The 70,302-nt window shown below is 41.1% G+C and overlaps 5 protein-coding genes across 10 annotated transcripts; 4 read left to right on the top strand and 1 right to left on the bottom strand.

Moving 5' to 3' along the window:
• The first annotated feature begins 23,103 nt into the window (after positions 1–23,103).
• LOC124210020 (methyltransferase-like 26) lies at positions 23,104–24,125 on the top strand. Its single transcript, XM_046608286.1, has 3 exons — positions 23,104–23,205; positions 23,272–23,409; positions 23,467–24,125. Exon 3 carries the CDS (start codon positions 23,470–23,472, stop codon positions 24,103–24,105), a length of 636 nt encoding a protein of 211 aa, XP_046464242.1. The 5' UTR covers positions 23,104–23,205; positions 23,272–23,409; positions 23,467–23,469; the 3' UTR covers positions 24,106–24,125.
• Positions 24,126–24,987: 862 nt separating this feature from the next.
• Positions 24,988–28,519, top strand: LOC124210017 (sulfate anion transporter 1-like). 3 transcript variants are annotated; one of them, XM_046608283.1, is made up of 6 exons: positions 24,992–25,278; positions 25,624–25,765; positions 25,822–26,007; positions 26,094–26,204; positions 26,275–27,500; positions 27,564–28,519. In XM_046608283.1, exons 2-6 carry the CDS (start codon positions 25,642–25,644, stop codon positions 28,080–28,082), a joined length of 2,166 nt encoding a protein of 721 aa, XP_046464239.1. In that variant the 5' UTR covers positions 24,992–25,278; positions 25,624–25,641; the 3' UTR covers positions 28,083–28,519. The 3 variants fall into 3 exon arrangements, with proteins under 3 accessions (XP_046464237.1, XP_046464239.1, XP_046464238.1); XM_046608282.1 differs by having other exon boundaries at positions 24,992–25,548; XM_046608281.1 differs by having other exon boundaries at positions 24,988–25,765.
• Positions 28,520–28,665: 146 nt separating this feature from the next.
• LOC124210016 lies at positions 28,666–38,759 on the top strand. 2 transcript variants are annotated; one of them, XM_046608279.1, is made up of 32 exons: positions 28,666–29,493; positions 29,630–29,686; positions 29,789–30,264; positions 30,724–30,862; positions 30,923–31,004; positions 31,078–31,239; positions 31,339–31,446; positions 31,513–31,669; positions 31,730–31,854; positions 31,913–32,022; positions 32,104–32,200; positions 32,259–32,342; positions 32,413–32,621; positions 32,693–33,068; positions 33,134–33,319; positions 33,386–33,727; positions 33,787–34,122; positions 34,189–34,327; positions 34,404–34,528; positions 34,613–34,821; positions 34,925–35,300; positions 35,385–35,490; positions 35,559–35,806; positions 35,876–36,142; positions 36,211–36,504; positions 36,584–36,675; positions 36,736–36,816; positions 36,913–37,103; positions 37,211–37,441; positions 37,509–37,659; positions 37,730–38,455; positions 38,545–38,759. In XM_046608279.1, exons 4-32 carry the CDS (start codon positions 30,806–30,808, stop codon positions 38,671–38,673), a joined length of 5,796 nt encoding a protein of 1,931 aa, XP_046464235.1. In that variant the 5' UTR covers positions 28,666–29,493; positions 29,630–29,686; positions 29,789–30,264; positions 30,724–30,805; the 3' UTR covers positions 38,674–38,759. The 2 variants fall into 2 exon arrangements, with proteins under 2 accessions (XP_046464235.1, XP_046464236.1); XM_046608280.1 differs by lacking the exon at positions 28,666–29,493 and having other exon boundaries at positions 29,666–30,264; positions 31,339–31,443.
• Positions 38,760–38,904: 145 nt separating this feature from the next.
• LOC124210019 lies at positions 38,905–43,273 on the bottom strand. Of its 2 annotated transcripts, none has more exons than XM_046608284.1 (9): positions 42,832–43,273; positions 42,392–42,569; positions 41,747–41,970; positions 41,528–41,661; positions 40,772–40,962; positions 40,586–40,707; positions 40,342–40,497; positions 40,038–40,266; positions 38,905–39,966 (listed from the first exon to the last, which is right to left on the bottom strand). In XM_046608284.1, exons 1-9 carry the CDS (start codon positions 43,117–43,119, stop codon positions 39,371–39,373), a joined length of 2,118 nt encoding a protein of 705 aa, XP_046464240.1. In that variant the 5' UTR covers positions 43,120–43,273; the 3' UTR covers positions 38,905–39,370. The 2 variants fall into 2 exon arrangements, with proteins under 2 accessions (XP_046464240.1, XP_046464241.1); XM_046608285.1 differs by having other exon boundaries at positions 40,772–40,959; positions 42,832–43,272.
• A 15,303-nt stretch (positions 43,274–58,576) lies between these two features.
• On the top strand, positions 58,577–61,262 carry LOC124208465 (actin, clone 403-like). Of its 2 annotated transcripts, none has more exons than XM_046606201.1 (4): positions 58,577–58,724; positions 59,573–59,730; positions 59,795–60,025; positions 60,097–61,262. In XM_046606201.1, the coding sequence occupies exons 2-4, from the start codon at positions 59,596–59,598 to the stop codon at positions 60,859–60,861; spliced, it is 1,131 nt and encodes a 376-aa protein (XP_046462157.1). In that variant the 5' UTR covers positions 58,577–58,724; positions 59,573–59,595; the 3' UTR covers positions 60,862–61,262. The 2 variants fall into 2 exon arrangements, with proteins under 2 accessions (XP_046462157.1, XP_046462158.1); XM_046606202.1 differs by lacking the exon at positions 58,577–58,724 and adding an exon at positions 59,395–59,483.
• Positions 61,263–70,302: the final 9,040 nt, after the last annotated feature.

The raw sequence follows: 70,302 nt of genomic DNA, 5'->3' as shown, positions 1-70,302 counted from the left end.
AGGTTGAAAAATTCTTTTGTTTTTCAAGCCGCTTAAAAGCTCTGAATGTCTCCCAATCTTCCGCGGTTGGTTCAGAGTCTTCAGCGTCGTCAGCAATTTATCATCTTCATCTTCTTCAGCAAATTCATCATTTTCATCTTCTTCATCATCTTCATCTTCTTCAGCACATTCAGCATCTTTATCAGCTTCAACGTATTCAGCGTAGTCTGTTGGAGTAGTAGGTGGTGGTGGCGATCCAGCAGGACCAAATTTTCCATCCAATAGAAAAGGAGAACGCGGAGGAGGTAGTGGTAACGACAGCTCAGCCAAATCTCCGTCAAATAGAAATTGAGAAGGTGGAGGATGGTGGTAGTGACGACAGATCTCCTTCAGAATCCTTTAATTATAAATATTAAATATTATTGAACAAATGAAATAATTTAACACGTAAAATTTACCTTGGCTGCACTTTCTGTTATCCCAGACTGAGTGATGGACAGCAATACAAAAAAATTTATTTAAGTAATCTAAACAAACTTTGTATATCTATTCATTTGTGTAATATGCTACTAGAAAGATTTGATATATGACTGCACATACTCCAACAGAACTTATAAACATCAACAGGAATGAGTAAATCTGCCATGCCCATTGCTTCATGACGTTAGACAATGGGGAGAATATCTAGCAGGGTCTAAAGTAAATCATTGACTTGTACATTCAATCAGACATAAGTTAATCAATTAAGAAAAACTTAAACGTGAAATCAAGTAAAAATGTAATAAAAGTATGGTATACAAAAGACACCGACACCGAGGGACGGAAGGAACGATAGCCGTCGCTAGATGAGGAACCAACATCGCAAAAGCACTCTATGGCTTTTGCTTGGGAGTGATAAGATTGAAAGTTATCAAGAACTCTTTCCCTTTTTTACGACTTTTGAAATAATTTCCCTTGCATTATTACTGATAATTTAATTTAGTTTTCTAAAGCAATTGTTAAAACGAAAGTTAAAACCTATAAACCTAATAGTAGGTTGTTTAAGAATGGTTTACTAAGTGAGTGGTGTGTGCTCATGGACAAACTGGAATCAAAGCTAGAATAGGTTGCCGAGAACGATGAGAGTAAAATACGAGATCGCGAACAATACCGACCATAATTTGCAAAGAAGATGAATTCTTTATGACTTTAAAAAATCAATTTTTACGGCTTGAATGATAAGAGAGTCGCCACAGACCATGAAGTGCGAAATGATGACCAGGAATTGCGGTGGAATAACTATCGCCAAATTCCGAATCACCAACAGATTGGGGACCACCACTGTTATAATTTGTGTGATACAGCTCGATCGGCAGGGCGTAATTAAATCACTCACTTTCTGCTTTAGAAAACTTGATTTTGTTGACCCAACTAACATGAAACATGAGATGAACTAAGAGATAAACCAGAATTAATAAAGGGAAAATATAAAAATGGGCCTTTCAGAACAAGTCTTATGCAAGAATAAAACACTCAACAGGTTGAGTTCTCAACATGGCAATGAACCAGTACCAAATCGACCAAAAAACAGATCCAAAAGAAAAATAGCTGGGAATTTAGGTTAGAGCAAACCCACACACGCACAATCAAAATGTACAAGTAAACACTATAATATCCTCAAAAGAACCGATAATAGAGAAAAACACGACGTTTTTGTAGCGAGAGAACGACTGGCAATCAGTAGCAAACGATTCTGGTATACTTCTTAAGTGCCCTACTACAGTAAACAATGAACAACAAAAAGAAATAATAGATGGAATCAGTATTAGGCATTGCAACGTAAGAAATTTCAATAAAATTATATGGAGAACAACATATACATGACATTTAGCTAGCGTACATATAGTACAAAGATATATAAATATATCTTTTTGATAGAAGTCTAACTTGACGATGCTTTTGAGATAGATTGTTCTACTAATGCTGAATCATTCCAACGCGAATTATTTTATTATTACCCAGCATTGTTATGCTAGGATAGTCATGATTTTTAAAATCTGTTCTATCTGCACTTATAACTTTTTTACAAACCTGAATACATGTTTATTGACCATAAAGATGATATTGGAACATAACCGAACATTCATAGACTTCGTCTGATTTATCTTTGCAGGCCTGTACGAGCCTATCTATATTCCTCAGCCGAAGCAGAGAACACTTCTCCCGAAAGAGATTAAAATTAAGTACCGATTGAGCGATCGAACAGCTCTAGGTCCGGCCGAACAACTGGGAGAAATCTCAGCAAGGTGTCGCCGAGCTCAGCGGCATTTCACATTCTTTTTTACACATACCGTACTACATCTAAATTTCAAATAACCTTCAAATAAGCATCCAAATTTCGTACCAATCTAAATCCATATAATGATTTTGTCAGACACTGATTTGACTTGAATAAAAATGTGTCATAAGTGCATGCTGCGATTTCTTAGAAACTTCAATAATCGCTAGTATTGCACAATAAGCTTATTTGAAATTTGACAATGAATATGGTGCATCTTAATCCAAAAATATTCAAAATGAGCATGGTATTTCTCAAAAACTTTTCGATCATTGTTGAGTGAAGTGAAGTATATTATTTGCTAGTTGTATAAAACTATGGTTTCCCAAAATATTAGATTATCATGCTTATATTCAAGTCTATATAGAAACTATAGTTCAATGGTATACACATACTAAATTATGAATAACTATAGTAAACTATAACGAATTTATAGTTCACTGTAGTCCTTTGTAGTAGGGAATCCTCAACTAACGATACAGTGAAAAGAAGGGGTTGTAAAGCTGTCCAGTTTTACAATTTCTGCCTATATCGTAATGCAATTACAAAAGTATTCCAGAATGTGTGATTGGTACTACTTGCCTGTTCAAGATTTTCTCTGTTCATCACCTGGTATGCTTGAAAGTCAACATCAGGTGTGGTTCAATTAGCCTCTACTTGGATATTTGCCGTTACTTTCGTCATAGGATCCGCAATATCGAAACACAGCCATGCAGAAAATGAATGAAGTCTACACTGCGACGAGATTTTATTTGGGACCTTCTACTATGGTATCAGTTTTCAATCATGAAGCCCTAATGCACGAATGCATGAGGCATGCATGAGATGTTCGAAAAGACTCTTTTTCATTGGTTTTTGTAACTGTGTTGACAGAAAAGATCGTTTTGACAGACAAAACGCAACACATGATTTTATCGAAAAGCTGAACTGCGTTCTGAACAGATGCGATTTAGAATTAGAACAGTTCTCGTTCGACACAATTATTGTACTGAGGGATTTCTATTGTAAGGAATCTGAGTGGTTTATTGGCCTTCCGCTAGCCTCGATACAAGTCATTCACATCCCTTCTTTTTATGACCCACGCTAACCTTGAGTCTACTGTCAATGACCGCGTTTGACCCTGTTTTGACTTGTATAAAACCCAACCCAATGTAGCTATTCTTCAGTCGACGCTAGGCTCATGTTCAGTCAATACCAGGCTGTTCAGTCGGTCTGCTGTTGGCTCACTCCTTCTAGAGCTCAGTCTTTCTAGCTCGTTTTCCGTAGTTAAATTGTCACCAGTTATGCAGGCGAGATTCTTTGTCTATCCTGTCTGACCATATTTGTGTAATTGTTAATTGTATTGTCCGGCTCATGCTAGAGAAGTCTCGCGCTTCGCATGTTGTCTCGTAAAACTCATATGATTCAATACAGATGATGTCCCTTTCTAATTAATCTTTAAGTTGACGATTGAGCGGAATCGGTCACACGGCCTATCCGTCCAATTCGTTACACTATTTATGATTTTTTGTCTTCCGCGAAAAGAAACTCAGAATCACCCGAGAAATCCCATTCATTTTTATACATGAATGAAAGTTAATAAAAACACACGAAGAGTTTCGGTCCCGAGTTGTAAGAGATGTTTTTCAACTAACAACCAGCAAAAATACCTGCGTTGCAGTTGAACAAGAAAACCGCATTTATAAGTGCTAATCTGCAATACCTCCCAGACATTTATGAGCTCCGTTGATAATATTGCTGAACTAACAGCAGATTTGAAAAGTCACAATTTTGCCCAATCCTGAAGGTTATTTGTACAGAAGTCCAAAGAATTAATTGTTGAGTGCATTGCAGGTTGAATCTATCTAACAAGGCATTCAAGGGCTTATGTATTGATACCGGAGTGATTTGATACACGGGAAACATGGAAAAAGCGAAATGATGTACCAGTATGTTGCAGAAACAGCTGACAGAATTGCCAGCGTTGTCAGCTGACAACAGTGTCTTGTTTTCTTGCAGGATACTGTACGAAAGGGGGGGGGGCGAAGGTGCATATAACTCAAACGGCAACGATAAATATAATGTCTTTAAAATTTCCCCCAATGGGAGTTTACGAAAATCATTATATCTGGTAAAGCATCTTAAATAGTAAGACAAAAAATTATTTTGGAATCTTATAAAGGTATAGAAATGCTAAATATTTTATCAATAATTTTTTATGAGCCTTATATGCGGCAATAAGCGATGTAGACAGAAGGGGAGACTTTCAGTTTAAATGGTTTTATTTTAATTCTCCATTCTCCCCCGAACTATAATATATGCCTTTGGGATGCTGCACAGGATGGACCTATTCCGGGAATCATCAGTTTTTTCCTGATTCCTCGCTTGAAACAGCTTATTCCACCAATAAGTGGGAAGTTGAGTAGACGACTTGGGTGGGAATTGGCTTTTAAATGTTATAAAAAGGTAATAATAAATATGGGGTAAACAGCAGATTTATTTCATAGTGTATTTCATGCTTTATAGTTAGTTAAAACTGATACAAAGTATGGGGAAACATTAGCCTTTCAGCTGTAGATATTCAATCAAACTCGAGTAGCAAAACTTGTCGATTGCTTCATAGATGTCTACCCGGTTTAGTGAGGCCTTGGAAATCACCAGTCGGTGATCACTGGTATAGCTATCAATATTCAAACAACAGAACTGATTTGCGCAGTCCCATGTACACTAACTTTTTGAAGGATCTAACAATATATAGGAAGCAATTATCGGATCTTAAAACTTCCTTACACGCGAATTGATAATTTTACAGGGTTTTTTCCTCGTGTTCTTGCATAAGACATGGAGGCATTAAAGAAGTAAAACAACATAATATTTTGTCGATAACGTTTAAAATATGAATAAGTTGAAAAAAGTTCAGACAATACAGTATGTTGAGTATAATTGCTGTACAAGTAATCGGTACAGATATTCTTTTGGCTCATTCATAATCCTGCAGGTTTTATTAATGACCTTTCTTGCATATGGCATGAGAGGATGAATGAAGTAACATCATGCTGTGTATCGGTAACATTCAATGTAGAAAGTTGAAGAATTCTGATACCGAAAAAGTTTGTTCTCAGCAATTTTTCACCAGAAACCATTCCACAGGATTTGTTTATGTATAATCATTAATGAATTAATGAGTGTAGACTTATTTTATTGGCAAATTTATAATTTCGCAGGTGTTCATGCTGCTGAGTATTCTTGAACAACAAAGTCATGCGGGCATGAATGAAGTAATACCACAATATTTTGTGTTACTTCATTCGTTCAATGCATTCCCCAGTAGTTGACGCACTTGTGATGAAACCAATTATCACATCAATCGCGATAACAACCACAAAACCTCCACCCCTCGGGAGGAAATTCATATCTCCTTCTTTAACTGTTTCAGTCATCTCACGATACTTCGTTTTGCTGATGGAAGATGACAATAACATAATTTGCACCTATACAATTTATCATCTGCAGTAAATATTTGACACTACTACATAAATCAATTGCTTTAATAACAAATTAACAAGATAATTTGAAATAAGTTTGCGTAACATTTTCACAATATTATTATTATTATTATTTGAATTTTTTCAATTCGGTGGAAAATACTATATGGCAAGTTGGAAGAATTTCGATATCTAATACGGAATAGAATTGATACTATTACAGTTTACCTTGAAAGACGTTTGCTAACCATGGTTAAGGGGACAAACCAACCATGGTTAAGGAGTTTGTTCGACAAATCAAATCAATTCACCAAAACGGGAAAACTTATTTATTTCAAAGTTTTGATTTGACCTAAGATTTCAATAGTTTTGCTAAAAGGCATAATATATGTTACTATGATATATGTTACCTTCACTAAAGAAATTTTCATTACCCTTGTTGTTACTTGTTAGTTATTATAATTTTACTCGGAGATAACAATCAAACATTTCTGGACAAAGTGGTTATTTTTTGGATTCAGCCACCCTACTAAGACGCGCCATCCAAGCGATATCCCAGGTATGTACAACGGGATGTTGGCGTCCCTCATCCCATGTGGATGTTCAGGGTACGCTACCAGTATGTACATAAATGGATAAAAAATTAAGAAATTCTTTGATCCCAACAGTATATGAAAAACATATACAATGGACATACCATCAAGTACATTCACTGAATGTACCGGAAGTATGTTTGGTGTACGTACAGTTCTCATCCAAAAAAGATGAAAGCTTGTGTATTAATATCTATCTAATGCTGCGTCTACACTAGCCGTTTTTACAGACAAGTTACGGTCGAATTCGGTGTCTGTATGTCTGTAAAAACTGCTAGTGTAGACCCACCTTAACGTATCTTCGATTAAATATAAATTTTTTAACTTTTCTTCTTTTACAAGCAGCATTATTTATCCGTTAAGAACTTAACTTTCTAAATAAACATGATAAATGAAAAAATAAACTTATTTTTATTATTATAATTTACTTATTCCTAAGTTTATTTATTAGTAAACACGCTACGGACTTCTGTACGTAAATAAAAAAAAATGTGCTACAACTGTTAATGTGTATGACAGTTATTAGTTTAAATAAATATATATTTTAAAATGGTCCCCTAATATCTCATATAAAAATCCAACTGTAAAGGCGTAAATCACCCCATAAAAGTTAAAGAAGAACTTTTATATGTACGTTAAGATAAAACCTTACTAATGTGTGTTATGCTATGCCCTTTCTAAACAGTCGATTAAGTAACAAACTACATTAATAAAACTATGCTAAAATTCATATAACTATTGTGGCGTAGCTGTATAGCACTGGCCTTCCACTCCGACGGTCCGGGTTCGAATCCCGAAATAGTCAAAGCTTCTTTCCTTGTAAAATGAATTCAGAATGGTGAATCAGAGAGAAAAATATGGAAAGAATAACAGATGGAATATCCCTAAATTATTTATTTCAATTGGAATGATCATCCCAACTGCAGACAATTTTGGACGTACTTCGGATATACCCCACAGTACGTCGAGGGGAAGGTAATTAGGATATTCCCCGTACATCCACTGTATGTAAAATGGGATGTACCAGATCCCAAAATTTACATCCCATGGATATACCATGGACGTCCATGTCTTAGTAGGGCACGACTAATGTTGTAGTTCATTTGCACTAAGCTGATGAGACGAATAAAAATTAAACACGATCACTTTTCAAACTAATTTCACGAAGAGGATTCAAAAAATATCTGACGTTCAAATCTTAGGGTGCTTTTATTTTGACGTGACGCCAAAATGAGATAAAAAACACTACAAGATATACAAGTCACCAACAGATGGCTTTTTTTAATATTTCCCTCGAATTTTTTTGCACCATACTGTACTTCTATAAAAAGAACAAACTTTTCCATTTTGCTTTGATGGTACCAACAAAAGAATTTTACCACTTTCAACATTTTCCCAAGGGATCCTTACCCTTGAATAACTACTAACAGTTTCCCCGAAGAGTGGCAGGCAGCATTACAATTCATAAATTGGCAACAACGAGAAAGTCCTGTGAACCCTTCTCCGAGTTACATCACTCCTGTAAATTTAATTTATATACCTCCCCATGGTTATCTCTTCGGTTTCTAAATGTTCGTATTATGATTGTTTTGTTTCCAGCCGGAAGCAATTTCATCGGTGTCTCGTTTGTAAAATTCTAGTTCCCCTTACCTGTTGCAGAGTCGTCTTTGTTAGTTTCCAGATACTCGCACAGGGAAAGAGTTTTCTACCTACTACCGCTGAGAAATTCGTCTTGATGATGTGAACTATAATCTGGAAGCACTTGTAAGTCTTTAATTAATTAGTAATCAATAAATAATAACCAATAATTAGTAAACGATAGTTAGTAATCAATGCTAATAACTCTTCTCTTAACGTGCCCCTTTTTCCTAGACGAATGCTAGTTTGGCCGATGTGAAAAGTGCACGGGCCACCAGTGGAACTGATGAAGTCCGTGGTGAAGCAGTGGAAAGTGTTGCAGGTGGTTCTCGTTATGGCAACGAAGTTGAGGTGGTTGCTGTAGGAACTTCCGGTCGTCCGAAAAGAACCGTCAAGCGTCGAGAAATTCTCGATCCCTTCTTTGTATACAAGCGAAGTATTAATCGTTATTGATGATCAGCAGATATCACTATCTCCGAATAGCACAGTCATCTCCTATTCTTATTTTAGCACCAATAATGTCTCAAATTCTTTTATTTTTCTCTCAGCTTATAACTCCTATAGTGTTACTTTTTCGCCTGTTGCTTCATCACGATGAATGTAACGCGCCTAACGACACAATGCTCCTGTAGAACCAGAGAAACTTCTAGTAAGTATTCATTATGATAGAAGGTTTTATATACATGTTACTAGATCTCGCATTCACCGATCTTTTTTTACGATAACGGACGTATGCTGATCCGCCCCAACCATCTGCTTCGAGGGTAAATTGCGAAAGTGACGATATACGTGCTGAACCATCCTTAGCACCAATTGCATCAATTTTGGAAGTAAGGGAAAATTAATTTATTGCGGTATTTCTTCATTAATTCCTTGTATTTTTACAGCAACCTTCATTTTAAGCACCGACGAAGCCAGTGCATAAAATAAACATTGATGGATCTAATAAAGCTACGTCAAATTAACCCATTGATTACATAATTAATCATCATAGAAGCGATGAAAACTGATAACCTTGGGAGTTATTGCTACACTTAAAAACGTGAAAGTGGAAAATCATTTACTTGGCGTTGCTCATCTCGACGGCCTCAAGACCCATGCAAAGCAGTAATCACACACAAAATTTGGTCGGGAAGAGACTTCCAGGAAAATTCACATAATAAGACAGTGGAATCCATCACAATCATCCACCAGACATGATGCCAGAATTTTAAGAACGATTAAAAGAAAGCCGGAAAAGAAAAATTCAAGCCATGGATTTCTTAGATGAAACAAGGAAGAAGAATTGATAATAGACCGCAAACATAGATATGCCGGATGTTGAAAATTCAACTAAAAGGTGGTTAAGGTAATGCTTTTCTCATATTTAAAAAAAATTATATAATTAATTCAAATTCTTACGTTTACTGCAGATACTTAAGATCAAAATCCATGCTTCCGAACCCTAGGAAAGACGAGCTATTTTTATGTCCAGGTCGTATCTTGGATTTTTTTCAAGGAGCGGCTTTGCTGGCCACCTAACAAGTATTTCGTGCAGATTGGTTTCGCGTGCCACGTCAAAACATATATCCGCCGACCTTCATTCCGCAGTAAGCAACTTCCGTTTCATCTCCGATTCTTTTCGTCCAAATCCAGCCCAAATATATCCTCAGTTTTCCAGAATAAAATAAGCCCTATTTTAACCCGTTGTTTGTACTCGCGGTTGACTCGAATACAAAGAGATTGTTGTGGAATAGCTTGTACACGGAACGAGAAGTTCAAGAGCTTGAAGGCCACTTACTTTTAAGTAATTCACAGATGCTAAATCAATCGCTGAATAACCGTTGACTTTGTCCCCACGAGCTCCTCTTTTCTCCACATAATCCTTGGGGTGACAAGATGTGCGACGGCACTAAATGCGGGTCGCTAAAGTTTTAGAAATGAAAATAGAAATTCACCACTAAATCGCTTCAAGAGTTTTTTATTGTCGACAAGACAGAGAGTGACTTTCGCCAAGGTGCCAGCCAGGCGAGATACAATTAACTGTGTCGCGAGAAAACAAATGATTAAACAAGAAAAGGATTGGGGAATACGGGCCAGAGGTATAAGGGAGGTATTAGGGGGCAAGATAAGGGACGATGGCGGGGATCATTTGGCGGAAGCCCCAGCTGACCCGGCGGGGAGAAAAGAGCTGTCCGTCACATTGCCGGCCCTGTTTTCAGTGGTGAAACATCTTCTGGATCATCTGCCTCGAGTAAACAAAGTTTGTGTGCTGAACGGATGTAGCGGGTCGTTTTCGACTCGGTGTCGGAAAGAGTTTTTCGGCCTTTTTTGCCAGGAACAGCGCGAGTGACTTCTACTTCGGCGGACCGGACAGCTCCATCTGCACCAGCTTCTACACGAACAATTCGGCCGATTGGCCATATGCTTCTCTTCGGGTTGGGCATTTCCATGAGGACGACATCTCCGACAGCTAAGTTTCGCCGAGGGCGGAGCCATTTTGTCCGTTCAATTAGAGACGGGAGATACTCGCGCATCCAGCGATTCCAAACGTGGTTGACGATTTCTTGCGCGTCCATCCACCGCCGCTTACTGGGCAACTGCGGAGTGTCGAAGTCGGAGTACAGTTGAATATTTTGCCGTCCATGTAGAAAATGATTTGGGGTAAGAGCGTCGACTTCGGTGAGATCACTGCTCACCGGGGTCAATGGACGGGCGTTCAGCAAAGCTTCGACACCGGTCATGAGAAAGCACCTCTTGAGTGACGACTCGCTCCTTTAAAACAATTCGCATGGCGAGCTTGGCGGACTTGATCATCCGTTCCATGATCCGCCGAAATAAGGCGAAGCGGGAGGGCTAAATCGCCATTCGATGTTTCGGTCAGCCATATTTTTGGCCAACGCTTCCAGATTCCATTGAGCGATCGCATCCCGGATCTCTTGTTCTCCAGCCACTAGATTGGTTCCGTTATCGCTGTAACAGACAAGAGGAACTCCACGGCGGTCTGTAAAACGGAAGAACGCTATCATGAACGAATCGAGGTCCATTGAGTCAGCGAGGTCAAGGTGGACGGCCCGACAATCCAGGCACGTAAACATGACTCCGTACCGCTTCAGAGTCCGTCGGAGCATGGAGACGTACAACGGACCGAAGTAGTCGATTCCAACGTGAGAAAACGGCCACTGGTGTGTTTTAATTCTGCTGGCCGGCAACGGACCCATGAGTGGACACACCGGTTGGCTATCGCGTCGCTTGCATTCGAAGCAGGGTCGAATCACTCTCTTGATGGTGGCCCGTGGCTGCAAAACATGATACGTCGCCCGGAGATTATGTAGCAAACGCTCCGTTTTTGCGTGAGTCAGTCGATGGTGGAGGTCGAGAATAATCATCGTCGCCAGCTGGCTGTCGGAAGACAAGACGATGAGATGTTTTGTGTCTTCAGGGAGACAATTAGCATGTTGAATCCGGCCACCTACCCGAATAATTCCGGACGCATCAATGAGGGGGTTCAACGTGGCCAGTGTCTGCTCATCAGTTGTTCTTTCATTGTTTTTGTTTTTTCACTGTCAAATCACCCGTAAATTAATTTTTACGTTCCAAAATCCACTCAATTTCAGTCAAACGGCCAGTCAAATTTAGCGTGTTAACGAGTCTTTCTTTCTTAAACTCGTAGCTGAGGGGGTTCGGATGTGATCTCAAATGAATTCCCGAAACTTGAAGAGAGAACTTTTAGTCAGTTTTGTGTAAGATCTGCCACAAAGGAAAAAGCAAGGTATCGTGTGTACCTTCTCATGCCGTGGTAGGACAAGAGCTTGCGTGTCCTGCGACACAAAACCAAACTTGCTCTAAAAGTCTGTAAAAACAGCAGGGCCAAATAAAGTTGACAGAAGTATGTCGACTGCAAAGATTCGTACCAATGAGAGCTACGACGATCTAAACCACCAACATGGAAAGAAATAGTCAAGGCCAATAACGGCCGTTCTGATTCAGAACGAGAAAATTTCATTAATATGATATTTATATGATACATATATTTTTAGGTTTATTGCAAGATGATTGGGAGACGACTCCCAAACCAGTTAAAGGCAAACTTGGAATCTCATTGGAAATGGGTTGAAGGAAGGCTGTTTTATTCTTCGAGGTTCTTCATCCTGCAATAAACCTAAAAATATATGTATCATACAAATATCATATTAATGAAATTTTCTTGAAATATTTTAATAAATCGAAGTAATAAAAAAAAACACTTTCTTAGCTCTTCGCAACTCCCAGGGCTTCAAAATCAATCGAAATTTGACTTGCACTTTTACCATTCCAAATTTTTTTTTACTGATTTATCTGATTCTTTTATCCTTCGTGGTATTATCCATTTCAATGCGTCTATCTACTTGGATATCAAGGAAGGAACAACCATTGATTTATATGGGCTAACCTATGTCAACGGGAACCCACAGAAACCACAGGAACATAAATCTTATTCGAAACTCACGATCTACATGCACGCTTAACATTCCATTAAAAAATGTTGGAAAGCCGTTCAATTTAAATTTGCACAAATACCAACCTCGTCTAAATCTTTTTACAAAACAGAACTTCTCGTTTTTGTATATCCCACTTACCCATCCTATACATGGACTCCCTTCAGAGGGTTTGAAAACAGCGGTAGCCAATGTCTCCTTCTCGCATGCTCGGAATTCTGCATCTCCCCAACAACCTTTGAGAAATCAATTCACTCAGATAATCACCTCCACGGTATGTCCCAACACTGTGACGGTTCTACGAAACAGTTAGAAATGATAATTGAAAAGAATATGAAAAATCTCCTTCATTTATTTCAACTACCAGCATTTTGTTATTTTATTTTAGTCTCACTTTATATAATATATACATACCCATTGATGCCCAATTCAGCTGGTTCTCTCTGGACCAGTGCAGAGCAGGCGACAAGTTGGGGTTGATCCCTCGCGTTCATTTTGATGAGTCGGAGTGACAGGTTTTGTGGAAGACCAATTGGGAAGCCATAACTGAAAATCTACACACGAAACTGAGCCAAACCAAAGGATATTCTCAACTTTACTATAAATATATATACTTTCTCAGCTAGTTCGTTCTACCGTTGCAGAACTGAGCAGGCTCACATGGTATATGGATTTAACTAATTTTTTCTTGAACTGCTAAGAATGGTCAAAATCTCTCAAACATCTTGCCTCATTAGATAAATTCCGTTCAGCAATGTGTTCAAAATTTAACATCCATTCTAATATATCTTCCCCTAATGCACCATAAAATACGATAGGGTCACGTTCTTTTACCAGTTTTTCCACTGGATGAGCATTAAATCTCGCCATCTAGTCGACCACACAATCAATCAAAATCAATACACAGGGTCAATTGCCAACTTCGGACACGAACCACCAAAGCACAATCACAAGCCGCCAGAGTTGTTTGTAATAATAATACCCTGTATCTCCACTGTCAAGGGAAAATCAGTATTAAAGCAGACTCGGTGGAATTGTAAGAAAAGCGTAAAAACATAATTGTACGTAAGAGTTGGGAAATAATGGAATGCTGGTCAAAGACGCAGTCAATGAATAATCTCGCCACTACTGGTACCAACACGAACCAGTAGATTGATAAGAACACACACAAAATAAGTACAAAAGGACAGGACTGAAGAGACCGACTACTTGATCTAGACTACTCTAAATCTTAATTACACTAGGTAAAATAGGTAAGAATGTCAACTTTGGTGTCCGCTTCGCCAGAGCCAACACCAGCCTTGAAGAATACTAGGAAATTATGACTAAGCAAACGACATTAAGTAGTAATAGGATGAAACCAATTTTGACATCTCACACCAACAACAATGATATATACACAGTATACCCTCTCTGTGTTACTAGTCGAAATAACCGACAAACTAAGGCAGCAGGACGTGTTCGAGAGCTAGTCTACTCTTCTGCTATTCAGCGGACTTGTAAGCCCTAGGCCGTAAGGCTGTAGCTACCAACCACTCCACTGCCAAGTCATTGGACACGTACAGTATCCTACAAAAAAATCCGAACGGCTTTTTTTTTGTTTTGAGTCACCTATCCATATTTCGGGAAACTGTTTGGCTTTAGACCTAAATTCGGGAGGCAAGGAACAAAGCGAATGGTGGGAACTGGGAAGAATGAAAAAATGAGTTATAGGCTCAATTAGCCCATGGCCATGTCTCCACCCCATCCCCCCAAAAAATATGAAGAAAATCAGACAGGCTGTCTGGAATTGTCATGGCGCGAAAAAATGAACAACGAATTATTCCCGCAGCTTTTAGGTTTTCTTGTCACTTGTCCAAAAATTGACAACGAGCCTAAGGCTATTCCAGACATTACTTTCTTCCCACCTTTCGCTTTGTTCCTAGCCTCCTAAATTTATGTAAAAAAGCCAAACACAGTTTCCCGATATATGGATTGGTGGCTTAAAACAAAAAAATCGCTGTTCATATTTTTTTGTAGGGTACTATACATGGTTGTAAAGCCGTAGATACTAACCATTCCAAGACGTCATGAAACACAAATTCATATTAACACACGTTTAACATCACACAGCGCGGGTTACACGTGAAATACGGTGAAGATGTGCACAGGTCACGGGGTAGACAGATAGGGTTGTGGTGGACCATCAAGGGTGGGAAAACAAGCCAATCACCATCTGTACTAACAAAACTTGCAGCAAAGTACCGCCAACCCCCGCTAAAGCGCATTAGTTGAGAGACTTTTGACTCTGCAGAATCATTGTGATTTTTCAAAGCTATATATAAAGCTATATATATATTTTTAATGGTGTACTTTACGCGTCAAATGATTCCATTATCGTATAAAGTAAACGATGACGATTATTTTAAAGTAAAAAGGTCACGAAAGATTTTAATATAATCCCGAAACCTCTGATCACAAAAATCTTGTTATCTTGTTTGCCATATTTTAGCATGATTTTAGTTAGTTTTGGCTGCTACAAATGCTCCGAGGCTCTTTGGAGATTTATTCGGGCGAGCAAAGGACTTAAAGAGGCCCTTTCTTTTTATTTTTACGCAATTTGGACAGCGTAAATTTCACTTACTAGGGATGGAATTAAACTCAATAACTGCTAACTCGGAAACCCCACATTGGGAGGTTAAAAGGGGCCAGGAGAACAGCTAACTTCAAAGTTAGCTGTTTGAAAGACCAAAACCAGATCATTGCAAGCGTTCCATGCGCTTGGATCTTCAATATCTATATATTATTGACATCAAATATCTGCTGGCCGCAAATATTTGCTGACTCCTTCCGGATGCCTCATACTTAATCCTGATAACCGCCAAACGGTTAGAAATGGGCCGCCGTTCGCAAGGAAGGGGTGAGACAGCCCGGTCGTGACGGCTAGAAGGCCGTCTTCGTGACAAATCACCATTGGCATTTCGCATGGTAACTGTAACAACGAGGGGAACCAGGGCTGTGTTAGCCAATAAGGCGCTACTAACGTTAGCTCGGCCTCTTCTTTCCTGATTTTCCCCAGACTTCGCTGGATCAGGGAAAAACGACGGGATGGCGTACGTTAGCAGCAGATGCCAATCTTAATGCCGAGCTGAAAGCATCGATCGCCTTGGCCAACCCCTGGGCTCACTCGGCTCACGAATTCCTCTAGTAGTCCATTTCAGGCCGACGCAAACAGATCTATCGCTAGAATCCGGTGACAACTGATTCTCGAAAAGACTGCTGGGTTGAGCATCCAGTCGCTCGCGTCTTGGCGGGCTGTGGAAAAACATGGCTTTGCAATTCATCGCTCCAGGTAGATAGACTGCAGGCAATGAAATAGAGTGGATTTCAGAAAAAGAAACAATTATTTGCTGGCTAATATCGTTGAGACTGACCAACGTGGTTCCGCCTGCCTTGTTAACATAATTGACAGTCACATGTCCATCATTAGAATCGAAATCTTCAGCTATCGAAAGGGGGTTGGGGTCTGTTGGGAGTCTGTTGATCTTTGGGGTCTGATAGGGTCTGATAGGGCCACCCCCTATTGATAGGTTTAGGCTGACGTAATGAGGGAGAACACCCTAACTTGGAGTGGTCTCTTTCATAACGTCAGCGTCAAGAAAGGGGTCGTCAGTAGTCCCTCTTTTTCACTCTCCTTTGTCTTTCTGCTTAATGAAAAAAAAAACATGCAAATGCTTTGGGGTTGTGGTTGCACCAAAGGTGGGAAAATTACCATCCAAGATGGCAACCTCGAACCACTCTATAGGGCTCTTAACGCTCTTTACAGTTACCTTTTGTTTTGTGAACACTTGGCAGCGCAGTAGCCAATCTCACAACGCGAGACAGAGTAAGAAGTGCAGCGAAGCCCCTCCCTCCGAACGGGTGGATTTCGCCACCCTCGCTCACCCTTGCGCACTTTTCATTGGCTGGTAGGTTTCGCGCTTTCATATTGGCTGCTGCGTTGCCAAATATGTGGGAAATGAAAACACAACTGTAAAGAGCCCTATAGGGATGTACGAGAAAAAGCGCAATTTAGTTAAGTGTCCTTTCCTTATTAATTTTTTATTTGTACAAAGAAACAAAAATACAAATGGAAATTTAGAAATCTGCAAATGCAATGTCAAATACTGTTTTTTTAAGTGTACATTGAATGGAAGGTTGCACATAATAACTTCTTCGCTATTTTTCCAACTTTGTACGATGTTGTTTGAGGGTCAGTTTGGACTGCAGTCGGGAGTGTTATGTCCATAGTTCCCATTGGAATACTTTGAACGTTGCTGTGAATTATTTTAAATTCGCATTTTAAGCCCACGATCATTGAACTTGTTGTTTGCTTTCCAGTTTCGACTTTCATTTCAGAAGAGAAGAGGCCATCGACAGTGTAAAGAAGTTTTGGCCACGTGTAGGAAATGGAGGCTGTAGTTGAAGCCGGGCCACTGCCTAAAAGATAATTGAATAGGTTCAACCACGCCACTAGGCAATGAAACACACACACACACTTTTTCTGCCATGGTTTCCGAATCGTGGTATATATCGATGAGCAGAGGATAGTTATGGAAAGTAATCCTCGAATCCCTGTCTTCTAAATCATCTTCAACCCAGTCTTCGTATTCCTCAAAGCGAGACCGTTCAGTAGAGTTGCCAGCAGACGAGTTGGAAGAAGAGCAACCCGCAGCATCGTCTAGTGTCAATTTTTTCTTTGTGTCAATTACTGCAACAGGATACAAGTGAATGTGTGTGAAATAAAAAGGCAAAATTTTTTAAAAAATCTGACATACACTCAAGTCCATTCAGTAGCTTTAACTGGCGAAAATTGTTGGAAAAGACGACCAATGAAAATTTTGAAAACTCAAAACTCCGCATGAAAGGAAAAAAGCTTCCTCGGGAGTAGTTTTTGCATTGATCTTTCCATTCTCGAATATTTCGACTAATAATAAATGGGCTTTGCAAGGGGGACTGTGTTTCCATACTGGATTACCCATTTTCTTACTATTACAATTGCACTGATACGTATGCCTGAGAAAAAAAACTCAAAGTTATAAGAAATGTGTAACTGAAAAATTTATCAAAGCATATTGTCACGGGCGATTTCACAATGGCTATCAATACACTTGTTGAATGTGACACTACAATGTAAATCACTGAGACGCTGGCCGTCGACACTGGCACAGTACGGGACAGTGAATCACATCATCGGTCTACACTATTCTAACTTACTAACTACTCCGATGGTGCCCCTAGTGGGTCTAAACTAACATGAGCAACACACACTTCAATAGAGCGAAACACACACACACACAGGGAAAGAACACGCACAGAAAAGAACAGAGCAAACTAGCTTGCGACCGGTCCGGACAACAGCAGGCGAACTCTGACAAGAATAGAAGGACGAATCTGGTTTAACTAAGCAGCCAAGCAACCAACACCATCTAGCGGCCACCAGGCAGACACAATAGAAGAAAGGAAACATGATTAGACCGCACGAAACAGGCTGAACGTGACAATATTTCGAATGGTTGTCTGCTTGACATTTTTGCCAAATCTTCACAATCATAACAAATAACGTAAATTATAAATGAGCGTAAAAAATTTATTTGGGCATGTAATAATTGCATCTTAATGAGTTGCGATGCACATGCACTACTGAAAAAAATGTACTTGTTTGTGCAAATCTACTTAAAGAGCTTATTTGAGAGATTATTTGGCCTATTTGGGTACTTAAGTAAGTAGGCTCATTGTATCGAAAAAAAGGGGCGCGAGTACCGAATATGTCACCCTAACTCTAACTCTTCCTTTCTACCTCCTTTCTTTCTACCTCCTTCCTTTCTGCCTCCCTCGCCTTATATATTCGTTCCCGCCAAAAAGTCTATGAGGAGATGGTAAAGTCACCTTGTAAGATTTGGCCGTAAGGCCTCGTCACAGCTTTTTGAGGGGGTGTTTCAAAGTGAGATCCCCGGGTGGATGGAAGAGGGGGAGGGGGAGAAGGAAAGTGCGGACGGTCCAGAAAACGACATCAGTACAGCTACTGCCACCACGCGTAGACCATGACATCATGAAATATTGAAATAGTGATAAAATCTCTCCCTTTTAATATTGGTTAAATCTATTGCCACGATGGGTTTCGTTATGCGGCCGACGGAATAGTCTGCTACCACGAAACCCTTTCTTGTCAATAAGGCCACTGCTTGTCTATTGGCACGAAAGCGTAATGGTCCTCTGTTGTCGTGACCATTCTTTTTTCAAACGGCTATAGCGACGAAATCTTTCGTTACGTCAAATAAAATACTGTTTATTGCCACGAAAGCCTGTAACGTCTCCGTTATCCATTTATCGACGTGAGCCGATAAAAGTTTTCAACTTCTAGACGCCACGTCAACAAGGATTAAGAGAGGATTCCCTATAGGGCTTTGTCCCGACAGGCATTAGAACGATCCAGATCGCCACGGATGTCCCGACGGTAGATAAAGGGTTATCGTGGCAATAAGTGTTTAATTAATAATTACCACGAAAAATAAAATAAACGTCGGATAGATGGCGTATACTGTCAAATATGAATTTATTTGTGCCTGAGGCTAGTAACTTGCTTGTAAGCTACCCTTTTGAAAAGAATCGCTTACAAATTTGCGTGGCGATAATATTTACAGCGACTATTACCACGAAAAATAAAATAAACGTCGGATAGATGGCGTACAAGTGTCAAATGTGAATTTATTTGTGCCTGAGGCTAGTAACATGATTGTAAGCTACCCTTTTGAAAATAATCGCTTACAATTTGCGTAGCGATAAGTGTAATCGTGTCTTTTGCCACGAAAAATAAAATACGAGAAACAATTGTTAAAGAAAGTGAGTTATTCGAGATTTTTATTTAATGAAGAGAAACTTAAAAAAAAAGTTGCAATAAAAAATAGAAATCAGATTGAGCTAAGCTTCATGACGCAGTTCAGGAACTTATTTTTAAGGTCCTCCAAAACCTCATACATGGCGTTGATTCGACCTATGCTACTACCACTAAATGAGTTCCGTGAACAATCAAAAACAAATCCTTTTGCAAATGGTTTTATTAAACCACACAGATCGTGTGTCCGACTGGGAGAAAGTAATTGGAAACCCCTGGAAACCCCTCTTCATCATTAAAAATTTGCAAAGTTCAGATTTACCAGAATTACTATCATAATCCCAGACCCACAAAACCCGACGGAAACCTTTGTAAACTAACAAATTCAACACTTTTTTTGCAAAGGACGCAAAATCAAATTGTAGTCTTCCTTTCCATGAACGCGTTAGTCATGACTGCTTGATATTTTTCAGGGTAGACCATGAAATTTATGTTTCCGGTCATGTCAGTCGGGGTTCCGTCACAACGAACTTTTTGGTACGCTTGCAGTAGCCGTTCACCCTGCTTCATGTCTTTAATAACGGGAGAACAAACTCGCATGGGCATTCAAAATTATTCCAAAATTTCGCCGGGTTTTATACGATTGGTGTAGCACGTGTTCACTAAGTTCAAACACGGACAAGATCTTGAAAAAGTTGAGCACGACTTTCGAGTATCAGTTTAAAAGAAAATCACTTTTCCACTCCGTGAAATAAATTTGACGAAGGGCAACCCTTTTAGATATGATAGAGCTAATAAAAGATTTCCACGAGATTTCCACTATGATCGAACTCACATTCGAAGCGACGGCTAGTGGAAGAGTTTCCTTGGGAATTTGTCCCTATCGAACTCATTTCAGCAAAAAATCACACTGTGTGATCCAATGTGTCTATGACTACAGGAAAAACGAAACTGAAAGCATAAACAAGAAAAAGATAATGATGTATTGATGTTTCATAAAAAATCTTCACCGTTTTATCGGAAGAATTCTCGGAAAGAAATCGTTGCGAAATAAAACTCGTGAGCCGTACTACTAAGAAAATGAACAGGATTATGAAAAAAAATGCTACCATAAGGAAAACGATGCAAGGTGAGAAAATGCAAGAATAATTCGAAGATATACAGACGGAAATTAAGTACTACGCTAAAAAAAATTTATTTTTTGGAAGTAAAAAAAAAGACGGAAATTAAGTACTACTTGCGGTCGTCGATATTCTCCGTTGGGCATAATTGAAACAATGGGGAAAATATTAAGTGTCATGGACAGCAGTAATCATTGGAAGCATTATTTATTAGGAAATCTGATCTGCAAAAATTCGTCAGGACCAAACGAAAAATGGCGATGAAAACGTGACACAGACAGAAATAACCTATATGTGTCTATTGTCGGCTATTATGCACCATTCCAGAAATGCTGAGATTAAACTCAAAAGTAAAAATCGTAATCAACAAGGTTGGTATTGTCGGGTATTGTCGGAATCGTTTTCAAAACCAAGAAAACGAAATAAATATTACTAGGGCTTTCAGAAAAATTGAAGTTATATGATGCATAACAATAAAGATGCAGATTTGTTATCAAGAACTAGCCAAAAGATAGCCATGAGTGAAGTGAATGCCACTCATATTTGCTACTTCCAAAAATTAGAGATAGAAATAAAAACATAAAAACGTAACAATAAAAAAATGTTTTATCCCTGAGGTATATTTATATACGAAGGTCCTTAACAATATAGGATGTGGGGTATAGGGGGTAGGGTAGTAGTAGCTAGTAGTGAAATTCAGAGGGTTTAATGTCCATTTAGTGTTCCTTTATACGTTTCTTCCCTGAATGACCAATCGTCACCAAATTTTGTACATAATTCTGTCAAAATTTGATACATGGCGTAACGGGGTTTTCATTTGTTTTCATTACTGTTTTAAAAATTTAATTTGCGTACTTGTTACCTAGCTGGTTGCCGAATCCTAGGCAGTGAATTCGCTTTTTTTGCGTAACCTTCCAACTGTCAGTGCATGCTCAGCAGTGTAAACAAAAACAAAAAAAAAGTTTGGATCTTCCCTAGCAAGACAAGTTTTCTGCTACGGGAGTGGAGAGTATTTATTATTTGATTTTGTTTTTATGTTCGATTTCGATTTCGTCTTTATTCTTCTTTTTACTTTGTATTTTCCCATTATTACTTTTTTAAATCTTTTGTTTTATTATCACCTTTTTTTGTTTACTGTTTTTTGTCTTGATTTTAATAAATTTTTTGATCAAGTAAAATTTCTATTCCTCCTTTTTTTAACAGTTAGTCATCAACCAAGAAGTTGAGTCCCATTTAAAAATGTTTGATTATACTCATTTTGAAGCTCTGGGTCATCTCTCTCTTCTTCCCTTGTCCTCTTCACAGTCATCAAGATCTTCTGGTGGTCGTGAAGAGTTACCACCGATCTTCCACTTCCATTTACCTCCGAAAGCTTTTTAAGTGTAATTTTTCAAAAATTACAAATTTATTTTTCGAGATCGAGATTCGAACCCTAAAAAATACGAGTGGCAGCCCGAGTTACTAACCATTAGACCAACATTAACATTTTTATATAAGGGAATGCTTGGCCCGGTTGGTGAGTACATCAAATAATGTAACAAAAGTCGAAGTAAAGCAATGGTAATATCGCTAGCGACGCTACCATCGGTATCGATTTCGGAACCGGTCGTAAAACACTTAGGTTATATGCCTTAATTATAAAGATTTTTCAGCGGCGGTTTAATCTAACTGCTATAAGAGCACATCCATTTCTTTGTAGTTAATATGTAACTAAGAATTTTTCTAATTCCATGTTACTATAGTAATAAATATTGCTATAACTTAATCTAAACATGAAGTGCGACGTGGGGTGGCGGGGCGAATCCTCCGCCATTCATAATTCGCACCACTCATAATATTACAGATTATTTTTCAATAAGTTATAAAGAATCAATTATGGAAGATAATAAAGGGAAACAGAATTTTCCAAACGTTATAGTATGTATTAATCTACTATAACCTTGATTTTCTGTCTCTTTAACGTTTAAAAAAATACCGAAGGACGTTACCGAAGGAATCTTGTTAAATTAGTTTGAAAAGTAATAATTCAAAAAACGCAAAGACCGGACATATAGGGAGACCCACGAGCGACGCGAGGCGCCGGAAAGCCGCTCAATGAAAAAGATGATCCAATTTTTGAAAAAATCGTGGCAATAGCAGAACGATCAACAAAAGTAACGAAAGACGACAACTGCATTTTCAAAAATAGAAGAAAAAAGAGGAAAAAGTGGACCAATTGAATTTCGTGGCAATAGCAGAACAATTAGTAAAAGTAACGAAAGATGTCGTTGCGAAAGTCACATCTCCAAAACTAGAAACGAAAACGAGAGGGTCAATAGGCTTTCGTGTCAATAGACAAGCAGTGGCCTTATTGAAAGCATGGCCTACTGATTGAAAGAAAACTTATCGTGGAAATAGACGACGTAACAACGTCGCGTAACGAAAACGGCGTGTAGTATGGTGGGGGAACTTCGGCTATCTCGGCTGAAGCCAGTGGTCACCTATGATCAGCGCTGCCTGGTGGACAATTTGGAGAATTGAACCAATGACATGCCAAAGAATTGAACCAAGAATAGGTGACCAGCCCTGCAATTGGCTTGCCTTTGTCACTAAGCTCCGCCTCTTGTCCGGAAACTGGCTTCATTCGAGATAGCCGATTCCAACAAAAGTTCCCCCACCATACTAATACACCATGACACTGGTGATAATAGACTCGACCTTTTATATTGCGTCCAATGTAGGTTCAATGCCAAAAAAGGATCCATGCAAAAGAGTAGCTTGTGAAATTCAGAAGTGTTTACAGGGTAGGTAACTGCAATTAAATAAAATTGACCCCTTATTCTTTGTTACTAATTTATTTTCTTTAATAGCATACAATTATCAGGAAACATTTTGTTTGCCAGTAGTGCAACAAATGATCCAGTGCTGTAGACAGTGGGATCATCTTCAAACTATTTCATGTTCTGGGTTTTCTAGCAAAGTTAAAGACGAAAAAATTGGTCCTCAAGGTACTCAAGTTACTTGTTGTTGTCTAACTTAATTCTTATTCAAAATTTGATTTACAGAAAATGGGCAGCAATAATAAGTTATTTGCTTCATCTGCAGACCGTAATAAAGATCCAATTTTGGAAATCTTGCAAAAAAATCTCCCTTATGAAGAAAGCAAAGGATGTAATCTCTTTTGTTTGGAAATTTCATCGGGTACCGGTCAGCATGTCATTCACTTTGCCAAGAACTTGCCTTTCATGACATTTCAACCATCAGAGTTTACTCTTTCAAACTTACCGAGTATTCAAGAGTATATAGTAGAATCAGGATTAACAAATATCTTGTCGCCTTTAGCTATTGATATCACAAGTTCAGTTGATCGCTGGAATTTAGCACGACAGAATTACGATTTGATAATTAATATTAATATGATTCATATTAGCCCTTGGCAATGTACAGTGTCACTGTTTGAGAAAGCTAGTATGCTATTAAGTTCAAAAGGTGTACTGCTAACTTATGGACCTTATGCATTTCATGGTATAATAAGTCCTGAGAGCAATATAAATTTTGACAGATCCTTGAAAGCTCGAGATCAGCAATGGGGTTTGAGAGACATTGATGATCTAAAAAGAGTAGCAAGTGAATATGGGTTAAAACTAGAGAAAATAGAAGATATGCCATCCAACAACAAAACCTTAATTTGGAAAAGAATTTAAATAAATGTATAAAATAATAACTTGGACCAAATTTTTTTTTTTTTTTTTTTTTGCTTGCGTTATAATCGACTTATTTGGGCTTTGTTTTGTTTTATCATACGAGTCATACGGCTCTCAACGCTCTGAAAATGTCAAAAGAATTGACAATAACAGTCTAGAACAGACGACAAAATCGTGACGACCCCCGAGTCCATTTCCCGAGTTTTAGCCTTTTTTTTTTTTGTTTACCCTGAGTCCCCGACCCCATTCGACACATGGCCTACTCTATGGTTAAGGCCTGTAGACTTGTATCCACTGCCATGAAGGCGAGAGGCGTGGCCAAATTCCCTAGCCCTGTCCCTGTGAGAGCCAATCAGGCGAAAAATGGAGGTTACAACTTCGCCATCTGGTGTTTTAAGATGTAAATTTCGTTGTAAACTAAATAACAAATTGTTAGATGCCACGAAATGCGTTTTTCCTACTAAGTTCAACTGCAGATGTTGAGGAAAACGACTAAATAGGGTAAAAAAGACATTTGCATAATTCCAGCAAAATTTTTCGAATAAATTATTCCGTGAAACACAACCTTTGTTATAAACTGCAAATTAAAAAGTTACCTCCCAACCAAGAATTGAACGCCGTGCCGTGGTGTGGTAGCTGACTTCGCTATCCATACGGCTACCATTGCTATGAAAAAATACGTAGAAAAATTTATTATATCAAGCTACCTAACCATTCTAACGAGATAGCAGTATTGAACGACAGATGGCGAAGTTGTAACCTCCATTTTTCGTCTGATTGGCTCTTGCCCGGGGAAAGGATAGGGAATTTGGCAGATCCTCTCGCCTTCATGGGGCAGGATTCAAGTTTACAGGCCTTAACCATTAAGTAGGCCATGTTCGACAACGCTAAAGCTCAGGGGAAATGGCAACCCCGAGTCCATTCCCCGAGTTTTAGTATCGCCCGTCCTATGCAAATTTTCGTTTTCCACTATGTATACCATGTATCCGCCTATCCGGCAAGTCGCCAATATGAACAAGTAGCAAATGACGACATCATCACAAGTTCACAATCACTATTAGAGCAAGAGCTGTAGTGTTCGACCTAGTTATCAGCGGATAAGAGCTCTGAGTAACAATTTATAGTATTAACAGTTATCTTTTTTTTTGCCAATTAGTTTTATCGTTCGAATGGGTACGCCTTCTTTCTCAATCATTATTATTGTTTACTTTTCTGCAGATGACTCAGCACTTTTAAACTTAGTATAGACTGGATAGTATTTCCGTGCTTGTATTTGTATGTATGCTAAGTGCTGGGCAAAAAAGTATTTAATACAAGTCAGTGTTGAAGTATTAGCCAACTAGCTAGTATATCTTAAAGAAACAGTGTAAATGTTTTAGTCAAATTAAGTGAATCTCTGCTCAAGTCAACTTTACACTGGAATCCCACGATCAATGTTGGCCTGTAAGTGCCAATAACCCAAAGAATGTTCTAGCTTTATTGCAGCTTAGAGTATTATTTTGTGATCAATTCATATAGTAGCCTATTGAAAAAAAAATGGAAAGTAATGTAGCCAATGAAAAAGAGAGTCTGCTCCTTAAGGTTGAAAGACAAATTTTCTCCAATCAAGAACAATTTGATGATAATTTTCAAAAAAATGATCCACCTGTTGATAAAAATGGTATGTATGAACTAATCTCAGCTTTACTTCACTTTCTGATTTTTATCTTTTAATAGTTAACAAAGGAATGTTTAGCCAACTTAAGGCTACTTGTTCCAATCAATGTTCTGCAATGGCATCAAGAGAATTTTGGTGTGGACTGTTTCCAATAATTGGCTGGTTGTCCAAATATTCATTGAAGGACCAGTTGATGGGGGATGTTATGTCAGGATGCACAGTTGCAATTATGCACATACCACAAGGTTAATTTTAAAAAGCTATTTTTTTTTTCCAAACAAAAAATATCCAGTTTATATTTAAAATTGTCTATTCTCCCTTTTTCTTTTAGGAATGGGTTATGCTCTCTTGGGTGGTGTATCACCTATTATTGGATTATACATGGCTTTTTTTCCCGTTTTGATTTATGTGTGCCTTGGAACTTCTCACCACATTTCAATTGGTAGGAACAAGTTCACATAGGGGGGAAAAAATCAAACTAATCTTAATTTGAAATGTGCCCAAATAATCAGGTACCTTTGCTGTAACCACCTTGATGACTGGTAAAATTGTTGACCAGTATGGTAGCCATGATGATGCCAACTTTTCAAGTGAACATTCATTCAAAATGGATAACATAAGTAGTATCCACTATACTAATCTTGAAGTGGCAACTGCTGTATGTCTTATGGTTGGCCTCTGGCAGATATTAATGGGAATTCTCAGGTTAGGGATTTTGGGAATCATATTATCCGACCACCTTGTAAGTGGCTTTACCACTGCTGCTGCCATACACGTTGTGGTCTCACAGACGAAAAATCTGTTAGGATTGAAAGTCCCTCGCTTTAATGGATCATTTAAGCTCATTCGATCAACCGTTGAAATATTCGGTGCTCTTCCCACAACCAATCTTGCAGAAGCTGTCATCTCTTGCATCGCTATAACGGTAATGGCTGTTCACAACGACTGGCTGAAACCCTGGTATGGAAAGAAAATCAAGTTCCCCATCCCGACAGAGCTCATTATTCTCGTAATTGGAACTGCGGCTTCATATTTTGGAAATCTGACTAGCGACTACGGCATCAAAACTCTAAATCATATTCCAACTGGATTCCCCACACCTCGGAGCCCACCGTACGAGCTCTTTCCCTCCATCATTATTGACACGATTCCCGTTGCCATCGTAGCTTATGCCGTCAGTTTGTCTATGGCCAAGATCTTTGCTCGAAAACGAGGATACGAAATATCAAGCAACCAGGAGTTGTTTGCTCAGGGAGCTGCAAATGTATTTGGCGCTTTTTTCTCTTGTATGCCAGTCTCAACATCTCTTTCACGAAGTATGTTACAAGAATCTGTCGGAGGTGAAACTCAACTAGCTAGCGTCGTGTCCTGCTGTTTGTTGTTGACCATTCTACTTTGGATTGGCCCTCTTTTCGAATCACTTCCGTTAGCTGTTCTAGCTTCTGTCATCATCGTGGCTCTGAAAGGGATGTTCATACAATTTCGAGATTTTAAGTCTGCACTGAAAACTTCCCCGCTAGATTCGATTGTTTGGATGGCTACATTCCTAGCGGTAGTCATTGTGGACATCGATATCGGTCTCCTCGTCGGAGTCGTGGCCTCAATTACTGTTCTGATTTACCGTGGACATCGTCCGTATGCTGCAACTCTAGGTCATTTGCTAGGAACTGAAATGCATGTCGACGTTGAACTCTTTTCAGCTGCTGTCGAAGTTCCTGGTATTAAGATTTTCCGTTGGGTAATGAATTCACTTTTATTTTATAAAGCTTGAGACTATAGCAATGTTATTCTTTTTTTGTAGGCTGGCGCGATTCACTTTGCAAACGGCGAGACTTTTCGGCATGTCGTAGATAGTCATCTAGGTTCTCATAGGATTCCAACATCAGTTACACGTACTGCCACTTCCGTACACGACAAGGAATCACCAAATGTCGAAGTATCGCCATTAAAATACGGGACACTGGATCCAACTGCAAGTACGTTGCTTACCAGTGGCGCAATCTTAAACCCTGACGTTCCTGTAGCGAATATCAAGTATCTGATCCTTGACTGTTCTGCTTTGTCTTACGTTGATCTAAGCGGTACAAAAATCTTAACTACGTTACACAAAGATTTAATGAAAAGTAGAGGCATTACTCTTGTTTTGACAAATTGTTCTGAACCGCTAATGAAACAGCTCGAGCGACAGGACTATTTTGAATTGTTTCCAAAGTCACAGGTGTACCCGTCGATTATAGACGCAGTTGTGACAATCGAAAGTTCAAATCGATGTAAAAATGAAAGTTCTATCAATTCTGCCATAGTTCCCGTCACTGATTAAAGTCGCTATTAAAATGTGACCATGTCATATAATCATTTTTATAGAAACTTAGTAACCCTACTTAAAGTGGGTGGTGGAGTACTGAAATCGTGTTATCAATTATCTATTCTCGATGGGTTGTGCAATCTATAGTGTTACCAAAAAATTTGTGTTACCAAAAGATCATTACCACTCGACTAACGGTGCAAAAGTCTGTACGTTACCGTAAGTGCATTTGTATTCTTTATTAAATGAGTACCTTGTTGGAATGAAGCGACGCGTTGAAGTCCAACTGTCAAACCATATCGAAAATTATCGTTGTTTGTTGTTCTTTCTGATGAGATTTATTGAAAAATTATTCTTTCGTATTTGGCAACGTTTGACAAAGTGTTGGGAACTTCAAATTGAGGAATTTGTAATGATGATAATGACGCAAAAATAACAATAGTTTCTGCTTCGTTTGAGTTTTCTTATTTACTTCCCAATTGTACTCTTAAAAAAAGTGTGTGGAAACCATTAAAAAGAAAAGTACTGTACGTTGGATAAAACTTGCAGTGAAAACTGCTGCCACATGAGTAGGTAGGAATAAGTACCTTAACTAAGATGTGAATAAACTTCGGTATGTATAACGACGGACCCCATTTAGTTTGAGTAGCTAGAAGCGCCGAAAACTGACAGAGGGTACTTAGTTCTTCCATTAAATTCAGACAAAAGTCATGTTTCTTACTTTTTTTCCAGGAGCGTTCTTTTCTCATGAATTGAAAACTCTGGTAATGCAGTGCTTAATAAAGCGGATGTAAGGGCTCATGGATCAATTGATTCGTTGACACCTGAACCAACCATCCATAAGTAAATTTGATATATCTAAAACAGAAGAAAACACAATAAAAGAAAGGAGTCCGTCCAGTATACCAGTATAGCGGAAACATACTAAGGGCATCGGTTGCTACGTCATGCTGTAATATGATTCGAAAAATCCCTGTTGGCCAGTGATGCTATATTTCTTTCCATTTTATATAATTTTTTTTTCTCTGCCATTTTGTTATGAATTTCACCCCATTATTTGGATATCCGGGCCGGATGTATTAGTTCTGATGACAAAGGTACCATCAGACTTTCACTGTAATTCTTTTTCATTTCATATTCTTTTTACATGAATAATTCTATTCCTAATCAACTCGTTTCCAAATGAAATTTGAATTGAACCATCTGATCATTCGAGTTCACTGGCCGACCACAAAAGAAATTGTCTCTTAAAACATACGATGGATTTGTTATTCGCTGAACTTAACAAAAGTTAACCATGAAAGAAATCAGAGATGTTTTCTAGCGTTCGCCCACAATCCGGATCAAAGGGTGCTGATACTTTCAACCCACACTACACCTAGACAACAGCGTCATTTTCCAGCGGATGAATACGTTTTGCTCTTCGGTAAGTCGTGGGAGCTGGGAAAGAATTTGAGCGACTAGCGTTTGCGCTAATGATGGAAACTGACCAACGTTCTCTTTTTTTTGTGCTTGCGTGATTCCTTTGGATCTGGTCGTAAAACTATCATGTTGGATGGAAGTGGGCGGTTATGACACCGATGACACGATCAACTCGGTGAACTCGGCATCCAAAGAAGGTAACGATGCTTGAACACCAGTGTATCACGGCTAATTGAATCGTGGTTGAATCTGTCATCGTGTAAAGAAATCGTTTGATTGCTGTCCGAATCGCCTTTTAGGAATCGCACATCCGGCCGTCATCAAAGGGATTTGTTATCAAGGCCTTGGGCGAAGTGCGAAAAAGACACGATCGGCGTCAGTTATTCACTTGTTCGTGTCATTCCTCCATATCGGACTGTACACGGAACGAATAGCGTTACAGGATGGAGTTAGCTCCCGCGTGATTTGTCACGCAAATTTCCAGTGATTCAAATTCTCACGGATCTTCGGTTTCTCATCAAGCACTTGGAGAAAATTCTCCGCAAATGTAAAAGCAACCAAAGAAAATCTTTCGATCCTTTTCTTTGATCAACAAGTTGGAGGGTTTTTTGGTTTGTTTTAGTTTTGAAAGAAACTGTTTGAATCAGTCATAAATTTGACAATGATTTTTCTATGGTTCCAGCTCGTTAGCCGAAGCTTTATCCTTCCGGCCTCTCTATCTCGACTCTTCGTGATAAAATCAACTACATGGGTTCAAGCTTCACGCTAGCCGGATGTAAGTTGCCTGTTGCGCTTCATACTTGTATTTCCCTAACGGGCGTGGTTTTTTTGGACATATTTTTGAACGCAACATAAAGGACCGGCAGGGAATGTTGATGTTCTGGTTTTGTGTGTGTGTGTTATTGTTGTTATCCTTAGTCCTTTTTATTTAACCACCCCAAAATCCTAGCTTCAGTGATTCACTATATGTCTCCTTCTGAATTTTTTTTTTTATGCCGTGCTTTGATGCGCCCGGGAATTCAAACCTCCCCTCTCACTCTCTGTCTCTGCCTCTCTCTCTCTCTCTCTTTCCCGGTAGTATACGAACAAGACAAAAGATAATCATGACCAACAAATCCCCCATCGCTCGTGACGGTTACCTCTCTCTCTTTTGCTCCCTTCCTATCTCCAGTGGGAGCTTTTATTTTGTCTGTTTCCCTCTTCCTGACTAAAAACGTATCTTTTTTACCATCAGCGCGACAGTAAGTCTTGCGGACCCGACCCTGTCGTGCCATTCCGTTTCTCCTCCGCCTTTTCTTCCGTCCGCTGTGCTCAAGATGGATTACTACCTGAACCACTGGATACGAATGTTCACCGTCAAGCGACGTAGAAAGGTATCAGACGCTGCAGACAACCGGTTAAGCGATATGTTGATGGTGTTGTACCTTTCGCAGAAATGTTTCAGCCAAAGAAGGATTATGTCAATTTTGCCAATCCTCTTCTGCAGTTTGGGGGTTTTAGTCACCGAAACTCGAGGTAGAAATTCATGGCTAAGAATATTTGTTGCTTGGCGATATTAACTTGATTTGTTGTCTGTGTGTATGTACAGCCCAGTGTTTTGGTGGAGTGGAAACGTATGAAAAAACAGCTAGAGTCGCATTCACGTCCGTATCAAATCTACAAGGACTCGTCTCTCAACCTGGAACAGCAGTTACAAGAGACTGTGCCGCGTTATGCAAGCAAACGGCTACTTGTGCTGCCTTCACTGTCGGTTTGTGCACCATTAACTTGTTTTTGTTATTGCCTGCGAAATGACTATAAAGATTTCTCATCATCAATAGATGATTAATGTCTAGTATTTCCGGTTTAGATTACTCGACATCTCGTTGTCAGTCCATTGACATTGATGACGTCAAACGAAAGGACCATTTAAAGGACGTTGCTGGCGTCAACTATTTTGAGAAGATTTGTCTTCGTTGTAATCGATTTCGTGTGAACGGAAAAAAATGTGTAATTGATTTTTAATGCATTTTATTTTATCCAGTGAACAATTTCAATTCGATCTGTGGAGATCGCCTTTGGGCTTTCGAAAGAGTTATTGGAGCCTCTCTTCAGGGATTTGATGATATGGAACAAAAGAGCGTCCAGTCGCGGAGCGATTGCCAGCGTCTTTGTCTGGAACAGACCAATTTTGTCTGCCGGTATTAACCGTTTTCATTCTTATCCTTTCTTTATTTATTTTTTAATGATCGGCCATTTAGATCAGCTGAATATGACGAGTCGGAACAGACGTGCCGCATGAGCCGTGAAGATCGACGCACTCAGCCGCTGGCTTTTCGTCGGGATGCGGGCAGTTGGGATTATTTAGAAAATCAGTGCGTCAAAAGTGAGTTAAATAATGCGTTGACAATCATCTAGTTTAAGTATTAATTATTCTTTCTTAGCACTACCTGATTGTCGTTACGCCGGGCGACCTGACGGAAGTCTGACAGTGTCGATGGATCAGGTGGAATTTGCGCAAAGTCAAGGAGAATGCGAATCCCTCTGTGATCAGGTAACATTTATAAATATTCATGTTTGCTAAAATTCAATAAATATATAACGCCCTCCTTTTCATAAATTTTTTTTCTTTTAGGCGAGAGTGTTTACCTGCCGCGCGTATTCTTTTACGGCCGACGAAAACCGTTGTTACTTGAGTGGTGATGATTCTATTAGTCAATCTTCTCCTACCGGTACCATCGTCTGTCACAGCTATCATTTTTCACTGGTTAAAATTTTTAACATTAATAGTCTCACAACTGGACGGAAAAATTTTGACGCCCTCTGGAAGTTCTAAGAAATCTACAGTCTACGCCGAAAAGCTATGTAGCATCAGTAAGTCCTCCTTTTAAATTTTCCCCTGGCCAACGATGAGAAGTTGACATCTCGAAAATCCGTTTTCTAGGTCAATGCGAGAATGGTATTTTCACTTTCGAAAAAGTGACAGGCCATTTCCTACGTTCAGCGCGCCAGGATATGATAAATCGAGGGAAATTTCTGGATACCAGTTCTCGTACGGGTGACCCAGCTGGAGGCGGCATCACAGTTGAGTGTGGTCGGACCTGTTTAGAGATGGGCGGTGATTGTCCAGCTTATAGTGTCGACTATGCTCAGGTTTGATTTCTCGTTTTCAGCCATTTTTCAATTTTTGTCATGTAAACTTGGTATTTATTCATGTTCCGTAGGGCCGTTGCTTTAAATTGGACCGGAACAGTCAAGGCAGGGCCCAGGAGTTGACCATACGCGAGGGAATGTCCTACTTTGAAAAGATTTGCCTTCGAGGTAATGTCGGTCCCTGTCGAGACCGTGCGTGGGCGTTTGAGCGCTATCCGGGTAAAGAGTTGCGTGGAATGGAAGAGCGCGTCATTCCGTTAGTAGCTACCCGACGCGACTGCGAAGAGCTCTGCCTACGTGAATCCCGATCCGTTTGTCGTTCTGCTCGCTATGATACCATGACCCTTGAATGCCGGTTAAGTTCAAGTGACAAACGACTTCGACCGGAAGCCTTTGTTGACGCACCTAGTCAAGTCGAATACCTGGAAAACCAATGTGTCAGCCTAGGTGATTTCAACGAAGGTCTAGTTGTCTAGAAATCATTTAGTAAAACGATTGAGTCATTTCGATAGGAAATACGATGTGTTCTTACCAGACCGTCGTAGATATGTATCCTCGCTACCTGGATTCGCTGGTGGCCAACATCTCGGATGATCAACAATGCCAACACCAATGTTCCAACAACCGAGCGTTCGCCTGTCGAGCTTATTCTTTTTACGCGTCAGGCAGTCAATGCTTCATCAGTAGCGACGATAGAAGTACGTATTGCTCAATACTATTTTAGTAATTGAATCTAAAATTAACCGTGGTTCTCTGTTATATAGTTTCAGGTGGGCCGTCAGCTTTGTTGAGCCGACCTGGAACAAATTACACGGAGCGTAGTTGTAGCAAGAGAGCTACGATCGATGAGATAAATAAACGCAATGATTCTTCAGCTTCATTCTTCGCTGGAGAAGGTGGATTTGGAGGGCTAAGCGATATCGGCGTGATGCCCGATTTCATGCCAGCCGACACACCGGTCAATACGGGCATCGTTAGGTTTCCTTCGGCTGCCGCTGCTGACGTAAATAGTGGCAACAATAGATTCCCATCATTTGGTTCGTTTGGTGGCGATTCCATTGACCGATTGCCTGCTAAAAACAATCCACCCATTCGAATTTCCCCGAGTAAAACTCTTTGTCAATTATTTATTGCCATTTCATTCGCTCATTGTTATCTGTTTTAGTTTCAAAATGTCGTTCTGGTCGACCGCATTATCAAAAGGTCACTGGATATGAGGCTGTCACGTCGCGGTTCATGAGTCTGAGACCGGCAACCCCCGCCGCCATTGAACGAACGGGCGTGTTGATTGACTGCCTTGACAAGTGTAACATCGATGAACTCTGCTCAGGCATAAATTACAATTCGATCAAGCAAACGTGCGTGGGCATTGAATCAGCCGACGGGTCGGATTCATCTGACTCGTTCGTCCAGTTGCCATTGTCCCGTAGCAATGGCTCTGACAATTTCCTTCTACGACCAAATTCCGGTTTCGGTTATTTCGAATCTCTCTGCCTGCAAGGTAGACACTTTTTATAATGCAGTTATGGAATTAATCATTTACTTAGATTTTGCTTCCTTGAATTAGCGGTTGGATGCGAAAGTGTGTGGAGTACCGAACGGACACCGGGATACTTTATGCGCGGTGTCGAACAAGAGATCATCCGCGGTATCTCCAGACTCCGCTGCACGGAACGATGTCTAGACGAACGACGCTTCGTCTGTCGGTATAACGGACTAACGGCTAAATAAAAATTAAAACGAAAAAATGTTCAAATTTTTAATACCATAACTTTTGCACAGTTCTGCATCATACGATACCAATCGTAAAGAATGTTACCTTAGTCCGGATGATCGCTACACCAAGCCAAGGGCTTTCCAATCGAATCCAATTTACGATTACATTGAAAATCAATGCTCTCCCTCAGGTAGATAATGATGCTTTTTTATTTTAATTAATTAAATAATTCACTCAATGAACACGCATGTTTCTCGTACGCATGTCGTGTTAGATTCGCGTCTATGTCGCTATGCACCGCTGCAGCCAGACCGATATCTTTTATACGCGGATCGAATGGTTTCCGGTACGAGTCAGACAGCGGCTAGCTGTCAAACGGCCTGTGATTCGGAACGTCACTTCCGTTGTCGATCTTTCTCCGTCTACGTTGTCCTCGGACTGATGCAATGCTCAATGAGTAGTTCGGCCTCGCCCGCTTACGAGGTGTGGAATTGTCTGTTTTTTTTTTTTTTTTTTTTTTTTTTGTTTTTGTTTTTCAAAAGGTTTCCGTGTTGTAATTCATTTTCATGATTCATTTTTTTTTCAGATTCAACGAGGATCTCAGTCGTCTGAAAAAGAATGTTCGACGGTTATCAACAATGAAATCCCTGTGCAGTTAGAAACAGCTCACCTGGGATTAGGCGGCAATAACCGGGGCAACCGAATTCTTCCCGGTACGACCGGCGTTATACCTCCAGGAGGTGATCCGGGTGGTTGGGTCAGTCTGGCCGCTTTATCGCGCACTCAAGTTGGCAACAGGATCAATAATGCCTATAACGGTGCTTCTGGCATCACACCACAACACTTCAATCCGGTACTCAGATTGCCACCCATAGGCGTGAGACGTCCAGTCGATTCCAGCGTCTACGATTCGGGCTTTCAGTATAACACTGTTTCCGTTCCAAATCGGCCGTTCTTATCGAGTATTGTTAAAATTTACATCTAATATTTTGTTGTGCATTTTATTGTGATTTAAAATTTTTATTTCACATTTTCCTATTTAACAGCTGATAGCAATCCCACATCCAATTCGTTTGATGGCAACATAGCGCGATGCAAAGGTTCCGTGACTTACGACAAGATAGTTAATGTCGACTTTGTTGGCGTGCGAAGGTGAGAAAAAAATGTTTTCAATGGAATGATATGTAACACGATTTTCTAAAGAATTTTGGTTCAATCAGACAAGAAATTCGCTCGAGTGGTGACGGCAGTCCGACATTGGAATGTCTACGGGAATGCGACCGACTGCGGGAACGTTGTTTATCTGTTGTCGTAATGGCTGATCGATTCTCCCCCGACTTGAGTCGAAACGGGACCAGTGGAACACCGAGAATTCGTTGCTACATCCTCGATCGTTCCGCTTCCGCCGACTCGGCCGCCCTTTCCTTCACACCCAATTCCGTCTACTATGAAAAAACCTGTCTACCAGGTAAATTCGAAATTCTCGTGTACAGCAAGCGTGACCCGAAGGAGCTTAGATGCAATTAATCATTGGCAGATACCGGATGTGGCAAGGCTTGGACATTTGTCCGCGTTCACGGCTACGAACTAGACGGTTTTGACAATCACGTTGCACGGAGCATCGTGTCAAAAGAGGAATGTCAAGCAGCCTGTATGCGCATGCCTAACTCGCAGTGCCGGTCGGCTGAGTATCTGCCCCGGGAAAAACTCTGCCGGATGAGTTCAGAGAATCGACGGACACAAATGCGAAGCTTCCGAGCAACTGCGCCCGATGTGATCTATATGGAAAATCAATGCGCTGGAGGTGAAATAACTTATACGTGATTGATGAGGCATTGCAATTCAATAATTTTTTGAAAATTAATTTTCAAGATCCGCCACACTGCGAATACTCGGATCAGACTGGTCGCATGTTACCCTGGTATGATCGCGTCATCGCTATTGAAAACCAGCAAAGTCCGACACTTGCATTAGCCGAATGTCGTCGGATGTGCGATGCGGAACGAGACTTTCATTGCAAATCTGTCAGTGTGTCAGAACAAAGGCGTTCGCCTGTTTGTTTGCTCAGCGCGGATGACAGCGTCTCTTTTAGCGGCGTCAACGTCGCCAACGTCTTGATTCCGGACAGAGATTTCACCTATAGCGAACGCTCATCCTGCAATAACAGTAATTCTGTTTTTGTTTATTTACTTACTGTAAATTAAATGATTTTTTAGAGCACTAATTTATTCCGATTTATATAAAGTGCGAGTAGAATGTACGAAAACGGACATGCTTGTCACCCTTGCATTCGGTTACCCCTTCAATGGCCGCGTCTATGTCAACGGTAACTACCAGGTAACAAATAAAGTACAAAGAATTGAAGAAAAAAAATTAAATACATTTCTATCTCTAAAGTCGTGTTTCGAGATGGGTAACGGCCAACAACAAATGGTTCTGAGGGTCCCTTTGGCCGGACAATGCGGAACTGTCCAACAAGTAATCAACTTTGATATGATTTATTTTTTTATTATTATTTGTTTTTTTGCTTGTTATCTGACAGTTTTCTTTTGTGTAAATGTAATTTGGTTTTAGTCACGGGGACGTTATGTCAATCACATCGTGGTACAGCACAGTCCGTTGATTATGCAAGACACCGACAGCAGCGTGCGGGTCGAATGCGCATTCGAGGCCAGCGAGCAAACCATCACTTACAGCTCGACAGGCAATCGTCGTGACGGATCCGAAAATGTGGGTCCAGCCGGTCTCGGTAGCATTGATGTGACGTAAGTTTCGGATTGTGTTTATTTGTTTATCCATTTTTTTTTTCTTTTTGTTTGTTTTTTCGTACACGATAAGGGAAACTCAAACTATTTTACCAATCTCTACCTAGATCGCCGTTAAGGCAACTGGGACATAGCGTAGTGACCAACACGGCACCTACTCCATCTCTAAGAATGCGGATACTGACACGCAACGGGCAAGAAAGTCGAGTCGTCGGTCTCGGAGAATTACTAACACTTCGGATCGAAATCGATCCCAGTTCACCTTTTGGCATTACGGCCCGCAACGTCGAAGCCCGAACGGACAATGGTGAAGTGATGACACTCATTGATGCCACAGGGTACTTTTCGAAATTGATCATTTTCATCGTTTACCCATATTAGAATGTTTATAACGTGAATTACTAGGTGTCCGAAAGACGGCAACGTTTTCCCACCATTAGAACTGGATCTTACAACCAAGAGCCTCTTTGCCGAATTCAAAGCTTTCCGTTTCCCTTCAACGGCAACGGTGAATTTTGTCGCTACCGTTGGTTTCTGCCAGGAGCGTTGCGAACCAGTAGGGCACTTTTAACAATCTAAGCAAGACATTCGAAACGAAAATCTAAATTGGTTTCTCTTAATCAAAGGTTCGTTGCACCGATGGATTTGAATCGTACGGACGCCGACGAAGAGAAGCCAATACCACCACGTCGACCAGTGAACCGGAAATGACAACTCCATCGCAACTGGAAGTAACAAGCCAACAAGTTACGGACATTTCATCGCCGTTTGAGACTTTGATGACTGAAAAAGTTGAAAGAAACACAACTTCAGAAACGCCAGCCGGAAGCACGGAAGGTCCCGCTCCTACAACAAACGCCGCTGAGGTTACCTTAATTCCTCCAGAGGACAATGAAATAAAAATTCCTTCCTCAACTACTCAAGAGATGACAACGGAACCGATGAACAAACCCACAAAAACCGGACAAAACGTTCCAGTTGAAGTCCCACTCCAGTTACAGTTGATCGTAGCACCGGAAGCAGACCGCATTGCCATTCTCCCGTCAGCTTTAGCCTCCACAAATAGAGAAGGATACGATTACGATGCGTCTAACCGGAGACGACCCAGTTGGCGCTCGCCGTCTTTTAACCAAGATCCGTCCAATGACGACGATTCGCTGGAGTGCAGTTCAAAATCGACTTTGGTGGCCGTTTCTGTTGTGGCGGTAATACTGCAGGCTGCGACGTTGGTCGCCTTTTACGTCTTTTACCGGACGAAACAGTCCAGCTGGACGAAATGTTCTGATAGCAGGAAAATCACCAACACGGAACCCGTTTACGGGATCCGGCACAGCGGATCAGTTAGCGATGTGGTTAGTAATAACTTATTGCCGTGATTTATGGGCCCGTAAAATTTATTCATAACACATTTGTAACTGGAAACTGTTGTGATATTTATTAGACGTTCCGTAGCGTTTACGGCCAGAAAAGCGGACCAGGAACGTTAACCCGAGCCTTTAATCTCGACATGAATTCCAGCACTCGAGGACCCCACGTGGCTTCCGTTTTCACCACCCCGGATCCATTATAATACATATTATGATTACCTTATAATGCCTTAGGATTTTTAACAAATATATCGCCCCCCCCCCCCCAATATTTTTCTCATCACAGTACGACAATCGCATCGCACACATAGGCACGATACACTGACGTTATTCTCATGTTTTTTTTTTGTTTTTTTTTTCATTCCTTCTTTTTATATTCCACAATAACAGTCCCCTCTTTTTCAACGAGCAATTATTATCCAATACAGTTTTCATAAATATTAAAAATGTATTTCATTTCTCTTATTCATTTGCGGATCGTTGAACAGAATCATGGCGAGTGGGAGGTGAACATGCAATAAATAGAAAAAAATGCGTGTGTAAGACAACCGAGAGAATCTTATTAATTACGTTATGGGAACACATTACAAACGCTGAGGTCACGCGGTCATCAAATAAGACGGAAAAAAAGCTTGCAATTGAAAATGCATTTTGTCAAGACGTATTTCTGTTCTAAATTTTTCCTGCATAGGTGAAAAAGGGCGGAATAGATGCTTCTGATTGCGTGTTATGTATACATAGCCCAGAGTTAACAATCAATCAGTTAATCAGTTTGATGCCTTTCCCAAATCCCCCTGTCTTACCCACTAAAAAAATGAAATGAAAATATTGGAATGCATTGGAGATGCTAACACTTTTTTGCGCGTATGCAGGTATAAGTAATACATCATGGATTGAGCTTCAGACGGGAGTGGGCGGAAGAATTTGATGACTGTGCTGATGTTGTCCAATCTCCCAGTAAAGAGCGTCGTTATGCCCTCTCCCATGCGGTTCTTTTGGGCCCACGACCACTGTGGTCACATTTTGGTTATTAGTCTTCTCCTGCGCTTGTTGTCGATGACGTTTCACCTGCTTAAGACTGGGGCGAGGCTCCGACGAGTAGACATTGGCGTTGGACTTTTTCGATTCCTCGGCAGCGGCGGCGGCTGCCCCGTAAAGTTTGATGATTTCGTCGTGAACGTTTTGTTTCTTCTGACGGACGGTCCGCGACAGGGCGTCCAGCACCTGCAGCTCCGGGTAACAGGCTTCCATCATCAGAGTTTCGAGCGCGGTGGAGGCGGCGGCCGTATCGGCGGGAGACTGGACCGCCCGTGAAGGTGTTTCGGAGGAGGCGACTGATTTGTTTCGACGGCGCTTGCAGGTGCACATGCAATAAATACTGACCAGCAGAGTCGTCACACCCAGGGCTGTGCCCAGGCCTACTGTCATCATTAAGTAAAGGAAACAGTGGCTTTCTAGCGAATGCAGAGGAACGGCACGTGCTCCATTATAATAATCTATCGATAAATAAATAATTGATAAATAATGATGAATTGCTTTTCCCGTGACAGATAAGACAGATGATTACCTCCGGGCATTGCCACTCGCAGTGCGAGATCGGTTTCCCAGCCCTTCAGATGTCGAGATGATGCGGACGCGACCGTCCCATTCGGGAAGACAAGCTGCTCGATGAGAATTTCACGAGTTTTACCTGAGCCGTCAGTCTGTTCGGAATCAGAGACACGAGTCTCGTTCCAACTGCTACTGCTTCTTTTCCGACGACCAAACCCTTGGCCACGATCGTCTCCGCACAGCGTCTAATTTGTATGAATGAAATCGAATTAAAACTTTTATTAATTTTTTTGAAAAAAATGGGAAAAAATGAAATTTACAGGTGCGCAATCGATGGCTTCGATGCAAGCAAAGACTCGGGCTGAAATGACAATGCTGTCACCATCATCCATGTCCTGGAAGAGGAAAACGCGAAAGTTGAAATTGTTGAGCAACGACGAGCGCACGTCTCTTTGCGGATGTTGTGTCGCTATGGTCTATTAAAATAAATTTAAAAAATCCAACATAATTTAACGGAAAAGAGAATAATATCAAATCTATTGAAAAACGACGAAGAAATCTTACTCTGTAAGCCGGATTACGGCAGCCATCCTGTAGTACCAGGATGGCTGATCCTTCGTTGCTAGCCGAAGTTTGTTTCTTCAAACGACGTACAACGACGTCCGTTAATTTGGAATAGAACCATCCTGTTTCAAACAAACGACAATTTCAATCTCCGATAAAATCCGATTCAAGAAATAAAACTTCTACCGTCATTAGAACGGACGATGCTGCGCAACTGGACCTCCTCGCCAAGTTCGACGGCTGAGCCAGGGCCGATCCTCTGGGAGAATAACGACGTACCGGGCAATCGTCGAAACAGTCCGATTTCGCAGAGGAATTCTTGTTTCCCACCGGTAAAAGTCACGGGTGATTTTTCTTCGATTCTTGGACTAAATCTGCTGATTCACACGTAACGACGGCAAGTGGGAAAAAAAAGCAAAACAAACGAAAATAGTAGGGGGGAAAAGAAAGAAACAATAAAGAAATCTGTAAAAGGAGTTCATCTATCCATCTACGGTCACAGATGGATTTGCATCTCATCACCATTCATCGCAGATGAAAAAAGACAACAATGAAAAATTTAAAATGCAGGTCCAAAAGTTGAAGCGGTACACGACGAAAAATACAAATTCGACTTCTAATAAGAAAGGCGCGTACTATCGTTTCATTACATCAAATCGCATTATTAAATTCGCTTTTAAACTTGAAAAAAATTGTTGACCGTCCTGCATAATAATTTGTATGCATCAATCCAAACTGTCAAAAATTTTAATTGATGATTCCTTACCAAATAAATGACTTGGAAATAACAAAGAAAAAAAATTCCAGTTAAATAAAAAAAAGGACGTCAAGAAATGTGTCATAGTTGACACAGAGAAAAGAATGCCGCCACATTTTTTTTAGAAAAAAGAAAAACAATTTGTTTGCTTTGTATTTTTTTTTTTAATGAAAGGGTATACGTACTCTCCATCAAAGTCAATGTCTTTCTTCTCAGCCACCGTTCGGTCCTGTTGTTTGCACCGAATCTCGACGATTTCATCTTCGGGTAGTTTGAGTCCGGCCAGAACTGGGAAGCGAAGTGTCACGCAGAGCCATGGCTGTCGGAACAAAAATGAAGACGACGTTGAGACATGATCTTGTCTCTTTTAAAACAGCAGCAACAAAAGTAGCGCATTATTATACCTCTCCGTTTTGGTTGCAAGATTTGACTCCGCAAGCGTCTAAATTGGTGACTTCCAGTTGAAAGGTGCCGGGTCGCGAAGCTGGCTGGATCTGACAAATTCGCGACGTGATCGGATCAATTGCCGGTTTGTCTTCGAAGATTGGATTGGAACCGACTAAACCCTCCGGCATGGAAAGAACGGCCGAAAAGCGTTCTCGTGATGCCATTTTCAAACAACGAATTTCTGTTGGCCATAAAAGGTTCGATTTATTTCGAAATTCGAAGATCAGAGAGGAGAGCAAAACAATTCGTCCATTCTACTCCGGAGATGGATATAGGTTATCTACTCGCACAAGGACATGGGCAATGAATTAAAAAGGATGGCCTTGAGCCTTGATGATAACGATACGGTAACTGTAGGCCTCGTAACTTTAAAATAAGAAATTTACTGAATGAATTGTAACAGAATATCGTCACTCCTTGGGTTATCTTGAATCAAAGGCGGGATTTTTTTTTTTTTAATTTGAACATTTCAATAGATTTAAACAAAACATTTTCGTATCCAAACGATTTGAAGCTGACACGAATATTTTTTGTAAAACAATCTGATGGTGCGGATGCTGCTTTTTCGAGCGGAAAAACTGGAATGACAAATGAAGACTCACCGGTGACGTCAAGAGGCGGAGCTGGTGGTAGAGGTCCTTCATCGGGTGGAGGAGGAGCCGGCGGACGGGGACTGCCACGGGTCGGACCCTGCGGCGACCTGACTCCGCCGCTGCTGGTGTAGGCCACATTTGATCGGTGGGTCTGAACAGATCCGGACGGTGCCAGTCTTCCTTGCCTCTGTACACGAGAAATATCGGAAAATTTTAATTCTGTGAATATTTAAGGAATAATAAGTTCCGCCACGAAACCATTTTCAACAATTCGTCAGAATAAACATTTCTTGTTTGGTTGTGCTTTCATAAAAAAAAATGTCAATAGTCTTTATCTAGTCAAGTGAAATTTATGAAGCACCAGAATGATTTCTTTAGTGAGATTAAGATTTAAAAAGAAAATGAACAAATGCTGTGCCAATGAATAAAAATAAAGTTCAATAGAGTACCGATTCGATTTGCGGCGGGCCTTCTACAATGGCCGGTAGACCGTCAACGTCGTTGTCAGTCAAAAGTCCAGAGTCACGTCTTAATTTGTTGGGTTTTGTTGTCGTCGGTGCACCAGTCGAAGTCGAGATACTAATACCTTCGTCTGTCAGTGGAGAATTTCCGGTTGCATTGATCTTAAGGCCGCTCCCGCGATCCGGACCTTTTGGTGGATCGGCGGCGGTAGTGACGATGACGATGAAAACCATCAACCAAACACATTTTTCGAACTTCACTTTCATCTTCATCATTTGAAAGTTTCTCAATAAATTGAAACTGAAACAACAGCACGGTTTTGTGGGGGATGCTATAGCCAAAACGAAAAAAGTTGAGCAGAAGGTTTCAATAGTCCCGCTGGCTCCGAATTCGGCCGGCGACTGGGAGTTCGACCGTGTCGTACGCCGTTTCTTAGGTGACTTATATACCTTCTGCTTGGCCTCACTGACCTACTGACCCTCACCACTACGTACTGCAGTATACATACAATTCAGATAGTATACTTATAAACTTTTACATAGCACACCTTCTAAGCTGCCTGGTGTTCAGCTCGTCAATCCGAGAATTCCGGCACATCCCATTTTTCTCTTTTCCTTAAAAAAAAAATATGATTTCGTTGACGCCTCCTTCTATTCTATTCACAACTGGCAGAAAAAATTCGCCGTCGACCAATGGCAGTCTTCGAGCTCTTCGCTGGACGTCTCCTGTGTACTCCGCCTTTTGGCATATGGGTCGCCTGTTTCCACCGCTTAGTTGGATTTTCCAAATAGTAGTGCGCGATCACGCAGAAAAAAAGGATCTGATGAAATGCGTTGTGACGGATGAGGAAGTAAGTCGTCCGATATGTATACGTATCTAACAGCTTTCAAAACCTGCATTCCGGCCTATCCGTCGACGGGATCAGCAAGAGCTTACAGGTGGGGCAAGGTCCATTATACGTAGCGGACAAACTCCTAACAAGAGCTACCTGTTTTCTATTTCTTCTTCCTTCTCCATGTCTCCATTTCCCACCTCTACTATCCGCCGCCCCTATCCTTGCCCTTTTAATCTAGATTGGCCAATTGTGCGTATTCGCTTGTATGTTCCATCTACCTGGAATGGGAAGACCACCGCGCTAACGGAATGGCACACATATGGGTTTCGGTTCTTTGACAGATCAACGGACCAGCCCTCTTTTTAACCCATTTAAAACGACCTCTTTTTGATTGGATTTCTCTGGTCAAAATTTTTTAGTGCATTATTTCCCGTAGAATTCCGAGAGTTTATGTTTTCCTTCAAACATTCGGATACTCTTCCGCGCCTACTATTCGTTCTCTTAACATGAGAAAACCTTATATACAGGCATGCAAGTGTAATCCGCACAGCAATTCATCAATAGAAGAAAAAAAAATAAGATTTTTTTTTTCAATTTCATCCTGTGTCGATAGTATTGGGATTTACCGGCCACGTCAATCAAAGATGCATTGTACGAAACGCTAATAACAATTTGTCGACAGAAAAACGGTACATCTAGGAAGCCTGAAAGTTTTGTTTACGCCATAGAAATAAACTTTAACAATTTCTCTGCCGAGCTAACACTGTCATAAACGTTCATCGGGAAAAAGGCAATCAATTTGCGTTATATGGTTAAATACACGAAGGTATACAGAAGGGAGAGGCGAAGACAGGCAGCGGGAGCGTGGGAACTGGGAAATCAAAGAGGCGCCTCTTCAAAAATATTGTATTCAGCATATGGGTGTGAATCGAACGCGCAGAAGGATGTTCTACGCAACACGCGGTGGACTATTCGAAAAAACCGGTCGACGCCAGCTCCCAAACAGACGACAACATTTCGATATTCAAAGGAGAAAAGAAACAGTGTCGTCCACGTACCTCTTCAGTCTTCACTGTTATCCCCAACAGAAAGGACCTGAGAAAATGCACAACACCAATCATCGAAAAGATACGGGCGGTCGATAGCACAAAAAAAAGGAAGATGTATTCAGTGTATGGATAGGAAACACACCGGGCGTTGGTGGGGGGTAGATAGACGCATACTGTAGCATATAACGGGGTCGCATCGCCCATTATTCAAACCGGAATTCCTTCTACTCGTGGAGCGTATTTATTAGACTTGGCCTAATCCGATATGTAGGTAAAAATGATTCCCCGAAATAAATGTCGAAGCTAATATCAACACTGTGGGTAACAATGTATGCGACACACAGTGCCAAGGAACATAGCGAAAATTTTTCGAGTGACTCAAAATGATAATGACCTCATATTCATTTTGGTTGCGTCAGGCTTTTCTGCGGAAATTCCAAAATTCAACAAGTGGATGACGAGTTCCGGAATTTGTTAATAATTGACTAGATAGCAGCGCAGCAAACAGGAAAAGTGGCAAAAGGGTATAGAGCGCGGACGTCAAGGGACTTGTTTTATTCGTTTCTCCTTATTATAGACAAAGAGATAATTTCTTTTTAATGGCTGGGCGAGCGCGCGCACGAGAAGTATATAAAGATGATTCGATAGGAGCGGTCGGGTATTTCGAAAACACCGGCATAACTATACACTATACTACCAGCATGGCGAAATGAAGAGCGATCTCGCGACAGTCGACCGTAATAAAAAGAAGAAAAAAAATATGTTGACTTTAGCCGTCAGTTTTTAGGTCCTCTCTTCATCATCTCTCTCTCACGATTTTCTTGACTTTCATTTATTCATCGCGGAACCCTGTCATCACGGTCGTTTTTCTTGTTTCCTTAAGTTGATGGTCGCTAAAATTTCAAGCGCATCTCTCTTTACACGTATAACGGCTTTTTTAAAGTTCAATTTCAACCCTGTATATAATTTAGAACTCTTTTCGAGAAAGATATTCTGTTAACAATTAAGAAATAGAATTGAGCTGCCAGCCGTAATTGTCCGTAAAAACAATGGTAGGCCTATATCAATTGCTTTCGAGAGTCGAGACTAGACGTGAGTACATGGTTGTTCACTGCCGGGCATCTGAATCCCCGGCAGGCATCTAGACCTCCCATTTTCATCACTATGGGCGCATTCCGAGAAGACAAAACGCGGACGAGCAATTAGACATTAGACACCAAATGTAACGCGCAAGGATTTTTTATATCCAGTTATATCCACTCCACACAAATAACTGCTACAACCATATTTCATATAAGAAGAACAGCATCAAAATTAGAAATTTCCATCTAAACAAGATAAAGTGGGATTCGATGACGTCCGTGTCCCGCCTCCTTGCTTACGGCTAGGCGCATACGCCCTTTCAACGAGTGTCAGTGTAAAGTTTGAAATGACGGAGAGATTTTCATTATTATTATATTTCATTTGAAATTATTTCTTATGTCCTGTGCGTGTGGCTGATTGGCCTATAGCTAAGCTACCACCTCTCGGGAATCATTGCGGAAATGCATAAAGGTATAACCAGCGACTTGCGTGGAACGTTGTCAAAACGCAATTTTGTTTCATCATCATTCCCGCGACTGAACGTGACGGAAAGAATTTCCTTACGAATTTCCCCTTATTTCTGTTGCTAAATAATAGGCCGTCGTTTGCCCGGCTGCACGTCACACATAGTATATAGACAGATGTTACTGCGATGATAACCTCCGCGAGCTCTTTGTTTTGTCTCCCTCACAAAATCAGAATATTTACATATTTCATAATAAATTGGCGTGACATTAATCGCCTCCGAATTTAGACGTTTGCAATGTTGGTGATTTTCTCTGCAGTGTGTTTACTGCCGAGGTATAAAAAATAATCTCTTTCGGACTATCTCATCATAAACCTTTTCGGGAGTAGAGAAGAGAGGACGAGAGATTCGATTTTTGATGAAGTCAAATTATTTTTTAAAAGATCGCGCCGCCAAGTGCAATATAAGAAATTTCACGGCACCTCGACTCCCCGATTCATTTCGAGTTGGTCGAAGAGGTTCTTTTCTCGTCGTCGTCCTACTCTAAGAATGTCAATAGAGATTTTGAAGGAAGAGGGCACTATGCGGCGCCCAGCTGTGGCCACTTCAAACACTTATTCGCAATGGGCAACAAAAAGGGCTACAAAAATAGTCGTGAACTCTCTGATTTCGAAAGAGCACGCGAGATTCCACTTTTACGGTGTCTGGTATAGCTCAATTCCGCCGAGGATCTGGCAATTACATACACAACTCTTTTTTTCCCTTTTTATTTCAGACCAAATTCAATTCAGATTGACAAGCTGAAGTTTGTGTGTCTTCCCGAAATTTGAAAGTCAAATTTGTATAGAGTCGAGAGTATTCGGAATTCAAAAGTATCCGAAACTCTAGTTTCGGATTGGATGCTGCTTGGGGGAAAGAATAAGCAACCAAATTCAGGCACGCACTACTAAATAAGTCGAGCTGAAACGAAAGCCGACGATTTAACTGTTTTTCGTATAAGGCGCTTGAGCAACCGCGTTGTGGAATCTATATAGAAACCCAGCGCATTTCTTTTTCATCTCGTTGCCAAAAACAAATATGTCGAACGGTCTGCAACAATCGAAGAAATGCCAAGCAACAAACTACATGCACATCTCATACGCTTGTCATTATCAATTCTTTTGTCGCTTTGTCGAGGATTCGAATCCTCGGCAGCTTCCAGCATAACGACGACGAAGGTTTACCGTGATAAACTTGCACGCCTGTATTCGCTCTAAGTGAGGGCGATTGCCGGGCGCAAAAGTACTCTAAAAATACACTGAATGCGAAAGAATTGTTCTCCATTGAGTAAGTAAAATAGAAACGGCCAAATCGTATCGAGGAATAGACTACCTTCTATTTTCTCTCGCTCGTCCCAGACGAGATAAAATGTTGAATATACTAATGGAGTTCTGTCAGAAGAACCCGAAAGGAACACGGAGCATCTCTTAAGACGTTATTTAGTATTCTAAGCGCATCTAAGTTTGATTGCAGCATTTTACTGTAGCCTATTTTATTAACTGTATATTGACCTATCGGCTTAACTGAATAATCATTTTATTTCAGCAACACAGCAGATCGAGAATGAATAACGGCCATTAATGAACCAAGGGAATAACTTGACGAACCATTACCGAATTGACAACGAGAAAGAAACCTACCGCAGACGACGTTCAATACAAGCGTTCCATCATGCAAGAAACCACAAGAAACCAAAGAGGTTAAATAATAAGCACGGGACAAAAACACACGACCCGCGGGAAAATGTTTCCCGATACCGAGAAAGATTTATAATATCTGATGCAATTTTCTTTTCTTTCCATCTAGAATAATGATAAAGAAAAAAGAAAAAAAAAAAAGAGGCCGGTTAGCAGCGCGGGTTCGACGAACATTGTAAATTCAAGTCTACCGATGTGTGTGTACCACCTGCCAGTTGGCGCACAGGGGTGGCAATAACTGTTGGCCGTTAGAGAACTCGAGGAACGAACTTGGATAAGAAAACACATCCGCACTCCCGCCGGCCGCCCTTAACCGACGTCATGATGGCGATTACTTATGTAGTAACTATGGAGAGTAATGAGAGCCATTCCTATGCAACCGTTTGGAGGGAATCGCTCTTTCTGCTGCTCGCCCAGCTTTGACTCACGTACCGTGTCCGTCTGTCCCGGCGAGAAGCTACACGGACGATCCGATTCTATTCTTCCGCATTTTCTTTTCTTTCGTTTCTATAGACGAGTCCACGTATACAGATACGATCCGTAACTGTTGGCCCTGTTTACAAAAAAAAGGTAAAAGAGAAAAAAGTTTAAGAAAAATCGAAAATTATTGATGTTGACTGGCCTTTATTCCATCCGTGCAACATCGGAGTTGTACGGCGTGAAATTATGCAGACCGGCAACATCTCTGGGCGGATGGTTGACGCGTTCACGGTTTTTACAAATTTTTCCTTTTGGTTGGCTATTTACAAGATACAACACACAAAAAATGGTAAGCAAAACATCTCACATTGCATATATATTTATGTACTTTGAGTCGAGAGTGAGTGTCGTATATCATGTGCGTGTTTTTGTGTGTGGCACAGTCTATTTGGTGACTCCCACGACCGGTCTTATGTTGACTCTCTTCTGTCGTCTTATTTGTTGCCCGTCTGCCCGTGTGTACAGTTGTACAGTTGTACACGTATGAAAGAAATCCTCGCCAATATTTGACAGGCTGGGTCTTTTACCAAGTTCCTTCATTGGGGGAAAAAAAAAGATTCCCGTCGTGCGGGCACAATTCCTATGGTCGTTATGTCTTCCGCGTGCGCCAGGAGGTGGTCGCCCATTGCTGCCATCGCAAACAAAAAAAAAAAAAAAAAAAAAAAAAAAAGAATCCCGAACGACCCATGCAAAGCAAGAAAGACGGGGGAAAAAATCTAAGCAGCGCAATGTAAGGCGAGAAAGAATCGCAGCACGTCAGTATACCGGGCCAGACAAAATAGAATCTCTGCCGCGACAGGCCCTTTAGTGATTTAATGCAAATGAATATTATACAAATCCAGCGCATGCTGTCGGAGCGCAGTGCATATAAACAACCTTGTAATGTGTAAGAACTCGTAACACACACACACACACAGCGATTGTCGGGCACGATAAAACAAAAATGATTCGCCCCTTCTGTGTTCTATCGATGCCAGCGAAAGAATCTGATTTGAATATTGTTTCTATAAAAAGAAGCCAAAATGAAGCCAAGAAATTTCGACTTGGACCGTGAGGTGAGTGTTGAGCTATTAGCGCTTCCAAACGGATACATCCCCATACGTAGCCTATGGTAGTTATGTGTAGTTAACGCACGCAAGTCACGAAAGTCTCGGATTTTATTACAGGCAATAGCTTGGGCAATAGCGCGCCATTCATACAGGTGTCGGATTTCATTGAATTTTCGGTGCAAAATTGGTTAGAAATAAGACGGATGTGTTGAAAGGAGAAACAGATATCGTTTTTTTTTTCAATTTTATCAAAATGAATCAAATACAAGAAGAAAAAAATTATAAAAGGGATTTAAAAAAATATATGAATAAACAGGTGGGTGACGCATTTGATCAAGCGCCAAGAACTCTCGGCTGTGTAAAGTGCAGGGAAATGCATCAGCGCATATTTGGCTATGTGCGCACAGACATACCAGCACTTTTTAGGTAATCCGGTGAAAAAAAGATTCAAAATGGACACACTCTTCTTCGCGTCGTGTGTATACTGTATGGTTATAAACCCAGGGGACTGAATATATATTTCCTCGCTGACTGATTGAATGTTGTGATACGTCATTCAAAATGTTGATTCAATAAGAGAGAGAAACCGGTCCTCACGGCAGCGACTGCGCCAGCAGGGCAGCAGCACACAGTCCCGTATAAATCCATAGGCAACAATACGTCATACATGCCTAGATTGTGCGATTGCCATTCACGCGCGGTATAACTGGGTATAACGCTGTACACACACCAGCAGAACCTATCATTTTTTGGTTTTCGTATAGGTTTGTTTGTTTGGGTTTACTCTTTGAAGGAAGGAAATGTTGGCTGACGCTCCATCATTCAGTTGATTTTCATTGACGGTCATTTTGTCTCTCGTTTGGCCGTGAATAATACCAACAGCATATACAATGCACAGGTAGGATGTTCCTGTGACTCTAATGAGCTCGTTTCAGGGCTCATTTATCTAAATAGCCTCTCCGCCCACTCACCTGCCACAAGACACATTCAAACAAAACAAATAATTCCCGCGAATCTATAAATATGGTATATAAGCGAGGACAGAAGGTTTTTATTTCCGTCTTATCTTTTTTTTAACCATCGTGGTCACGTTGGGATAATAAATCGTTGCTTTTAGTCCCACGAGTGCAATCTGAAACGTATATAAGCGGGCCTCACCGACAGCCAAAATACAGACATGAATAACTGCCTATTTTATTGAATATTTTCCTCTCCGTTTGAGACACAAAAGACGTTCGTTTTTCTTTTTAAGTATATCCGGCATTAAAAGTCGCTTTCAAAGTTTCATATTATTCAATTCATAAAAAAAGGCATCGTGAAAATACCGGTTAAAAAATACAAAAATTCCCCCCTCCAATGTTACAATAAATTATTGTTGTTGCGCGTGTATGCACTTTTCTGTGTTTTTGAGATATTGCCGTTCGTTCCATCATCTATCCGTATAGAGTCGCACATATGTGGGTGGCATATATACATCCGTGAAGGAATATCACCCTCGTCTTGTTGTCTCATTCGTTTGTCCTTCTCCGTGCGTTATTGTGCGAACATGAAACGTGTTTTGGTCGACAAGGAAGAAAGAAAGAAATCTGAAATAAAAAATCTAGACTCTCGTCTCTAACGGATCGCTGCTGATGGGAACCGATGCTGAGTAGGTCACGGCCCCCTACTTAGCCTCGCCCCCCCCCCTCTATACTTGGGGGCAATCTCGAGAGCATCTATGCTAAAATCTATCCCCATCCATCTTGACTTGACGAGCGAGTGTTTCCGATGTTCATCGACTTTTAAGAGATGTTGAAATCGGCGAGCGGGAAGAGAAAATCAAAGTTGAAAAACCACTCGATCTATTGAAATCGGATTGTGGGAGAGAAGAAGAAGAAGATGAAGATAAAATAACCGAAAAAATCAACCTCGGATGTATTATAAATACATAACATGTGTGCAGTATATACGGGGTGGTTGGGTAAGAGAGTGGAAAAGCACACGCTGCAGCGTTGCTACACGTCAAAAAGTTGGTCACGGTGGTATGAACCTGATGCGCATTCCATCCAGCCGGAGAAAAAGAGCGGATAAAAAAGGATATACATAATACTACATACTGTATGCGTGCACCCCTGCGTTTCTTATACAGAAAAACCTACACCCGCATTTTTCTCTTATTTTTTTAAAACAATTTTCCAGAGAAATAACTTCATTTTTACATTCAGTATTGTTTGTAACCACTCTGTTGTGTTTTATTTTTCTTTGAATAAGAAGTCAAACCAAATCTTGATTTTTTCCGTTTTTTCTTTTTTTTCCGGGTGACCGGGCTGTGTGTGGCGTGTCTTGTTTAGGGGCCGAGGAGGGTGAGAGTTACACAGTGAACAAGAGTCAAGAGAAAGGACAAAAAAAAAAGGAAGAAAAGAAAGATGTTCACGTATATTCCGTGAGACCATCCGCGTTCATCATTTCCATCACAGTCGGGCGGGAGAGTAAACCTTTTTTTGGTGTTTGTCAAAGAACTTATGTATGTTCGGAATTCAGGGCTTCTGCCGTTTTCGAATGGGTGGAGCCCCCTTTTGGAGGCCTTTTGTATATAATGCCAATATCATGACCATGACAAAACAGTATAGACATACACCTGTTGTTCATTTTGCCAATCATGGGACACAACAAAAAATTCTGTCTGGAAAATAAATTGAAACAAAAGGCAGCATTATTCATAGCCTATTTGCATATTGTCAGGTGTGGAGTGTCTAATAATTCAGGACACGGAAGTGATGACGAAACGTGACTCTATTTCTGGAAAACTGCCGTAGATAAATTTCAATTGTTTCTAAGAAATCCTTGCTGTGTCATCCCGTGTGAGCCGTGAGCCGCAATAACGCAACATCATATTTCCACCTGATATTTTATGTACATAAATTCACTCGCATTTCATTTTACGCTTTAGAAAAAAAAAATCAAAAAAACAAATGAGCATCAGTTTCCTGCATGTAGATATCTTATTGTAGACGATGTCAAAATTATGCAACGAGTTTTGACCATTTTTTTGGCGCGGTTAGACGGAGGCGGTTCGTGGCGGCCAGATGGCGGCGGCTTGTTCGCTTCCATAACAGAAATCGATGTAGAACGTGTATACTGTATAGTCATATTGTAAAAAATCATCATGCCAGCAGCTGGCCAGAGAGCGAGAGAGGACCTCTCGAACAGCGAACATTTCTCTGCGTATATGATGACCCCTCTTCAATGTGATCCTCTCTGACTGCGGGATGACGATGATGCCGCCGCGAAGCATTGGGCATGAAATGGGCGGGTGTCTGTATAACTATCTTTCCAATTTCCCCAAGTATCTCTCCACCATTTATTGCAAGAGATGTAATATAATTATGGATAGTCTGATGCTGGTCCCTGCGTGCTCCAAAGTCGGTCCCACACGCAAGAACCGTTTTCATCCATTCCTCCCGCGCACGGCCACGCAATTCGCCGCTGTTATACAGCCTTATACGACACAATAACCATAAATCTTGTTGGAATGGAGCATCTAACCAGAGTGTCTTTATTACAGACGGAACGATGATGGCACTTGACGGAGGAAGAAGGAGTTAAAAACTGAAATCTGAAATCCCAAGTTAAAAATGGACATGTCAAATAGAGTGACTTCATGAGGGCACAAGCGTTTAAGATGTAGGCCTATAGATGAAGGAGTTGACGGATGAATCGAAGCGTTACCAGCCGCTGTGGGAAAAACAATTTCCTGATATTTTGAATGGACGCCCGATCTATCGACTCGACCGAGACACCTTTTTTTTTGTTTTGTTTTCCCCATTGAAAGATTAGGAGGCTGATAAGGAGAGATGATGAGCTGTCAGGTAAGGTCGTGTCCCCCTTTTTCTTCTCTCTGTGGAGTGCGGACCAGTGGATCATCACGACCGGCACTACGTGACACAATCCGGAGAGAGGAAGGAAGACACCGATAACACTTCGGCTTCGTGTCGTTCAATAGGATGCACACGCAGGTATTTCCCACAGTCTCGCGCATATTTCTATACAGCGGCCTATGCTGCGCATCTGTGCACGCTGTATAGCTCACATCCTATACGCCAACCGTTCAATTAATTTCAAGATGAATATCCATCGTCGACGTCGCCGTCGTCTCTTTTTATAAATGCAGCTTGGGAAACAGATTCAAGCCAGCAGTGTCGCCGGCGGCTGCACGATCGAGTCAACGAGTCCGGGAAAACTTTTTTTTTTCGCTACATCCATCCACTGCATTTTCTTGTTTGTATAGATTTATCAAAACGTACGATCTCGATTCGCTGGCATACCGTACCTCATACATTCTTTTTTGGAACAATAATTATTTTTTTTGGCAGTTTTTTTTTTTCTTTTTCAGAGTCACTAGGACTGAAAACTCACGTTAATATCCTGTATTTTCAATCGAGAAAAAAAATTGCGAACGTCGTTTAATAGCCGAAACACACAAGGCGCGGTGCCAGACCAAAACGTATTTACTTTTCTTTGAATTTTGGGGATTCTTTTTTTTTTTAAACGTTGGGTCCGTGTACCCCACACAGCAGGTTACACGCAATATAATGGGTCCTGTTGTGACCAAAGCGATAGATTTGTTACCGGTTCGTTTTCTTATTTCCTTGATAAACTGATGCTACACACAACAACAACGACCACAACAAGAAACCTGCATCAGATTTTCTTACTTATTTTTCGTATGCCCAACAATATATATGCTGATGTGTTGTGTAGCGTACAAAAGGGGCATTCTCTGTGATTTCATCTCTATCGCGATGAAAGATCTACCCCTCGCCACACACACAACCCCCTGTTACTCCTTTGTAACTAAGGTACCATCATTTTATTCATGGGAGGTAGGAAAAGGAGTCAAAGCAATGGGAAAGGAGATTTTTCTGTAAATCTCGCTCTTTTCCTTTCTCAAAAAAGAAACGAAACGATACCCTTTTCTTGTATATAACCCGTGGTGTGTTTTGATCCGGATGACCTTTTCGTCATTATATTTCCACAACAATTGATGGCAGTCGACGAAAACATCCCCTCCTTAGCTGTCTCGCGCCATATCAAAAGGGATTATTAACATCGACGTACGTACGACCAGTTATTATTTTTTTACCTGATTGTGATTGGAGATGAAATGTGAACTCGCAATAAACAATGTTCTTCTTCAATTGCCGTAGAAATATTTCAATTGTCAAAATACAGATATAAGGCCAGCTTCATAGCGAACATAGTTCTCATCTACCTGCATAATATTTTGAATTCAAATTTTTTGTTTCATTCCGGCGGGACGGTGAATTTTCGAAATAGACCCAACCCCCTGTCGATTTTTTTTAATTGGCTGAAGGTATGCACCTGTGTATAATAATGTTGGATCTTCCAGCCGACCCACTCCCACGTATATCGAGGACAACAGCACGCGGCACGTCATTTCGCCATCAGCCCATCACATAAATGCGCTCTCAACTTTGGTCTTGCAACGGTGACCCGTCACTTTTGACAGCAAATCTTCTTGATAATTTCTCCTCTCAAAACGAGGAAACATCACCACATGCATATCTTCTTTTAAATTAAAAAAAAAAAATTTTTCTTCTCAATATTTATTTTTTAACAGACGGGAAAGACACAGAAAATACTAGAGCATGAAAACGGCCATCCGTTTTGTTTCTATTCTGCCATTATGCGATAGTTTTGTCATTTTTCGTTTGTGAGTCGCTGACAGATGTAGAAGGTTTACACACAGTATATATGTATACACAAACAAGGAGAAAAATGCTGCCAGAGAAGATCAACGACTTTTGATTACATTATGAAGCGACCCGCTGCGTTTCAACAGCAATTCATAACAAGTCAACACACCACTCCGATCTCCTATCCGGGCTGGCCGATTCATTTGCCTAGTGAACGAACTGGACAGATATAAAACGAAGTTCACGCCGGAGTATTCAGGGCACCGACTAAAAATTGAATGTGTTCTACATTCATGTATGTGTATCATCATTTTCTCTCTCTCTCTCAAAATATTTCTGTCGGGGAAATCCAATGTCAGCCCATGTATGCGCGCGCTATAGCCTTCTGTCTTGTCGACAGGCGTTATGAATTCCTTTTCAATATCACCAGACCATGCCCATTTTTGAGCGTAAATGTGAAGTGAATAAAGCTGGAGAGACTATAACAAAAAAATCGGGCGCGGTGACGATAAGCAAACGAACAACACCTCTTGGTGGCCTTTGACATTGACGCAATGAATGGCGGGGTCGATTCGAGCTAAGATTTCGTCACGTCATACTGTAAATTTTATACCTGGCGTCGTTGATCATCGTCGTCAGGTGAGAACAGCCCATCGGTATGAGAAGAAACAAAAGAGATACGTTCAGTCGTTTTTGGTTTGTTTTTTTTTTGTTTTAACTCTTCGTGAGTGAAGTATAAATTCAACTCCCATTATCATCAAACATATCTATGATTCCTTCATGCCGACATGTAAACACAGCCATCTACAATTCTACATTACAGGGCCGTGAGTAATCGATAATAATTCACATCTTTTCCGCATTTTTTTTTTCTCTGGAGGTCTCTCGGCTAAATAATTGGTGTGCGTGATCCGAAGAAATGTAATACTCATCTCTATTCTTTTCCTTGTGGGATATGGGCGATTAGGCGTCGATCCATCATCTCAATTAAAACGGCACGAAAGCCTCTTGTCATTGTTCTTCCTCTACGATATTGGGAAACCGTCAACTCAGAAATGTTTATCGATTCTTATTAATTTTCTAATTCTCCTTGCCCGTTTTATTCTGTTATGTCCGAGCGCGTCGTAGGTGGTCAATTGGCCATCTAATAAATTCGTCTGCCGATTTACCATTATAAATATTGATCGCCCAATAATATATTTGTCGTAGGTAAGCAACACCCTTTAACAGTTCGATTCGAAGCGTTATCATAATTAGTCACGCGAGGAAACCATTAAGAAAACAAGGATTGGGAGCCAACCAGTGCTTGTTAGTCCAACCGGGACACGTCGAAATTCTGCGTGTTCTGTACTACATTTAATTCATTTTAAATAATGATATGCATACGAGTTAGCGGTAAAGTTGAGCAAAAGGTGTGTACATGTTTCAAAAGAACGAAAAATTGAAACAACGATAAAAATTATCTTGTAGAAATTAACGAAAAGATAAGAAACAAGTTGGCGTTTGACGACTGCGTGTAGTGCGTGATGATGATAAAGAACAGACGGGATGTTTCCGGTGTGCTAACCTTTGATTTTTAGGTGCAAGTCTTTATGCAATTTTCTGATCTTTATGCCAACATGACGATGTATTTTTATATTTTCTATTCTCTTACAATGACATTACTTCTTAAAACTATTAGGTTCCACGTCCACGCAGCTTTCTTTATATGGAATCCGACTCAAGTCCAAGTTTCTGTCCTGTCCAAGTCTGAGATTTCAACTGAGCTCGGGTTCTTATTCATTTCATTAATTCTCAACAATTACATGTACTAATTAGCAATGAAACTGAGCAAAATGTGTATTAATGTTATATAAATGATACGGAAACTCTTGAGTTAACGTTGCAAATGAATTATCTGTAGGCAAAATAAGAAAACAATTGTCGTTTGACCATGGCGTGATGACGATAAAGAACGAAACAATGTATATACGGTGTGCTAACCTTGGATTTTTGTTGTACAGTAGACTTTGTATTTCTGATCACTACGTCAACATGACCAATGCATTTTTTCTCTTGTCTGCTTGTGCCTAATATGATATGCTCTCTTTAAACAAATGGCACACTCGATACGTGTGATAGTTAATAGTTATTGCTGGAAGTTGGAACGATCGAGAATATTCCTATTTAGACCAGATAGGACAAAGGTGAAGAATTTCGAAACCTTTTTTTTGCGGACAAACGTTAAATTTTTTTTTATGGGGGGGGGGGCAGTAAAAAAAACAATTGAATACATTAAAAATTTAAATTAAACAATTCTAAATTCTAAGACATTTGAAAGTTGTGCGCATTTGTTTTTCCTGAGATCATGCTGAGACTTTCTCGCACTCAAGCCATCTTTTGGTGACTATTATAACCTTCTCCAACCAACTTAAACTGAGCGTGACGTAAAAAAATAATGAAAAAAATCCACAGGAAAGTCAAACACATGACACAGGGCTTTAAAGAAAAAATGCTACCGGTACAGAATTTGTGTTAAAAATAAAAAAAAACTTCGAAAAGCTTATGAGGCGGAACTCTGCACTGCTTTTGCCTCAAAACTGCAACTTTTCAAAACTGCCGTAGCCTATTATCAATTTCACCCCGTACAATGTACACAAGTATGGTATAAACTAATTCACTAAGACATAAGAAATAATGCCGAATACATTGGGGGGAAGTAAACAGCAGAACTTGTAAATGGAGCAGTCCGTTCATTCAAAAGACTGTTGACTTCACCGAGTTCCGTACCAGCTGTTTAATGGTTTAAACCGTTGCGACTGTTAAAGCTTAAAGGGTCCGTGCAGCGGTAGACGTCGTTTCTTTGTAGACGTATACGTAGGCTATGTTGGACACCCACCCCGTATTGATCCGGATTGTCGAGAACAAAACTCTTGGGAGGGAGCGGAGGGGGAGGATTTATGATGTAAATACAGAAATACTGCGCTACCAGTTTACTAGAACAGTTATCGGTGGTGGTGGATGGGGTTTGGGACATCACAACAAGCCCATGTGAGTCATTAGTCTAGACATCTGAATCGGCGTAATGCCGGCAGATATAGGGGAAACGGGTAGGTTTGAAAATTGTGGGGCTACTTTCTGACCAATCCGGATCCCCGATTCGTCGACATTACCATATATGGAAAACAATGCCCAAATCAGCATTGCCAGGTTGCTTCCACTCTCTCGAACCAACAGTTTTTCAATGATTCAAAATATTTAATGCTGCTTTTAATTGATAAAAATAATGAAAACATACATGTTTTAAATGTTACAATATAAATTACTCATCAGAAACTTGAAATTCAAATAATTTTTAGAAAAAATTTCGTTTGTCTGGAACACTTGGTTTATGCGTCATAGACCTTTCCCTCCCTCTTCCCTCTCTTCCCCGTCCCTCTTTTCAAAAAGCTTTTTGCCTTCACAAGCTCGCCAACCGGCTACTCACCAACAAGCACTTTTCTCTCGGTAAGTTTCGATTCATCATGTCTCGGATAAAATTTGCATATTTTTGCTGGATAAAGACGGCAATTCGTGTTGCAACGTAATTTTGTACAACCATCACTGTTTGCATCTGGATAAAGGAGAATTTGACACTTGCCATAACAAACCAATTTTCTCAGTCTGATGCTTGATGACGCCTCTTGATAATCGAGGGTTCACAATTGTTCTTGAGCTGTGTTTGACACTATTTCTTTTATCATTTCTTTTTTAGCCAAATTTTATAATCTAGTATCAACGTTGTGAGATATTTTGTTAATAGAGGTCCAATTTTAAAAGCAAAGTAAAAACACTCGAATTCAAGTAGATTAGCTGTCAAGTAAAATCTTAACATCGCTTTATGTGATGTAACGGTCTTCAAGAATTTTTGTCATGTGTTGCAGAGCAAGACCCTCAAAGGCATCTCTGGTTTCGGCGCTCGTAGTACGTACACGCACGAGATTTACCCGAGTGTAACCGTGACTGTTAATGTTAAAAAGAAAAGAAACGGAGATTCTATAGAAATTCGCTTCCGCATTTTTTCTGTAAAGAAATAATAGTTAAACTTTTGAGGAGGTTCTTGTACAATTTCTGTCAATTTTTTCTTCTTTGTAAGAGTTCAAACTTCAAACTAAAAGTATGGCTTCTTAAATAGTGAGGGAATTGCAGGGTGAAAGTCTAGTCTGCTGATGTTCTGGGAAAAAGAAACCGAGTCTCTTGTCCATTGGAGCATTCTCGATTCCGTTGGTCAGTCTTCCCGACTAGATCTGTACTTAGATTTTTGTTTGTGACCACCGACTGATTATACATCTTTTTTTTTTTTGTTGCGATTCCAGAATAACCAACTAACCAACACAAAATGTGTGACGACGAAGTTGCTGCATTGGTGGTTGACAATGGCTCGGGAATGTGCAAGGCGGGCTTCGCAGGAGATGACGCTCCTCGTGCCGTCTTCCCTTCCATTGTTGGACGCCCTCGCCATCAGGGTGTCATGGTATAAATAATTTTAAAAGAAATCACGAACTTTTTTAAACACTGCAATCTTTTTCTCTGTGTAGGTGGGCATGGGCCAAAAGGACTCGTACGTTGGTGACGAGGCCCAATCAAAGCGTGGTATTCTTACGCTTAAGTATCCGATCGAGCACGGAATTGTCACCAACTGGGATGACATGGAGAAGATTTGGCATCACACTTTCTACAACGAATTGCGTGTCGCACCCGAAGAACACCCCGTCCTCCTTACTGAAGCCCCCCTCAACCCCAAGGCCAACCGTGAGAAGATGACCCAGGTATGAAAAGTGTTCACGACTTGATCGCAGTAAAGGTGCAATAATAAAACGTTTGTCGTTTCGACGTTTAGATTATGTTCGAGACCTTCAACACCCCGGCCATGTACGTCGCAATCCAGGCCGTGTTATCGCTGTACGCTTCCGGTCGTACCACCGGTATCGTGCTCGACTCCGGCGACGGCGTCTCTCACACTGTTCCGATTTACGAAGGTTACGCCCTTCCTCACGCTATCCTCCGTTTGGATTTGGCTGGTCGCGATTTGACCGATTACTTGATGAAGATCCTAACTGAGCGCGGCTACTCCTTCACCACCACTGCGGAACGAGAAATCGTTCGTGACATCAAAGAGAAACTCTGTTACGTCGCCCTTGACTTCGAGCAGGAAATGGCCACGGCCGCTTCATCCACTTCTTTGGAGAAGTCTTACGAGCTACCCGACGGTCAGGTCATCACCATTGGCAATGAGCGTTTCCGTTGCCCAGAGGCAATGTTTCAGCCCAGCTTCTTGGGTATGGAATCTTGTGGGATCCACGAGACGACCTACAATTCCATCATGAAATGCGACGTCGACATCCGTAAGGATCTCTACGCCAACACCGTCTTGTCTGGAGGCACCACGATGTACCCAGGCATCGCTGACCGTATGCAGAAAGAGATCACTGCTCTGGCGCCTTCCACAATGAAGATCAAGATAATTGCCCCGCCTGAGCGTAAATACTCCGTCTGGATCGGTGGTTCCATCTTGGCCTCTCTGTCCACCTTCCAACAGATGTGGATTTCCAAGCAAGAGTACGACGAGTCTGGACCTTCTATTGTCCACCGCAAGTGCTTTTAAGTCAACACTAAATTTGAGGAACGTTAACCCGACAGCTGCATCGCTTCTCAAAACAACAACCAAAAACAACATTGCTGCAACTGCACTAAAACTATGCGGCGCGTTATTTTCCACTCTCATTCCACTCTCTCGATGCCCGTTTATTTTCGAATCAGGCAATAATTGTCTAATTTTCTATTCTTGGCTGGCAACTGTTCCAACACTCTTCTCCCTCCGTTCCATTATTCACTGTAATATGTACCATGTGGACGTGGGCTGTATTATTAATAACAACTATTCCAACAACTATATCCCCTATTTGATCGCTAGTCGTTTGCGATCCCTCGTCACCCACCTCTTCCATGTCCTTCCAATTGCATTTTTTCTGTCTTGACTAGGACCAATACAATATTAAATTCCCAGAGCGCGTTCGCTGGAATTTTCTTTGTTTGAAATTACGTGAAGTTACATGCTGTCATTTTATTTCACACGGTAGTTTGAGAAACGGTAATTTTGTCTATTTTTCTTTTACGTTTAATGTTTTCTGGACACTGGTTTTGAGTATTTTTTAACGTCTTGAAACGACATATGTTTGAAATTTCTGAAAACTGGATTTTTCTAAGCATTTTGTTCCCGATATGTATTCATCCAGAGCCATTTACTTTGGTTATCGGTCTCTTATGGCGGAAGATTCTCTCGGAGGCGGTCAACACAAACTTCGACCGAGAACGGACTATGCTCTGATCTCGATGTTCCGAAAAACGGATCCTCTAGCGGGGAAAAACGGATCATAGTCCTATCGGGCCTCTGGGGCTCTGATGAACATCTGGCCATTCCAACCCACTGGATTGATGATAAAATCAGGGATAAAATTTTGAAGGGGGTGGGGGGACGGAATAATGGCCGACTGGATGAACCATGAATGCCGCGCGGGCGGCGCGGCTGAGAAAAACTATTTTTGTTTATCGCTGATTTTAGCTCTAGTCTTAACAAATAAAATACGAGCGATATGCCAAAACTTTAGCTTTAATTAACTTTTCGGAAAATAAATAATTTAGCCAATGCTAGCTATTTTGATTATTATAGGGATTATGATGAACTTAAAAATGATTCCACTTATTGGAAACGATAGGTTATAAAATGCTCTATGAAATAATAAAAAATGGGAGGGGGAGGGACTTATTTTTTTCCAAGTAGGCTGCTTTTTAAATAGTTTGCAATATTTTAAGTAATGGGAAAATATTAATTAGGATATCCGATTAAGTATTTTCCTCAACTTTAAGTTGTTTTATCTTACTGACTTTTATCTTACTTACGGGTTTACAGCTGCTAGATGACATTGCAGTAGTGACATAGTGTTGTTACACATCCACCAGGGGACAGAGATTGTTGTCAAGCAGGAATTCAAGACGACGACAAAAGCTTATGGAAGCCTTTAACGTTGAGACCGATATAACTATAGTAAATGGCTAAATGCCTCTGATTCATCTAGCTGTCGAATTTTCAAAGTTAATCCCGCCATTCCGTCCCCTCCCCCCGAATCAGCGTAGTTTTTACTTGAGAGATTTTCATACGCCATATTAGCCAACTGAATGGACTAGTTTAAGCCTGGAGTAAAGAACTACTAGGGGACTCATCCCTAAGGCGATCGGCTCTGGAATGGATACCAGCGCCACCACAAACGACTATAGTTGTTTGTCCAACAGGGTCTTCGCGAGACGTTTCAACCCATAGTGCTGCTAGTGCATGAAGCATAACCTATCCGGTTTGCGAACGCACTCGCACGCTGCCCCCTGGTAGATCTGTAGCGAAGTACAGATGTATGAAATTCACTGAACAAGTCAAAGTTAAAGTCTTAAATCAACTTTGTAATTTGTATGTGAGCTGTGTTGATGCTCCGTAACGTCATTACGTTTAAACGGAAACCACCCGTAAACGGGGTGCGTTCGCAAACCGGGTAGGGTACGCATCATGCACTAGCACTATAGCCTACTCGATGGACTAGTTCAAGCCCGAAGTATGGGAGTCAAAAAGTGACGCAGCCCTCGGGCGAAAGGAGCTTACTTTCGAATGGACACTAGCGCCACTACCAACGATCTTAAGAACTTCATTGATCGTTTGTCATATCTACTTAAATAACGTTATCATGGTATAGATGTTATACCATTGAAAAAGTAGTAGTCGAGCAAAAAATCGTGTGCAGTTTACGCCGATGCGCACCACAGCGGCCGATAGCAGAACCTAGATTGTTATTACGCTTGACAACCTGTACAGTCAAGATCCTTTGTTCGACAAAAAGGCCTTGTTCGACTGTTGTCGAACAAAGGATCTTGACTGTACAGGTTGTCAAGCGTAATAACAATCTAGGTTCTGCTATCGGCCGCTGTGGTGCGCATCGGCGTAAACTGCGCACGACTTTTTGGCATGTCTACTACTTTTTCATTGGTATAACATCTATAGGGCTGTTCGACATCTTTTTTAACATTTTTTGCCATCGTGGCAACGCAGCAACTCATGTATTTTCTGTCTGCTACAAGTGACTTGTGTAGTTCAAATATGATTTTTTTTTAATAGTGATAGTAAAGGGGGTTGTTTAGAAGTTATGATGTGTTTTCTTTATATATTAGTTCGTTATAGTGTTAGTGTTTAACTATGTCACTGTCTACTCTAATTATGCCAGTGGAATTACAAATGTTTAACAGTGATTGTCCATATTGTATTCCTAATTCTCTGTGGAAACACGGTTTAGACTGTTGTAACAGAACGCTCGGTCGACTCCCGTTTTTCTGTTACTTTCTCTTTCTACAAGACAATCTCTAACGTCGACTACTAGATGTCGCTTCCGCTATTCTCCATCTCATACCAGAGGAGGCTGCTACCATTTGAATCTGCCGCCAACTCGCCCCATCTCTGCCGCCAACTTGCCCCATCTGCCGCCAACTCGCCCCATCTCTGCCGCCAACTCGCCCCATCCCTTTCCCTTTTTACTATCCCCTTTCCCTTTTCGCTATATTAACTTTAGGCATACTTTTATCTTTTATGACACTATATAAATATATTTTCCTTTTTTCTTCAACGCTTTTCAATAACAAACTCCCTTTTCGTCCGTCTCCGCTCTTACCATGTCTTAACGTGTCTGCTAACGTTTCCCTATACTATCCTCTCTAGGCCTAAACATGTCTGCTCCCTATACTTCTCTAGGCCTATGCTAACCGTGCAGCCAGAATTAGTATAAAAACTGTATGTAAATGTTATTCTGTACTGCATTCTCCCACGACATTCACACTACCATTGTGTTCCAGTCGCACTCTCCTTTTTGGTATTGTATTAGTTATATTTTTCCCTTGTGCTCAGTGCCTGTTATTTAAGCTAAGTGCCATTTCCAACTGTAGCTACCTCGAAACTTGCCGTTTCTCGACAAGCCTAACCGCTCAGCCCGCTACCACATTTTCTCCATACAAGTAGTATTCTCTCACTTATTTATCGTCCCCCTATTTAATATTATTAGTTCACCTTATTGTATGATCTGTCCGTTATCAATACATTGTTTAGCCTTAATTATTCCCGTTGGTCTTAGACACTTCACTTTGACATTGTGAGTAAATTCGCCTCATAGTATTTAAGTTCTTCGTATCGGTGACACAATGATTCCGTTGTGTCGACCTTTACACTGTTGTCCAATTGTTCCAAAAATTGCTCCCTCAGATATCTTCATATATCTTGTTGAAACAAAAAGCACACCCTAACTTCTAAACAACCCCTTTTCTATCACTATTTTTCAAAAAAATTCATATTTCGCAGAACTGCACAAGTCACTCGTAGCAGACAGAAAATACATGAGTTGCTGCGTTGCCACGATGGCAACAAATGTTAAAAAAGATGTCGAACAGCCCTATAGGATTTATGGTAGGCGTTGATGAGAGAGCGAAAATTGGACGAACACTGGAATATTCTGAATTGACAACTCTGGCCGGGTGTGTAACTAGAGGGGTTACTTTAACATGGGCCCTTATATGAGTACCATATTCAAGGCATTGGCAATTGTTAGAGTTTTTTGTAATCAGGAAAAATCGGAATTGCATGTAGAATTAATTGTTTGTACTAGCTCATTAAATTAAACTAAGCTTAAAAATTTATAAATATTTTTTTGTACTGAAAACGGTTGAACCTATGCGAAACATAACACCTAAGTTTGAGCACAGTTGCCGGTATTAATACTTTGTTCAAAATCGGGGAAATTTACACACCGGCCTTTCCACATCTTGCAAGTGTCGTCACCGTTGTAACTTCCCAAAGTACTCCCTATTTGCTATGTCAAGGAGTTCCATAGGTGAAGTGGTTATAGTATCGGTTCTCGGCCCAAAAGGTCATATAGTTCGGTACACATGAGAATTGTGTCTCGCAAAGGCCAGGATCGGGAGAGAGATAACTCTACCGTGTCGGTTTTGCCACTAGACTGTCGTCTGGATCGCTTTGTCCCGGGAAAGAAAATTCCATTCAAATGTCCATTTTGATCGAGAAAAGTTTTTATCTCGTGGAGCCACCTACACCAGAAATCAGTGATGAGATTTTGAGCTGCTCCCCATCCTTTGGTGGAAGGTTTTTCTGACAAATCGATGACGCCCAGAGGGTCATTCGGATTTGCTTTCTAGGAGAGTAAAATGATTGGGGGTTAACGGAATTGGATCTTGCGGGTCGACCGGAAAATATTCGAGAGGGCGTTCATTCATAAGCGTTGCGACCCCGATTAAGGCAGACGACATAATTTTGTTGGACACCGTCCGGCCGTCAAGAATGATGCGTAATGCGGATTTTGCGGAAAGAACAAGACGTTCACATGAACCGCCAAAGTGCGGCGCGACGGGAGGAGAGAAATGCCACTCAATGTCGCGATTCGCCAAATTTGATTCGATTCTGTCTTGATTGAACCACGCCAAACCTTCGGAAATTTCCTTTTCACCTGCGAATAAATTTGTGCCATTGTCGCTACATACAACGCCAGGGCAACCACGCATGTTGGTGAGTCACCAGAAAGCGAGAAGAAACGAGTCGGTCGAAAGTGTTGTGTGGTGTGGTGTAGTGTAGTGGTGTAGCTTAGTTTAGTTTAGCATAGCAGTAGCTAATAAATAAATAATAACAAGAAAACAACAGATAGGGTTTTACTCACATATATTAACACCACGCGGAAGTGGCCAGGTAAACGCCTCAACCCTTCCTTAGACGACTCAAACGAACGTAAGAGTCTTACAGTGTGTTACTCACACAAATACGTACGTCTCCAACAGGAGACAGAACAAGTGACGACAAGAGAGACAAGGTGACAACCGTGAGACAACTGTATGCATGTAAAATTTATTTATATAGCGCACTTATCATGCAAGCATGCTACAAATGACGTTGAAGTACAGTCATCGGTTATTGGAACAAAAAATTTCATTGGAAAAATGCGATACGGAGGAGGTGGGTCTTTAGTTTCGATTTGAACGGCAATTAGCGATTAATTTTGAAATTTTCCAGACTCATCTGCTCGCCCACTCGCTCAAGGCTGCTCGAACTCTTTTTTTCTCCACCGAAGTCCGTCAGTGTCGAGGTGACATGCGCGCATTATATTGTCTCGTCGGCGACCTCATGGGTTCAACGACCAAGCCATCACTTCCCACTCGCTCGAGTGACCAAGAAGTTGCAGACGACCTGAACCAGTTTTTCTGCTCCAAGGTCTCTGCTCTCACATCGCGCTTTCACTCCGACACTGGTTCTCCTCGCTGCTCACCGCAACCAGCTACCAGCTCCTTCGTCTCCACTCATGGATACGACATGCAGTTGCTCCGCTTTGTCCCGGTTTTGAGCGACGATGTTACCAAACTCATCAACTCTTCCAAAACGACGTCCTGCAGCCTTGATCCTCTTCCCACACAACTGGTGAAAAAATTTGTCCACCTTCTCGCCGGTCCGATTTCTCTCATCATCAACTTATCCATCACTACTGGCTGCTTTCCTTCCACCTTAAAGCATGCTGTCATCACACCCCTCATCAAGAAGCCTGGACTCGACCCTGAGGATCTCGCCAACCATCGACCGATTGCTGGACTCTCCTTTCTTTCGAAGTTGATTGAAAGTGTAGTCCACCGCCAACTCTCTACTCATCTTGGGGCTTTCAACCTTCTTCCTGATCGTCAGTCTGCCTATCGCACAAATTACTCCACTGAGACAGTGCTTCTTGGACTCTACAATGACCTTCTCTGCACTGTCGATGCCGATCAGGCCACTGCCGTCTGCTTCCTTGATCTGACAGCTGCCTTTGATACTATCGATCACACCATTCTACTCGACTCTCTTTCAACTCGTTGTGGCGTTGCAGCCGATGCCCTACTCTGGTTTGCATCTTACCTTTCTGGTCGCACCCAGTGTGCTCGTGTCGGTGACTGCTTCTCCTCGAGTGTTCCAGTTCCTTATGGTGTTCCTCAAGGCTCCGTCAATGGTGCAATCCTTTTTATTTTTCTGGTTTCTGCCCTTCCCGACCAAACCGCAACTGATGGCGTCATTATTGATCAGTATTCTGATGACACAAATGGCCGAACCACCTTCCAACTACACTCTAAAACCAACCACTCTGACCAACGGGCTGCTATCGCAAACCTTAGTCACTGGACTTGTCGCACTGATCGATGGCTTTTTGATCAACATGTCATCCTCAACCTTTCTAAGTGTCTTTTCTTCTACGCCTTCTCACCTCATCAAGACCACAAACTTGCCCCTCTACCGTTGGAAATGGGCTCCGGCATTCTTCAACCGTCTGCTGAAGTCAAACACCTTGGCGTCACTTTTGATTCTCATCTTTCGATGTCCTCCCACATTCGCAATATTTTTCGGTCCTCTTTCTTTCACTTGTGGCGTATTGGCAAAGTTCGGCGCTTTCTTGATCCTCTTACTACAAAGTGCCTTGTTCAGTCTCTTGTCCTCTCTTGACTATGCCTGTTCTCTCTTCGCTGGTCTTCCTGGCACTTTGCTCTCTAAGCTGCAGCGCGTGATAAATGCTTCCGCTCGTCTCATGATGCAAGACGGGCGCGGGGAACCAGGAGGGAGGTAGTGCTAGAGGACCTTAAGGATCGTGCTGGGGTGTAAAAGGAAAGAAGAGAAGAAAGATAGACGGGTTCGAATGGGGGAGAGAGACGACAGCGGAAGGCGAGAGTTGTGGCTTTGAAATTGATGCTTGACGGGTAACCATTTTAGTTCCTTGAGGGGTGGAGTGGCACCGTCACGCTTGGATCTGCGCAGGATGAGCCGGGCAGCAGCATTTTGGACCCTCTGTAGGCAAATTATGGTTTTGTCGGGTAAGCCGGCGTACAGGGAGTTGCAGTAGTCAAGGCGCGACATCACGAATGCGTGAACGAGAGCTTTTGTGGCTGACTGGTCAAGGAAGCGACGAATGCGGGCGATGAGCCTGAGGTGGTAGAAGGCTGATTTTGCGGCACTTTTTACTTGGCGCTCCATTGTAAGCCCAACGTCGAATAGGACTCGGGGACTAGGTTGCGACATTTGGTTACCGGGGAAATTTCCAAAGAGCCAACCGTTAACGGGGTGTCGGGGAGGAGGTGAAGTTTATTTTTAGGCGCAGCGAGGAAATAGACGGTCTTGTCGATGTTGAGTTTGACTCGATTTTCGAGGTAGAAACGCTCGCAGTTGAGGCACCATTTGGAGAGAAGAGAGAGAGGTGGTGGGCTGGGATGAAGGAGAGGGATTTTTAGCAAGAGGTAGTCTAATTCGGGCTTGAGTGTCGTCAGAAAAAAACCGTCAATGATGACGCCATCGGTACCTGTCACTGAAGGAAGCTGGCAGATATAGATGGCGAACAGCAGAGTCCCGACCAGAACTGAGCCTTGGGGAACTCCGAAACGGATGTCGATCGTCTGGGACGAGACGCTGCCGATCTTGACAACTTGAGTTTGGCAACGGAGGTAGAACGTGAACCAGCTAAGTGCTGGGCCAGTGAGGCCGCAGTATCCGTTCAGGCGGTCTAGCAGGACTTCATGGTCGATAGTGTCGAACGCGGCCGACAGGTCAAGGAGGACTATTGCGGTTCCGTTTCCGTCGGCGGCGGTGTTGAAAAATAAACAAGGTACATTTTTTCTCAGCAAGGGACTCTCTATATTCATATGGCTCTCCCATAGTGGCAGTTCTTTTGTCACAAATACACATAGCATATATAAACAGTTGCACACAATGAATACAATCATATATATATATATAACTAAGGACAAGAGCAAAACATGTACACATACATATGTATACACATATATACCTGTGGGTTGATCAATATGTTAGATAAGAAACCTGAGAGTACTTATACTTTCTTGGAGAGCTTTTTAGTCGTAACTAGTATAGGTGACTGTCAAAGAGAGAGAGAGAGCGGAGACAAGAGAAAGGTCTGAGCTGAGCGTCTGCTTAGATTAGGGAAGGGGTGGTCACATTTGATCTTGCCTGATTTTTGCTGATCGCGAACAAAGAAGTATTTTACTTCAATGTGTTTTGTTTTTTGATGGTGCTCGGGATTTCGGATGAGGCTTATTGAGCTCTGGTTATCGCACAAAATTTGGACGGTCTTTACTTCGCTGTTCTTGATTTCCGAGAGTAACCGCTGTATCCAGATGGCTTCTTTTGCTGTCTCGCAAGCCGCTAAAAATTCTGACTCTGTGGTAGACAGAGAGGTACACCGCTGACGTCGACTTGCCCACGATACTGCTCCACCTTGGTAGATGAAAACATATCCGCTTGTGGACTTTCGCGCATCTAAATCTCCTGCATAGTCAGCGTCTGTATAGCCGGTCAAGTCGTCTTTTGCATTCCCGTTGAAGCAAAGTCCATAGTGAGATTTTCCATGTAGATAGGAGAAAATCCGTTGAACACCTTTCCAATGAGCTGGTCCTGGATTTTGGCAATATTGGGCGACTTGGCTCACCGCAAAGGCAATGTCAGGGCGGGAAAGTACCATTATATACATAAGACACCCTACAGCTTCGCGGTAAGGGACTGCTGTCATCACTTCGGCTGCTGTCTCATCAGCGGGGCACATGAGCGACGTGAGTCGGCCGTTTGGATCTGCTGGTATCACTTTTGCGTTACATTCAGTGATATTGAATCTACATAAGAGTAAGAGAAGAACCATTTATAGTGATAACCAACCAAAAAAAAAAATTATGTAGATAGGAGAAGACACTGTTATACCTTTTTAACATTTTCAGTATTAGATGATGCTGGCTTACATATATGTTGCGCTGGCTTCGATCTCTGACGATATCCAATCCAATGAAGCGATCTACTGGTAGGCATCGAATTTGAAAATGAGTTCCAAGGTACTCAGTAATTTCCGTGAGAAGGGGTTTTCTATTGCTCATTACTAATCCGTCGTCAACATAGATTGCAACAATCGTCACTTCTCCATTTTGATGGCGGAATAGTACGCAT

Source organism: Daphnia pulex, chromosome 12, assembly GCF_021134715.1.
Source record: "Daphnia pulex isolate KAP4 chromosome 12, ASM2113471v1".
In the NCBI taxonomy this organism is placed as follows: Eukaryota; Metazoa; Arthropoda; class Branchiopoda; order Diplostraca; family Daphniidae; genus Daphnia; species Daphnia pulex.
The sequence above is the reverse complement of the archived record's forward strand: the minus strand, read 5'-3'. Positions and strand labels throughout refer to the sequence as shown.

What these genes read in the sequence shown, in the direction of transcription:
- LOC124210020 (XM_046608286.1), top strand. Translation starts at nt 23,470, where the DNA reads ATGGGCAGCAATAATAAGTTATTTGCTTCATCTGCAGACCGTAATAAA.
- LOC124210017 (XM_046608281.1), top strand. Translation starts at nt 25,642, where the DNA reads ATGGAAAGTAATGTAGCCAATGAAAAAGAGAGTCTGCTCCTTAAGGTT. An exon ending in TCCACCTGTTGATAAAAATG is followed by an intron (nt 25,766 to 25,821) that starts GTATGTATGAAC and finishes ATCTTTTAATAG; the next exon opens with TTAACAAAGGAATGTTTAGC. An exon ending in AATTATGCACATACCACAAG is followed by an intron (nt 26,008 to 26,093) that starts GTTAATTTTAAA and finishes TTTTTCTTTTAG; the next exon opens with GAATGGGTTATGCTCTCTTG.
- LOC124210016 (XM_046608279.1), top strand. Translation starts at nt 30,806, where the DNA reads ATGGATTACTACCTGAACCACTGGATACGAATGTTCACCGTCAAGCGA. An exon ending in GCGAATCCCTCTGTGATCAG is followed by an intron (nt 32,023 to 32,103) that starts GTAACATTTATA and finishes TTTTTCTTTTAG; the next exon opens with GCGAGAGTGTTTACCTGCCG. An exon ending in CGGCCTCGCCCGCTTACGAG is followed by an intron (nt 34,822 to 34,924) that starts GTGTGGAATTGT and finishes TTTTTTTTTCAG; the next exon opens with ATTCAACGAGGATCTCAGTC.
- LOC124210019 (XM_046608284.1), bottom strand. Translation starts at nt 43,119, where the DNA reads ATGATGAAGATGAAAGTGAAGTTCGAAAAATGTGTTTGGTTGATGGTT. An exon ending in GACATTGACTTTGATGGAGA is followed by an intron (nt 40,963 to 41,527) that starts GTACGTATACCC and finishes CGTGTGAATCAG; the next exon opens with CAGATTTAGTCCAAGAATCG. An exon ending in GCGAGTGGCAATGCCCGGAG is followed by an intron (nt 39,967 to 40,037) that starts GTAATCATCTGT and finishes ATTTATCGATAG; the next exon opens with ATTATTATAATGGAGCACGT.
- LOC124208465 (XM_046606201.1), top strand. Translation starts at nt 59,596, where the DNA reads ATGTGTGACGACGAAGTTGCTGCATTGGTGGTTGACAATGGCTCGGGA. An exon ending in CTCGCCATCAGGGTGTCATG is followed by an intron (nt 59,731 to 59,794) that starts GTATAAATAATT and finishes TTCTCTGTGTAG; the next exon opens with GTGGGCATGGGCCAAAAGGA. An exon ending in ACCGTGAGAAGATGACCCAG is followed by an intron (nt 60,026 to 60,096) that starts GTATGAAAAGTG and finishes TTCGACGTTTAG; the next exon opens with ATTATGTTCGAGACCTTCAA.